General features: G+C 42.4%; 2 protein-coding genes and 1 long non-coding RNA gene across 5 annotated transcripts; 2 read left to right on the top strand and 1 right to left on the bottom strand.

Annotated features, from left to right (window-relative positions):
- Positions 24,514-31,006, top strand: LOC8073539 (uncharacterized WD repeat-containing protein C2A9.03). The gene is made up of 10 exons (XM_002444273.2): positions 24,514-24,695; positions 24,838-25,063; positions 25,211-25,378; positions 27,998-28,084; positions 29,148-29,282; positions 29,377-29,481; positions 29,589-29,680; positions 29,764-29,869; positions 29,946-30,032; positions 30,142-31,006. The coding sequence occupies exons 2-10, from the start codon at positions 24,923-24,925 to the stop codon at positions 30,553-30,555; spliced, it is 1,335 nt and encodes a 444-aa protein (XP_002444318.1). The 5' UTR covers positions 24,514-24,695; positions 24,838-24,922; the 3' UTR covers positions 30,556-31,006.
- Positions 32,784-35,798, bottom strand: LOC110436874. Of its 3 annotated transcripts, XR_002454753.1 has the most exons (4): positions 35,340-35,798; positions 34,722-34,840; positions 34,424-34,606; positions 32,784-34,109 (listed from the first exon to the last, which is right to left on the bottom strand). It is a non-coding gene; the product is annotated as an uncharacterized LOC110436874 (long non-coding RNA). The 3 variants fall into 3 exon arrangements; XR_002454752.1 differs by having other exon boundaries at positions 34,722-35,798; XR_002454754.1 differs by having other exon boundaries at positions 32,784-34,161; positions 34,722-35,798.
- LOC8073540 (ethylene-responsive transcription factor ERF060) lies at positions 44,091-45,833 on the top strand. Its single transcript, XM_002444274.2, has one exon. It carries the CDS (start codon positions 44,642-44,644, stop codon positions 45,455-45,457), a length of 816 nt encoding a protein of 271 aa, XP_002444319.1. The 5' UTR covers positions 44,091-44,641; the 3' UTR covers positions 45,458-45,833.

Raw genomic sequence — 72,089 nt, forward strand, 5'->3', positions numbered from 1 at the left:
ATGTTTAGTCTAGCTGATAGGACTATTATCGGCATCTTTTGAAACATTAAGTCCGGCCCCAAACATATTTCAATCCAGCCGATAGGAGTGTTATCGGCATTTAAACTTTTATGCATCGACCCATATGCTGGGGTAGTACTTCTTTAGATATTTGCCATTTAATGCTCTGGGAAATTCAACTCCTTCGAGAGTTTCTAAAATGTAGGCATTACCAGGAGCCGATCGATTTATCTGATAAGGACCCTCCCAATTGGGAGACCACTTCCCAAACTTTGAACTTTTAGTCCCGATCGGTAAAATTAATTTTCATACTAAGTCTCCATCGGCAAACTCCTTATCCTTTACCTTCTTATCATACCATCTGGCAACTCTTTTCTTATTCTCTTCTATACTCATCAAAGCCCTCAGCCGATGCCCTGCTAGATCATCCAACTCGTCTGTCATCAAAGTAGCATAATCATCGGCAGCCAACTGATCTTGAAAAGATAATTGCCTAGACCCAGCCTTAATCTCCCAAGGTAACACTGCATCATGCCCATACACCAACTGATAGGGTGAAACCTTGGTCGATCCATGACAAGCCATCCGGTATGACCATAAAGCTTCATTTTACAATGTGTGCCACCTTCTAGGATTTTCTTCAATCTTCCGTCTAATAAGCTTAATAATTCCTTTGTTAGAAGTCTCGGCCTGCCCATTAGCTTGAGCATAGTAAGGAGAAGAGTTCAACACTTTAATCCCCATACCGATTGCGAATTCATCAAACTCCCCTGATGTGAACATAGTGCCCTGATCGGTAGTAATTGTTTGAGGAATCCCAAATTGGTAAATGATGTGCTCTTTCACAAAATCAATCATGTTGGCCGATGTGACTTTCTTCAAAGAAATAGCTTCAACCCATTTGGTGAAATAATTGGTGGCAACTAGAATAAACTTATGCCCTTTTCTAGATGGTGGATAAATCTGGCCGATCAAATCAATAGCCCATCCTCAGAACGGCCAAGGCTTTATGATAGGATTCATAGCCGATGCAGGTGCCCTTTGAATATTACCAAACTTTTGACATCCTTGACACCCTTTGAAATACTTAAAGCAATCCTCAAGTATAGTCGGCCAATAATATCCATTCCTCCTAATCATCCACTTCATCTTGAAAGCCGACTGATGTGCTCCACATACCCCTTCATGGATTTCTCCCATCAAACTCCTAGCTTCATCATCACCTAAGCATTGGAGAAGAATCCCATCAATAGTTCGGTAATACAATTCATCTTCGAGGAGCACATACTTGGTGGCTTGAAACCGAACCCACCTTTCAACTTTCTTAGATGGATCCTTCAAATAATCAATGATTTCTTTTCTCCAATCATCGACACCGATTGTCGATATTGCATTAATCATCGGCTGATACCCCGAGGCATGCTGAGCCAACCGATTGGCCTCTTCATTATGCAGTCGAGGAACATGCTCTAATCGGAAATCTTTGAAACAGGTGCATACTCCTTTCGTAATAAGTTATGAGAACTTCACTTCGGCATTCATAGTTTCTGGCCGATTGATTTATAACTAGCATAGAATCCCCGAAGACTTCAACAGCATCAGCATGAACTTCTCTTAACAACTCCAATCCCTTTATTAAAGCTTGATACTCAGCCTGATTATTCGTCGACGTGGCAACAATCGGCAAGGAAAACTCATACTTCCTTCCCCGAGGGGAAATTAATACTATGCCGATTCCTGCCCCCCGGTCACATGTGGATCCATCAAAGAAGAGCGTCCAAGGTACAATTTCTAAAGCCTCCACTTCACCGCAATGTTGAGTTACAAAATCGGCCATAATCTGTCCCTTAACTGCTTTAGCCGATTCGTAACGCAGATCAAATTCCGACAGCGCCAAAATCCATTTACCGATCCTGCCACTCATAATCGGCATAGATAGCATGTACCGGACCACATCATCTTTGCAAATAACAGTGCATTCGGCCGATAGCAAGTAGTGTCTTAACTTGATACAAGAGAAATACAGGCACAAGCATAGCTTCTCAATAGTCGAATACCTGGTCTCAGCATCAATCATCCTCCTGCTTAAGTAATAAATTACACGCTCTTTCCCTTCAAATTCTTGAATTAAAGTCGAACCGATGATCATCCCATCGGTAGACAAATATAATCTGAAGGGCTTCCCTTGCTGAGGTGGAATGACAACTGGAGGATTTACTAAATAATTCTTGATTTCATCCAGAGCCAACTGTTGTTCTTTCCCCCAAACAAATTCTTGATCGGCTTTTAGCTTAAGAAGAGGGCTGAAAGCACAAATTTTACCAGACAAATTAGATATAAATCTCCTGATAAAATTTACCTTGCCGATCAAGGATTGGAGCTCAGTCTTGTTGGTAGGGGCAACTATTTTGTTGATGGCTTCAATAGATCTTCGACTGATTTCAATCCCCCTTTAATGCACCATGAAACCAAGAAACTGTCCTGCCGATACACCAAATGCACACTTATTGGGATTCATTTTCAAACCATGCTTCCTTGTGCACTCCAACACCTTTTTGTAGATCGGCAAGATGTTTTGTGAAGTCCCCATACTTAACCACCACATCATCAATATAAATTTCCACCAGCTTGCCGATGAACTCATGAAATATAAAATTCATGGCCCTTTGATAAGTAGCACCAGCATTCTTTAAGCCAAAGGTCATGACTATCCATTCAAACAACCCGACATGACCAGGACATCTAAATGCGGTCTTTGGAATATCCTCTTCTGCCATGAATATTTGATTGTATCCTGCATTGCCATCCATAAAGCTAACGATCCGATGCCCAGCCGCAGCATCAACTAGCAGATCGGCAACTGGCATCGGGTAGCCATCCATCGGTGTAGCTTTGTTATGATTCCTGAAATCAATGCAGACCCGAAGCTTCCCGTTCTTCTTGTAAACCGGAACAACATTGGAAATCCACTCGGCATACCGACACTGCCGAATAAATTTGGCTTCAATAAGTTTAGTTATTTCGGCCTTGATGTCAGGAAGAATATTAGGATTACATCGGCGAGCTGGCTGCTGATGTGGCCGAAATCCAGGCTTGATAGGCAACCGATGTTCAACAATCGATCGGTCCAAACCAGGCATCTCAGTATAATCCCAAGCAAAGCAATCTTTATATTCCTTTAACAAATCAGTCAACTGCTGCTTACACTCAGGACTTAACTTAGCACTAATAAAAGTAGGTCTAGGTTTATCACCACTACCTATATCTACTTCTACCAAATTATCGGCCGATGTGAACCCCTGGCCTAATTTTCCATCATCGGCGAACCTATCCATTAAAAACCATCTTCAGAACCGACTGCTTGAATCGGTGGAATTTCATAATCGGCAACTTTGAGGAAATCCTTTTCCCAAGCTTCTCCTGAAATACACCTAGTCCTTTCATAGGTGTCTGCTTCCGCCGATGTAATAACATATGAAGAGTCTCCTGGGACAATTTCAATCTTGTCACCTACCCACTGGACCAAGCACTGGTGCATTGTAGATGGGATGCAACAATTGGCATGAATCAAATCTCTCCCTAGCAACAGATTGTAAGCACCTTTTCCACTGATCACAAAGAAGGTCGTCGGCAAGGTTTTGCTGCCGATGGTTAATTCTACGAAGATAGCTCCCTTAACTGGAGACACATTGCCTTCAAAGTCTTTGAGCATCATATCGGTCTTGGTTAAATCTTGATCTCCTTTCCCAAGCTTCCGATACACTGTATAAGGCATGATGTTGATAGCAGCCCCACCGTCAATCAAAATCTTAGTCATCGGCTGACCATCAACCCTTACTTTGACAAATAGAGCCTTAAGATGTTGCCTTTCATCATCGGCAGGCTTCTCGAAGATAGCTGTCATCGGATCCAGAGCCAACTGAGCTATCTGATCAGAGAACTCCAACTCATCATCACTGGACAGCGCAAGGAACTCCATCGGCAACATAAAGACCATGTTGACATCTGCCGATGGACCCTTCCCCTTAGGATCTGGTTGTTGCTGATCCCCAGACTGTCCAGAGTTCTCCCCCTTGCTTAACTCTTCTCGCCTTTCGCGCTGCAGCCTTATTTTCTGTGTCCTGGTCAACCCCTCTGGACACCATGGAGGAAATTGCTGCTGCCTCACCGCTAGGCGACGATTTTCCCTTGACTCCATCCGATAAGTGTTGGCATCCCTGCAAAATATGAACTCATTGGGAACCCGTGCACTAGCCATTTCTTCAAGTTCTTCCTGGCTCCTAGGGAAATACTCAACACGATCTCCAAGCCTATCATGCACGCTGAGCCTGCTCCACAGCCGATCATGAACGGATGCTCTCCCTCTAATCGGCCCATTAAATTGTCGATCATTACCATGATAGCGCCGATCAGACCTGTCGCACCGGTCATAACCATTGCACTCAGGACAATCTCTGACAGTGGGGAGTTTGATATTCTCCTCCCAACAATGAATGAAGAACGGGCAATTCCAGTTATCCCTATGCCGATTCCACTCCTGCCGGCGTCTTTCTTCTTCCCGGCGATAGTCCTCTTGCTGGCGCCGATACTGATCTTCACGTTGCTGCCAAGTCTCCCGAGGCCTTCTATGGGTTATCACGTACCAGATCGGGGAGGCCTCCCTAAGTTAGCTCCCTCTTGGACTAGGCATTTTCCTTTCGCATCGGCGGTAGTGATTTGATGCTGAGGATCCACCGATGCACTTCTTTCAGCTGCTTCCGATGTCAAGACCTTGGCCTTTCCCTTAGCATCCAGCATGTTTGTCGGGAAAGGATGTTGATCAATCTTCATCGACTTCTGAGCTTTGGAACTGTCAAATCTGATCCTCCCTGACTCTATAGCCGATTGCAGCTGTTGCCTAAACACTTTGCACTCATTGGTGCTATGAGAAGTTGCATTGTGCCATTTACAATACTTCATCTTCTTCAACTCCTCAGCCGATGGGATCACATGATTAGGTGATAATTTTATCTGACCTTCCTGAAGTAAAAAGTCAAATATCCGATCGGCCTTAGTGATGTCGAACGCGAACTTCTCTGGTTCTTTATGTCCAAAAGGACAAGACATCGGCTTCTTGTTTTTCACCCACTCTACCAAGCCGATGACCGGTTTCTCATCAGAATCTGAGCTTGCTGCTTCATCAACAAAGGACACCTTCTTGTTCCATGCTCTCTTGGGTTCAAATGGTTTGATATCTTGATCAGAAATCCTCTGTACCAAATGACTTAAGCTTTCAAACTCCTGAGACGCATACTTGTCCCTGATGTGTGGCAACAAACCCTAGAAAGCCAAATCGGCTAGCTGCCGATCATCCAGAATCAGGCTATAGCATTTGTTCTTGACTTCCTGTATCCTCTGCACAAAACCTTCGACCGATTCATCATTGCGTTGCCTCAATTTGACCAAATCGATTATCTTCTTCTCATGGACCCCAGAAAAGAAGTATTTGTGGAATTGTTTCTCCAAATCGGCCCAAGTAATCACTGAATTGGGAGGTAATGATATAAACCAGGTGAAAGCCGATCCAGACAATGATGACGAGAATAAGCGAACCCTTAACTCGTCCCTGTTACCAGCTTCCCCACATTGGATGATGAACCTGTTGACGTGTTCCATGGTCGACGTGTCATCCTGCCCAGAAAACTTAGTAAAATCCGGTACCTTATACCGATTTGGAAGCGGGATCAAATCATATGCGGGAGGATACGGTGTCCGATAAGAGTAAGTGTTGACTTTGGGTTTTATCCCAAATGGATCTCTCATTACTTCAGCAATCTTATCGGCCCAGTAAGCATCGGCATCTTGCCGATGAGGTGGTTGCGGATCCGGCGTCTGCTGGTAAGTTTCCACGTGTCTGTGCGGTGCACGATCTACATGGAACATTGGATTAATCATTTGGCCCCCAATCTGTGGACCACCAAGCTGTTGCCTGCCAATCTGCTGTCCGCCGATCTGCTGCCCAAAATTCACCGGCTGGTTGGGCATTCCCTGATTCTGGAACCCGGGATAGATTTGGCGTTGCTAGAACCCTGTAGCCTGATGACTTTGTTGGGGTGTTTGCGGAAAGACTTGCTGCCCAAGCCATCCACTATTAGCATTCATCGGCATAGGTCCTGCCGATGACTGGTAATTGGGCATCATCATCGAATTGACATACCCAGGTTGAGTCATGCATCTCTGTTGCATCAGCATTGAGTCTGCCGATGCATTAGGCATCTGGAACGTCGGAGCTTGAGAATTCCTAGTGTAAGGTCTTGCAATAGTAGTTGTAGTATACTGGGGACTCTGGTTCATCGGCATATTGGGAGGTGCCGATGCCATAGGAGCCTTGCCTCTCATATCAGTTGCTTGAGATGACCGGGTGTCTTGAAGTATTCCGGAGGCATACCAAAACCCCACCAGTTAGGAGGAGGAACTGGTCCTGACATTGCCGATGCCAATAAATCTGTAGTAAGCTTAATCTGTTCTGACGTCGGCGGATTCGTCGTCATCGGCGTAGATTGTGCATTGGTAACTCCCAACGTACTTGGAGGAACAGGAATCTCCATGCCCGCAGCAGCTGTAGCAGCCGATGGAGCTGTGACCACCGGTGACCCTGGCTGATGATGAGAGGGGCCCACATAATTTGGTGGTAATTGTCCTTCTTTGAAAGTTCTAGCCATGGCGTTGAAAACCGTATTGGACAGCACACCAGCTTGGTTGATCAAAGCACGGTTGATAGCACTATCAACCATCTCTTGAAGTTTACCAGGATTGGCTTCAAAAGTAACCTGCCGAGGTGCCGGCAATGCATCCTTCTGGATCACCTCGCCGCTCTTGTTCATGCTGAAGGACCTCAGGCATTGTTGCTTGTAATCCTCCATGGCTTTAGCAATAGCTTGCTTCTGCTCATCCTTGAGATTGGCTTCCGTCACGGGGATGACGTTCTCCTGATCAAACTCAAAAGTCGACATGTTGATCTTGATCTTGGATCTGTCCCACTGGGCGTGCCAAAAGATGTGTTGATGCAAAAGCTAGATCTGCAAACACAAAGGGCTAATACCCAATTTAAACGTTAAGGCGTGCCAGCCGATTTGACCTTACTATCGGCAAAGGTGATAACTCGAATACTTTGGTCCCGACAACAGCGATGCGCCCGGATGCCATGGCCAAGAGGTATTCACGCGGAACTTAAGAACACGTCGAGCTTAAGTCGACAAATTCCTAAGAACTCGTAGTAAAAAGGAAAAAGGATGACGAAGTCGTCGAAATAGTAGACGCTGAAATATGAGTAAAAACTGGTGTTTCATTGATTGATCTATATCTTTGATACAAGGCCCTAGGGTCCACATTTATACCCTGCCCAAAGAGCTACAACCAGACACGACTAGAACTCGAATTCCAAATTAAACAGAATCCGTATACAAAACGATTTAAATAACTAAGGAAAACATAAAACTATCCCCGCGTGACAAACTAGAACACTTCCTCAAGCCGATCGGCAACTCCCAAACTCTTCCCCCGCATCATCAGCAGATTGCCATGTTGTAGCCATCGGCACAAACACATCATTACATATGGACTTGGTCACATTCAGCCATCCCTCCATCGGCAACCATCCTCATCGGCAACTTACCCTGAAGATCAAGTACTGTCGTCTTATCTTGCCGGTCTACACTTTACCAATCATGGACACGTGCCCAAAAACGGTGTCAACACTTCCAATAAGCATAATTGGTGCCATCAAAGTAAGGTGCCTTCTTAGTGTTGTTGATATGCAAACTAAGAGTCATTTCTTCACCGTAGGTTGTTAAGCCTCAAATAAACGGTGCCTCGGCTCCGATACCACTTGAAAGGTCCAAATGGCTAGAGGGGGGTGAATAGCCTATTTAAATTTTCTACAAACTTCAACTAGACAAGTTGATTAGTAAAACAAAAGGCGAAGCTATTCTAGCACTAGCACAACTAAGCTATGCAAGCCACCTACACAAGTCTAGCAAGAAAACTAAACACTAGTTACAACAAGAAAGCACAACAAGAAGCTAGCTACACTCCTAAACAAGAAAGCTAAGCTAAACAAGCTACACCACTAGCAAGGTATGCACAAAAGTAAAGGAGAGGGAAGTGATCGTTATACCAACGTTGTAGAGTAGAAATGTAGCCAATCAATAAATCACAATTACAAGAGAATCCTCGACAAGAGATGACACAAGATTTTTTACCGAGGTTCACTTGCTTCCCGGCAAGCTACTCCTCGTTGTGGCGATACACCCACTTGATGGATCACGAGCTAATTGGCAATCCAAAGCCAAACCCTCAGCGGGTGCCACACATCCACTCACAAGATGGGGATCCTCCAAGCCACGAGCAATTCACTAGAGTAGCCAATTGCGATCTCCCGCAGGGAAGGCTCAAGAACCCCTCACAAATCACTTGGCGAGGCTCGAAACAATCTCCAATCATGAGCTCAACACCACCGCTGCTCCAAGCCGTCTAGGGCGTCGGGAAACACCCAAGAGTAACAAGAAATCCGCAGCAAACTCAAGAATCAAGTGCCACTAAATGCAACTCTCAAAGCAATGCACTTGAATCTCACTCAATCTCACTAGAATTAGCAATCAAGCAAGGAGATGAGTGGAGGGAGTGTTCTCTAGCTCAAAGAATGCCTCAAGTATTCAAAAGTGCAAGCGAGAACCCCCCAAAGCCGGCCACCAACTATTTATAAGCTCCCTCAAAGAAACTAGCCGTTGGCTGCTTTCACTAGGCTGAAAACGGGGGCACCAGACTCACTGTAGGGAGCCACCGGACGCTGGAACAGTGCGTCCGGTGCTCCAGAAATAGTCACGTGTCCCCTACTTGAATCTCGCACGTTGAACTCTAACAGTCACCTGTGGACCACCGGACGCTACCAAGTGGGCACTGGACGCGTGCGGTACTCACCGGTCTCGTGCGCAGAGAGTTTGTCAAAAATGCAGGATCACCGGACGCAACCACCGGACGCACCAGGTCGGCACCGGACGCTTACTCAGAGAACACCGTAAAAGCTCAGGGACACCGGACGCACCAACAGCGTTCGGTCAGCGTCCGATGCTGATCGTCCGGTGCACAGCCCTCACCTAAGCCAGCAACCGAGAGCGCACCGGACTCTCCAAGGCAGCGTCCGGTGCCTCAGGACAGAGCGCCCGGTGTGAGTTTTCAGTCAGAAACTTTCTACTGGTGCACAGGAAACTTTCCACTGCCAAACAAGAAACTTTCCACCGGTATACAAGAAACTTTCTACTAGCGCACAGGAAATTTTCCACCGGTAAACAAGAAACTTTCCACCGGCATACAGGAAACTTTCCACTAGTGCACAAGAAACTTTCCACCGGCATAAGGGAAACTTTTTACCTCCTTCTTAAGGTGTGCCAACACCACCAAGTGTACCAACAAGTGCAAGTGTGTTAGCATTTTCACAAACATTTTCCCAAAGGAGTTAGCCTCTCAACTTGCCACGCCACTCGATCCTAACGCATATGCTCAAGATGTAGACCTAGTGGCACTTGATTCGAGAGATGACCGTGATTTCCCCTCTTGATAGTCGGCTATCTATCCTAAACCCGGTCAATCACTTCTCTACTCATCTTAGACCGGCAAAAGTAAAACTCTATGTTTATACCTTTGCCTTGATAACTTTACTCCTCGTTTATCACAAAGATCTTCACTTCATGCTTCATCCGTTTGTGATCATGTGGCCACCTTTCCATGCCACCAAGCATCTTCATCACATGTGTTGCTATGCCTAACTCAAATCACTTAAACACAAAGCATTAGCAACTTAGTGTCATTAATTACCAAAACCAAACTTGGGCTTTCAGCAGACCTCGGCCAGGGAGAAATTCCAGAATTTTTATATTTATTTAAATCCGGTTAAATCATGCTTTATTTACAGAATTGCCACTGCATTGTTTTGGCCATAAAATATTCGTTTTAGCTCCGATTTGACCCGTTCAAATTGCGTTAGATTCGTAATTAAATTCCCTACATGTTAGTACCACTGTTACTGTAGTTTGCAACTTTTAAATTTCAGGGTTAGGTTTAATTAATTAAATGCCTATAGGAAATCGCTGTAAATTCGTAACTTGATCGTTTTAGTTCCGATTTTCGTGATCTTCGTATCGTAGCAAAATTTAGGTTCTGATCTGTTGGTGTACTGTTCTAATTAAAGGATTGTTTGCTTCGTGTATGTCTGTCTCCGATTGTTGTGTGTTGATGATCGATGATCGAGTCTAGTCGGTGAGCTTTACTTCGGTAATCAAGATCAGAGCCTTGGAAGCAAGTAAGATCAGCAGGACCAGGAGGAGCAATTGGATCAAGGCAAGTATAGCATTTGGGTTTTAATTCTATGACCATGATCTTGTGACTAGATTGATATAAAGCAACAAATGATAATAATGACTTTTTAACAACTTGAGGATTTATTCGTAAGTGATAATCGAGATGAAAGTGCAACCATGAGGGCTATAATGGCTCTGGCTTTAGTCAAGTATGAGTAACTTTTCTAGCTTGTTAGAGGTTACCCGTGTGGCGCAAATGGGGGATAGCAGACCGGGATCCCCTGTGGGGTAGAATCACACGGACTGACTACCGAAACCAAGCGGCCCTAACCTGTTAGACGAACCTTTGAAAGACTTCATAGTGATCCCTGCCGACCTACCTTGGTAGTGGGTTACGAGGCTGATCACCTCAGGCGAAAGGGTAAATCATGACTCATGGGTAAAGATGTACAACCTCTGCAGAGTGTTAAAAACTGGTATACTAGCCGTGCTCACGGTCACGAGCGGCCTTGGGTACTCTTACATTAAGGGTGATGAATCTTGTGTTAAGAAACTTATTGATTATTGTTTAATGCTCTATATTATTTATGTCACATTGATCATGAGATTGTGGGATCTATACAATCTAGTTGTTATGCTTGTGGAGTTCATCTTGGACTCACTCTTGCTATCTCCCCCACACCTCAGGAGAAGTATTGGGCTTGTGATCAACCAGTCAGTTGGATCCTGTAGAGTGAAGTTAACACCTGAAGTTTGGAGTTATATTCCGTGGTTTGCTGCCTAAGGTTGTTTCTGATTTACTATGTACGCTATGTATTTTATGCGTTGTCCTTTGATATTACCCCTTATTTGTAGTTATATGTGAGGCTTGTCTTCTAAAACTCACATATGGTGCATATCTGATTTTGTTCTTAAAATCGGGTGTTACAAAGTGGTATCAAAGCAATGCTGACTGTAGGACGCAAGCCTAGTTAGAACCGGGCATTTTAGCATTCCTCTATCTCTACTTACTTCTTGCTCTCACCTTAACCTTGATAGTTGCTAAAAATTATGCTTACCTCTGCCCTATTCTATTATAAAAACTTTGTCTCTATTATAAATCCATCCACCTTGTCTATTTAGATGGCTCATAACGAGGAGACCTTTGGCATGCATGAACAAAAGGACTCAGAGATGCCACCCATAAAAGCTTTCGACAAGGAGAAGCTTCTAGCCATGCAAAAGCAAGTAGTGGAAGGAATGACTCAGAATGGGAACTCTCAGTAGCGCATCTCAGGACCAGTGAAGAGACAAGTAGCAGAAGCTTGGAAAAATATGAGAACCCATGGAGGTGTTGGTAGTAATACATCGGGATATCAGGATCAATGCCATTGTTGTAGGCATTATGGTCTTCCTTGTCTTCATAATAGGTCATCTAAAAAGGAAGTTAAGGCAAAACCAAATTGTGTGACTAATGAGGATAAGAAGAGGAAAGCAAAATCACTAGAGCCAGCATTGGGAAGCGAACAACATTCAAATCCTAAGTTGTCACATTTAGCTTTGAACTCTGGCCATGAAAACCCAAACCTTGGAGATGAAGAAATTTCTCAAGCTAACCCCACTGCTCATGAGGTATGCATAGATGGATGGACCATCACATATAAAGAGTTTCAACCTCGAAGGATCAACCAAGTTAGGAAGAAAGCTAGCCAGCCAGAGACAAACCTTCAGAGTCAGCAGGCTGATAACACACCGGGCAACACCTCAGTGGAAAATGATGTCACGAAGGATCCAGCTAAGAAAAAAATGTTAGCACTACTGACAGGAAGGACATTATGTAAACTCTTGTCCACAGAGGAATCAATAGATGCATCATGAAAGTAGCCACACTGAGTTTAAGATATAGGAGTTTGTGCCCTTGTGTAATAAAAACGCTAGTAGCGAAAGTCAAGTTTGTGTGCCTTGTGAACCTTTACTGCTTGGTTGAATTGTCTTTATGTTTATGTTTGATTTGGATCTTTGTAATGAGTGTAATGATCTTGTGAGTTTCTTCACAATTTCATTTACTTTATATGTCTAAGGCATAAGGATTAATGACATAAATAGTTGGGTTTTGTTTTTTCTCTTGTTACCTTATCCTGCCTTTCTGGAGTATCACTTCTTTATCAATTCATATCTTTGATCTGGCATGAACAAAAATCATGAGAAAATTTTGGATGATAGTGGACTTCAAGATCATTCTCTGACCGCAAGAATCACCCTCATAGCTTTTATGGTTTGGAAGTTACAAAAATCACAAGACGATACAGATGTGCTGTCAAGAATCTGGACCAGTTTTGGTTGCCTGTTGTTTTGGACAAATATAACTATAGAACTCAGAAAAGTGTTCTATAGAAAAGTTTTAGATAAGTTGCTAAGCTTTCTAACGGTATAAGCTATAACCCTATTGGATCAACAGAACAAGAGTTATGTCTATTTTACTGTGCTAGTGATTTTCATACCGCGAGGAAATTTCAGGATATATGTTTCATCCTTGCACATAAGTTCCTTGGGATGTCAAAAAGGTCTCAATGCAAGATAACTGGTCAAGAAAAAGTGCAAGCTACCTTCCTTGTGCCTCCTAGTTGACCTTTCTTAAGGGGGTAGTACCTTGATATCACGGGTTGATGCATTTTCAACTTATCTTGAAGTGAGAGTTGTCTCTTGAGATATTCTATGATTATGATCATCTCTCCTTCTCGTGATACTGACGTTGGTCACCTGATGATAGGGAGTGTAGTATCCCATAGATCAGGAGACCTATATGATGCCCCTTACTGATACGTGGGAAAAGAATGATGATCCTACCCTTGAAGGAGGTTATGAGTATGATGAAACTGAGTACTATCAAAATAATGATACTGAAGAGCAAGTTGGAAGTGAATCAAATCAGAATCCACAATGGCGAAAGAGAAAAAGGAAAAAACGTAAGAAGTCTGCTCATGGAAGTAAGGTGCAACGAGACTATATCAATGGAAGACTGAGCAATGTGGATAGGCATAACATTCATGGAGCTACCAAAGTGGTTGGCGGCTATATTCAAGTAGACTCAGTGCAAGTTTTTGCTCTGTTTGACCCGGGTGCTTCGCATTCTTTCATTTCTGCCGACTTGGTAAAGACGATCGAGCGAGTGAAGTGCCCAACGAGGAAGCCCTTGTCAGTGCATACCCCAATGGGAGAAATACAAGCAGATCAGGTTTGCTCAAATGTCAATCTTGTCATAAGTGAGGAAAACTTCACTGCAAACCTCATTGTGATAGAGTTACTTGATATTCCCTTAGTCCTTGGTAATGGATGGTTGTGTGCACACAAAGGAGTGATCCACGGTACCCAGTACAAAATGCTTTTAACAGCACCGTCAGGAAAAAGAATTGAGTATCATGGTGGTCCACCGCTACCTGAGGAGGCAAATGCATATTAAGTTTCCGTGTCTTTTGGAGTTGTAAGCTAAAAGAAATTAGTAGTCAAGATGGACTTTGGTCAGTTATGAATAATAGTTATTCAATGGAAATTATGTTCACGAGGTGTGACCTTGAGGTATAAGTGTTTGCATTTGGTATGCAAGTTGTGAAGTTGAAAGGATTATCAAGATATTTTCCTATTTCTCTCAGAGGATCTGAGCCTCTTTCGAATCTCGAGGACGAGATTCATTTTAAGGGAGGTAGAATTGTAACACCCTAAAAATTCCCTTCCTTAAAATAGTTGAAATTTGATTTATTGTGTCAATTTTGTGAGCATCAAAATATAAGAAAAATAATAATAATAATTTTAGAGAAATTAAAATTTAATATAACTTTAGAAACATGTTGATGCATTCATGCTGCAGCATTTATTTATTTATGTGATGTGTGGAATTTGTAAAGAGTTTTGAATTCAATTTTCATTTGAAAAATGAGTTTGAAAAAAATTGTTTTGGAAAAAGAAAAATGGAATTCCTTTTCTTCCCCTCTCTCCTTCTCTCGGCCTGCTAGGCCCAAACCCACCCCGCGCCCCCCCTTCTCCCTTCCTGGGCCGCGGCCCAGCCGGCCACCCTCTCCCCCTTCTCCTCTCTCACCCGCTGACAGGCCGGGCCCGCCTGTCAGGTCCTTCCTCTTCCCCCAACCGCCGCCCCGTTTCTCTCTCTCTCCCTGGAACTGCCCAAGCCGAAGCCTCGCTCCCACGTTCGCTCCCACTCTCCGCTCCTCGCGCCTTGGCTTCAAGTGGAGAGCACCCGCTCGCCTGAGCGCTCCCTCCCCCATTTCCCCCCTCTCCTCGCCTCCGTTTTTCGCCTGCTGCGCGCAACTGCCGACGCCGGAGCTCCGCCGCGACCCCTCCGCGCGAAATCTGTCGTTCCGAGCCGTCCTTGCCCCGCTTCGCGCTGTGGTGAGCTTCCCCTTCTTCCCCGCTCTCTCCACGTCCATTTGCCGAGCGAAATGGGGTTCCCTAGTGCCCCGTCCGCGCTCGCCGGAGAGCTCCATGGCCGCCGGCCATGGAGCGAGCCGCTCGGCCCTTCCCCGGCCGCGATTTAGCCCGGGTCGAGTTCGCCTTCGCCTCCTCTCTCTCTCCCGGAGCAATTGGTTCGCGAAATGGAGTTCCGCAGCGCCCGGACGCTCAACTCCGGCAAAGCTTTGGCCGGAGGCCATGGCGCGCCGCCGCTGTTGCCCTGTTCCGGCCGGCCGGCGAGCCCCTCCCCTCTCTCTCTCATCTCTGCGTTTAAATCTCGGCCGTCCATCGCGAGATCAACGGCCGAGAGTGCTTCGTACCCCTTCGGGGGTAGTTTTGTTAAAGAGTCCCCCAAGAATCTCGTATTTGCACCGCAGACCTCGGCCAGGGAGAAATTCTAGAATTTTTATATTTATTTAAATCCGTTTAAATCATGCTTTATTTACAGAATTGCCACTGCATTGTTTTGGCTATAAAATATTTGTTTTAGCTCCGATTTGACCCGTTCAAATTGCGTTAGATTCGTAATTAAATTCCCTATATGTTAGTACCACTGTTACTGTAGTTTGCAACTTTTAAATTTCAGGGTTAGGTTTAATTAATAAAATGCCTATAGGAAATCGCTGTAAATTCGTAACTTGATCGTTTTAGTTCTGATTTTCGTGATCTTCGTATCTATGTGATCGTAGCAAAACGTAGGTTCTGTTTTTAAACATTTTATTTTGTTTTTGATCTGTTGGTGTACTGTTCTAATTAAAGGATTGTTTGCTTCGTGTATGTCTGTCTCCGATTGTTGTGTGTTGATGATCGATGATCGAGTCTAGTCAGTGAGCTTTACTTCGGTAATCAAGATCAGAGCCTTGGAAGCAAGTAAGATCAGCAGGACCAACAGGAGCAATTGGATCAAGGCAAGTATAGCATTTGGGTTTTAATTCTATGACCATGATCTTGTGACTAGATTGATATAAAGCAACAAATGATAATAATGACTTTTTAACAACTTGAGGATATATTCGTAAGTGATAACCGAGATGAAAGTGCAACCATGAGGGCTATAATGGCTCTGGCTTTAGTCAAGTATGAGTAACTTTTCTAGCTTGTTAGAGGTTACCCGTGTGGCGCAAATGGGGGATAGCAGACCGGGATCCCCTGCGGGGTAGAATCACATGGACTGACTGCCGAAACCAAGCGGCCCTAACCTGTTAGACGAACCTTTGAAAGACTTCATAGTGATCCCTGCCGACCTACCTTGGTAGTGGGTTACGAGGCTGATCACCTCAGGCGAAAGGGTAAATCATGACTCATGGGTAAAGATGTACAACCTCTGCAGAGTATTAAAAACTGGTATACTAGCCGTGCTCACGGTCACGAGCGGCCTTGGGTACTCTTCATTAAGGGTGATGAATCTTGTGTTAAGAAACTCATTGATTATTATTTAATGCTCTATATTATTTATGTCACATTGATAATGAGATTGTAGGATCTATACAATCTAGTTGTTATGCTTGCGGAGTTCATCTTGGACTCACTCTTGTTATCTCCCCCACACCTCAGGAGAAGTATTGGGCTTGTGATCAACCAGTCAGTTGGATCCTGTAGAGTGAAGTTAACACCCGAAGTTTGGAGTTATATTCCGTGGTTTGCTGCCTAAGGTTGTTTCTGATTTACTATGTACGCTATGTATTTTATGCGTTGTCCTTTGATATTACCCCTTATTTGTAGCTATATGTGAGGCTTGTCTTCTAAAACTCACATATGGTGCATATCTGATTTTGTTCTTAAAATTGGGTGTTACAAAACTAAAATTTATATAGAACAAAAATTATGAAGAATAAATGCGGTTGGAAAAAAAATACCTGAAGGTATCACAGGGTTTGCATGCAAGTTGCTACTTTGCAAGGGACCTTTGACCTACCACCATTGGTATGTTGTGTGTCCACCGATGAATGTGGTACTATTCCATTTATAGTAGTGGATATTTTTAGTCCCGATGTCTACGACGTTGGATCCGGATCGAGTTGAGTTGGTACATCTCTCACATGGGTTCTGGTAAGGTGCAGTTAATTAGCCGCCAAGATCTAAACCAACCAGAGATCACCATCACTGAATCACATACTCCAATATGAAAAACAAAAAAAATTCAGATCAACACTTCTGTTATCGTCCCCAATGAACATGAACAGTGGCTCCTCGCTTCTGTTTCGGTTTCTATGTACGATTACGGTACCGAACACTACTCACACATGTGAAAAGCTTATAAAACTCTGCTCTAAACTCAGAGCCAACTGTGCTTACATAACATAAAAAAGATATGGAGGTTTTCAGATATATTGATTGACTAGGTTAATGCCCGTACGTTGTTACGGGTTTTAAAATCCACATACTCTACGTTTCTTCATTGTTATTTTATTTTTTCTGTCTATATTCTTCCTTTTTTATTTCTTTTTAGTTTTTGTTTTTTGATTTTATTTTATTTACTATCCTTTCCTTATTCTTTTCTTGTTTTAATTTTACCTTTTATTTTCTTTTTCTTTTGGTTTTATTTTTATTGTTCTTCCTTGCTTCTATTTGTTTTTATTTTTTTCTTTTCAGATTTTCTATGTTTCTTCATTCTTATTTTATATTTTATTTCCTTTTAATCTTATTTTTATCCTTATTTAAATTATTCATTAATTTTACTTGCTCTATGCACTTTTTACCATTTGTTAATTATGTTTGTTTTTATATTTTTTTCTTAGTAATTTTATTTTTTATTTTTATTTTCTATATATATGTGATATTTATGTAGTATATATTTAGTGTTCTATATTGTGTTATATCATGTTTACGTAATACATATGTGATGTTCTATGATGTTTCTTACGGTGTTCACTTAGTACACATGTAATCTATAATAGATGTGATGTTCTATAGTATATTTAATGATGTTCTATGATGTATTTAGTGATGTTAATTTTCTATAAATATATTTACGATATTTAAAAAGTAACCCTTTGACATTATTTGAAATTTTTCTCCATTTTTTGTTTTTATTTTTTTTCTTATGCTTTTTACTCTAGATTATTATTATTATTTTTATCTATGCCATGTATTTATGTATTATTATCAGTTTCATAAACCTAAAACCAAAATACTATTCTTCTAAATCGATAACATTTTTGTACAAAGACTGAACATTGTCTGTTGAACCTAGAATATTGTTTCTACTTAATAAAATAAAATATTTTATCTTTATAAGATAAATATTCATTAATAAAATTTTGTCTAAATATATCTATGTGTGATCTTGTTTTGAAGGATTTGTTATAAGAAATTTAATGGTGCAATCAGAATTTAATTTATATCTCTAGTTTAGGAGTTATGACTTTTTTTAATTTGCTAAAACAATTTTGCATGCATAGGTGAGTGGGGCCTAGGTTGATGGATAGCATGTCATCGTGCAGTAAAAAAGACCACCAAAGGGATGAAAGTTGTGGATGGGTCCTCTCCATAATTTTTAGTTGTAGAGATAAATATTAATTAATAAAATTTTATCTAAATATATCTATGTGTGATCTTGTTTTGAAGGATTTGTTATGAGAAATTTAATGGTTCAATCGAAATTTAATTTATATCTTCGGTTTAAAAGTTATGACTTTTTTAAATTCGCTAAAACAATTTTGCATGCATGGGTGAGTGGGGCCTAGGTTGATGGGATAGCCTATCATGGCTAAAAGATATTAGAGTTGTGGCTTCACCATGGGTGTGGTAGATGGGTCCTTTCTATAATTTTTAGTTGTAGAGATTGATTGATCGTCACTAGCTAGCTAGGCTGGATGATTTTGGAAGAGAGCAGAAAATCATCAACAATTTATGTTTTTGATTGATGAAGGAAAACAAAAACCAATGTCTTGCACTCCAGAACTCTAAAGCTGTCCATTCTTATCTACGTACGTACCAGTATAACAGCTTTTTTTGCAAAGATAATTTACAACTGTGTGCAAATTGAACCATACACTACTACACAAAATATTTACCGCGACGGGCAAACTTGATTAACTAAGGCGGTTATCGCAACCGTCTCGGATGAAAGGTCACAGTAAATACGACCTTTTCCGAGGCGGTTGTTCGCCCGCCTTGGTTAATCGCATAGAAAAAACAAAAAAAAAGAAAACTCATAGATAAGCCCACTGAGCCCATCCACGAGCCCACCGAGCCCATCCATGGACCGTCGCCGCCATTGCTAGCTGAAGGAGCGCCGCTGGCCTCGCCCGTCGGATCCGTCTCCCCGCCACCGGATCCAGCCACCCCGCCGCTAGATCTGGCTTGGACTGTCGTGCATCCGTCGTAGGTAAGCGGGCCACCCAGAGATCCGGCCACCCTCCATTGGATCCGGCCACCGCGTCCGTAGCCGAAGGAGATGGGGGAGTAGGGCGCGCACTGGCGGTGGAGGAGCGCCGGGGAGGAAGAAGTCGCCGCTGGGAGAGGAAGAAGTCGCCACTGGGAGAGGAAGAGCCCGCCGCATCCTCGGGCAGGCCCGCACCTGCACCCACGTTGCTCGCTGCGCCCGCCGCCAGTGCGCGCCCTCGTTGCGCTGCTCGCTGCGCCCGCCGCCAGTGCGCGCCACACCGACGCCATGGCCCGCCGCCATCGGCCTGGGAGCGCCGCTCACCGTGTGTTGAGTGGGAGAGAGCTGTCATCGGCCTCGGGCCCGCCATGAGGGAGGGAGCCGCGCGAGGTTGAGCTAGGGGCGTGGCCTGTGGGGGACAAGTGCGGCGCGTCGGTGGGAGGGGGAAAGGAGAAAGTGAGGGCGTGGGTGAAGAGAGGAGTGAGAGTTAGGATTTTCCATATATATACTATATACAGTTTATAGGGCCTGGTCTGGGCCGGTTGGGACTCAAAAATATTAACCGAGGCGGGTATTATAAGTTGCCCGCCTCAGTTAATAAGGCTATTTCTGGAGGCGGGTCCTTTTATGATAACCGCCTCCATTAATGCATTTTGCGAGGCGGTTTCTTGTAATCGTCTCAGTTAATAAAAAACGACCGCCTCGGTTAATGTGAGGCATTAACCGAGGCGGTTTATATCCCTGCCCGTCTCAGCGGTGGTTTTGAAAAGGTCACGGTAAATATTTTTTTTAGTAGTGATACGTACTTTTGCCTGTATGCGCACGGTACGCTTAGCTTGTTGATTGCAACAGCGTACCGATGATGTGCCCTGCCGGCCGACCACAAGGAAGAAGAGCACTGGTGACCATGATTTGGTACTTTTGGACTCCCCATCTCGCATATAAAAATCTTAAGCACCGAACAGTTTATTATGGGGGGTTTTGTGCTATGAACTCCTGCTGGTACGTAATGTCTGTTGGCACACAGACACAGTCACATGGATCGCTAGATCCAAGGTGTGTTTCTATATATCAGAAAAAAAAATAGTGCGTGCAGGATATGCATAGCTCACCTTATACAAACGCCATTGAAGAAACCAACATGCTAACTACTGTGAAAAAGGCTAAGAGCCGACGTGTCATCAAATGAAAAATCTGAAACGGAAATCATATGCGTGTGCTCTGAGCTGAGCTCTATGTGCTGTCGCGGCACGCGACTATGTGGCTGAAGACAGCAGGGCCCGATGGGCCACCAAGCAGCCCACGATCTTTCTATGGCCCGTCTGGATGTGACTTCCAATAAATCCAGCAGTTACAAATCCCTACGTTCCAAATATCCTCTCCTATTCTTTTCCTTTGCTCGAAAAAAATAGGTCCTGAATGTATGTTTAAAGTTGTATTTACATACTGAATGTGCTTCATGCTTACGTCTCCATCAATTAAAATTACCGGTAGCCGACAATAGAGATTGCCATGGTGTGACTTCTCTTTTAAAGAAATAAAAGCATAATTTAAAAATGGAAATCTCATCTCTAAGCCTTCATGTTAGTGTAGCTAAGGTGAAACATATTAAAATACAACACACGACAACTTTTTAGTAGATCATAATATAAAAAGTAGCGTAGTGCAATTGAGAACTTGTACCTCAATCAATTTATTTTCCACAATGAATCTGAAATTCGGGAAATTAGGCCTTGTTTAGTTCCCCAAAAATTTTGCAAAATTTTTCAGATTTCCCGTCACATCGAATCTTTAGACGTATGCATCGAGTTTAGTCGGAATTGACGAGACGAATCTATTGAGCCTAGTTAGTCCATGATTGAACAATATTTGTCAAATACAAATGAAATTGCTACAGTGCTCATTTTGCCAAAAATTTTGGAACTAAACAAGGCCTTAGTATAGACATAAATAGCTCGACTAAGGCTGTCTCCAATAGGACATGCATTTGGGAACTCAAACCCAAAATAGGTTTCCAACACAATACCTATAGCCTCCAACAGAGTATTCATACAGAAAACCCATTTTGGATATCAGGAGAGGCATAACCCAAATTTGGGTATCCTCTCTCCTCGAGACCCATTTGCAGAGAGTGTTGTCTTTTAGGTCTTGTTGTTGGAGAAGACTAAAAATAGGTATGGAACCTTTTACCTATAGCGCTACCCAAAGGACAAATAGGTCTTGTATTTTGGGTGACGATTGTTGGAGATAGTCCAAGTAAAGCACAACCTAAAAGGAATTTTTTTTCACTTCAAGCATGAGCTCTAGGAATACAACTACAAGAAAATGTGAAGAAAGACACGTCACGTGCCGTCATTATATGAATTTCGGCATTTCGTACGAAACAACCGCTGTTAAAAGAGAGATGGTTTTTTTTTTACTAAAAGAGATATGCTGTTGTTTCCTGCTGGTATCATGGGCAGGTGTAGCCTGATAGCCACTGTGCAGAAAGATTTACACACAGGAAGAAGAGGCATGGATAGTGAAATGTGATTACCGATTAGTGAAACTACGAAGATTTTTTGAGCGCTGCCGCGGTTACTAAGGATGAATTTATATATTATAGTATTGATAATATAGGATAGGAACATGGTATAACGCCATTATCAGTGGGATAGTTTCCAGTACATCTATATTTTGGAAGTGCATAGAAGTTTTATGAGGATGAAACTCTCTATATTTCCATAAAAATTTTATCATCTCTCTATTCATTAATATAGTGTCACATCAACATATTTAATGTGTATGAAACTTTAATGAAACTCCATTGAGACTGGTCTAATATATGCACTCCCTTCATACCTTAGGACAGCGACATGGTTCCAAAGTTTAATATTAACTCCTTATTTTTTTAAAAAAAAATATTTATCAAAAAGTGGTATATGTATATTTTTATAAAAGTATTTTTAAAATAAATCTATTCATATGGTTTTCACATTTTTAAACTCAATAATTTAAAAGTTATTCATGATTTATATTATATTCTTAATGTTTGACCAAAATATTTTCCAAAACGACTTTCTTTATAGGTACGAAGAGGGTATAGATTTATTAGTATAATCATAGAGATTGTATCTATAGTGGATGGTGTGTCTCAATGATGTGGATATTTGTAATTCTTGTGCTAGTGAACTTTAGTTATAAATAATAGTGGACTGCTGAGGTGGATGTCTTGCATGTCAAGAAAAATAGCTAGTGAGATTTTGTTTTATAAAAGTTATAAATAGCAGCTGCACATCAAAGGTGGTGTCGGTGGTCTGCACCAAGCGAATGGAGAGGTAACTGGCAAGCATTGTCGTAGACAATGTGTGAGTACTGACTATAATCTCATGGTTAATTTTTAGCTCAGGATCCCAACATCCGGTCACAGTGTGTACACCGCATCGTAGGAGTGGGCAAATTAACTAAAACCCAAAATAACCACAAAACAAAACTGAAAAAAAATCTAAAATTGAACAATTTGGTCTCTAATTTTGGTCCTACTTCAACTAACCGAATTTTGCTAGATCAATTTGGTCCTAAGCCTTGGTTAACTAGGAAAAAACATATACCAAACTTACCCATGAACAAATATTAGCCCAACTAGCCCATTCAAAAAACCCTATAGTATGATTTGCGCTCCTCACCCCATTGCCCCCACCGTCTCGCCCCCTCCCATCCCATCCGGTAGCCGCCACTCGCCACTACTCTGTCGTACATGCCACAACCACCATACCGCTCGACGCCTCTCTTGCTCCCTAGCCCGACGGTCGAAGTTGCTCTTTCTCACCCGACACCCAAAGCTGCTCCTTCCCACCTTGAGGCACGACGGACATGCTTCCTCTCCTTTCTAACTCCTCTCCATCCTGATGCCGAGGCCAGAGGGGCACTTCTGCACCTTTCTGGCTTTCCCTATCCATGGTTGGTGCCCCCTCCACTGAGCCACTAAGCAGTGGGCGGGAGAAGTACACAACCGAGGTACCGCCTCAACTCTCCAAGCTCTAGTAGGTGCGGCGACTGTGTCAACAGTAAGCAACCCTCCGAGCTCTAGTAGGTTCGTTATCGACGACGTCGCCCTTCCACTCCTCCGTGCTCCACAGAACTCGACGCATAACTCTTGCCAAGGATCTACACGTTGATAGTGCTCTAGAAGAAAATCGCTGCAGCTTTTGAATTTTTTAATTAAATTTGTTGTTCAGATTTGTTTGCTCTTGACAATTCGGTTAATAACAAAAACCGAACCGAAAAAACAAAAACCAAAAGTCTCAGTTCGGCGAATTTTTAATAACCGACTGGTTCTCCTTTTGAGTTAGGCCTTGTTCAGTTCACCCAAAAACCCCAAAAAAATTTCAAGATTCCTCGTCACATCGAATCTTGCCGCACATGTATGGAGCACTAAATATAATAAAAAATAACTAAATTATACAGTTTATCTATAATTTGTGAGACGATTCTTTTGAGTCTAGTTGGTCTATAATTAAATAATATTTGTCACAAACAAACAAAAAATGCTACAGTATCCAAAAAGTTTTCATTTCGCAAACTGAACGAGGCGTTAACCGAATTTGCCTCCCCCCGCACCGCCTCTAGATCATCGGCGCAACACTTCTAAGGCCTTGTTTAGTTCACCCCGAAAACCAAAATTTTTTCAAGATTTCCCGTCACATCAAATCTTAGAGCATATGCATGAAGCATTAGATATAGACGAAAAATAAAAACTAATTATACAGTTTGTATGTAAATCACGAGATGAATTTTTTGAGCCTAGTTAGTCTATAATTAGACAATATTTATCAAATAAAAACGAAAATACTACAATACCAAAATTCGAAAAATTAAAATTTTGGGAACTAAACAAGGCCCAAAAGAACCAAGAGAGACACTTGGGTCGGCCACCGGCAAAGTCGACGACCGGTGTCTCCCCGTTTGAGCCAGACGTGCGTCACCGTCACCGTCACCGTCACCGTGCAACAAACCAACCAAGGCCTTGTTTTGTTCCGAAAAGTAAAAAGTTTTCGGTACTGTAGCACTTTCGTTTGTTTGTGATAAATATTATCCAATTATGAACTAACTAGGATCAAAAGATTTGTCTCGTAATTTACAGCTAAACTGTGTAATTAGTTTTTGTTTTTATCTATATTTAATGTTTCATGCATGTGCTACAAGATTCGACGTGACGGAAAATCTTGAAAACTCAAAGTGAACTAAACAAGCCCCAAGCTAAGGCACGCGAGGCAGCCGCTGGCGCGCGGGGCCCGCCCGTTTCCCCCGAGCCCGGTCGGTGGTGCGTTCCCATCCACCCGCTCCCGTCACGCGCTCCACACCCAGGAAGGAAGCAGCGCGGGCGCCAGGCGGTGTTTTGCTTGGCCTTGGCGTGCTCCGCCCCCGCCGCGTCGCCTCGTCGCCTGGGCCTGGGCCTGCGCCTGCGCCTGCCGCCGCCTCGCCTCATTGTCTCCCACCCCACCCCACCCCCGTGCTGCCTGCGCTTTTGCCAGCGCGCGCCCCACCACCACCCCGAAAAGAAATTCCCCCAATTCCGCTCCATCCCGCGCGCATCCGGATCCGCTCTGATCGAGGTGAGGCCTCTCGAATCCGCGCGCTAGATTCGTCGCCGCCGTGTCTCCTCACCCGAACCCGCGTGCTGATTTTTTCGTTTCTACCGGGGGGTTGCGGATTTGGGGTGGTTGGTTGGTGTTGGCTGATTTCGCTTCCCCGCAGGGTGTGGGTTGATTTGGACTCTGTGCCTGCCTTCCTGCCCTGCCCTGCCTGTGACGGCGGCGTGGAGGAGGAGGAGGAGGAGGGCATGGACGAGTTCGAGCTGGAGGACAACCTCGAGTTCATCCTCCAGAGCATCCAGGAGCTCATGGAGGACCAGGGGGACAACAACGCCTTCGGCGACGCCAACCAGAACGAGCTCTTCGCCAGCCTCGTCAGCTACGACCAGGTCTGCTATCCATCTTCTCTTCCGTTCCGTGTGTTCATTTCGTTTGGGGACTCCTGTTTTGTTGGGGATGAAATTCTGATCAACCCTCTTCTCGTTGTTTTTCTTTTTTTCTTCTCAAGGAATGTCGTCTCGTTGTTTGTCTTGCAGGAGAACATGCTGCCCGACGTCTCTGCCGCGGACGTCGCTGCGGGGAAGGACATGCAGGGGATCCCGTGGGAGAAGATGCTCTTCGGGAGGGATAAGTACCGGGAGATGAAGATGAAGAACTACAGAAATTACCAGAACCTAAGTTACGCACGGGAGGATGCTTTGCAGGTACTCAACACTTGTCCGTTTCCTATTTTTTCCCCAAATCGATGTCCACCCAAATTCTAGTTTGAACCGCACAATGTTCAACTCAGTTATACATAATACTCCTAGGTTGCTTCCACATAGTCACAAGTCTGTGGTACGGTACAGACGTGGTTATATACCGTGTGATTATTTGGCTTCATGCTTGGTTTTTACATGCCAAACATTGACAACTTTAGGGTTATTGATCCTCTCCTGAATCACATTTATGTTGCCTTTTCATGTCAATCACAAGCCAAGTTAATTTGTTCAACATATCTAACCTAAATATTTAACTTCCTTGACGTTTTAGTGGTATATTTTGCTGACGTATTCCCTCCCCGACACGGCATTTAACACTAAATTTATTGTTCATTTCTGTATGTGGAATGAGATAGATATGACATTGAAGGGCACTTTTTGGTAGGGTTTTGGATTCTTAAATCTATGTTTCTGATTTGTTTTATCCCCACGAATTTTTCTGGTGAAACAGAATCATTCATTTGGCTAGTTGGTGGGTTTGGACAACAGTGGATTTCCAGTGCATTAAGAGAACCGCGTTTGAGTAGTTTCCACAGAAATTGGCTGCAACTAAATTCCAGTTGGGACTTTGTTATCTATATTTCTCAGTGATCCATTTTTTATACATTTGGATATTTGGTACATTGTCAATATAACCATAAGCATGCCAGCTTTGTTTTAGAATTTTGGCCCCGTCATTACTTCAAACTCATTCATATGATAGTTGTGGTACAAGAGTGAATGTGCAACCTACACCTACTCTTTTTTAATTACATTGACAATCAGTGATGGGGACTCCCATAACACTAACGTGCAAACTGATGGTTCAAACCTATGATCTAGCTTGTTAGGAAAATTGACAAGATGGTATTCGTAGCGGTATAGTAGCTGGCAAATACTTGGTTAGGAAAGACTATCGAAAGATGGAGGTCATGGAGTTAGGAAGGATATGAATGACAAATCTAATATGACCATAAGCTTGCACTAATTTGCTAAATACACATTTATAATCAAATACAGAAGACTATATAAAGATCACCAAATTAGGAAGAATGACGTGTCAGAAGTCATATCCATGGTTATCCGGTTCTGGGAATAAGAATATATATCCATCTATTAATTATGTAGTATCTGCTTTGTTATTTCTTTGAGAGGCATATGATTTTGTTTGGTTCGCAAAAAAACTCTTGAAAACATACTAACCATCACTACTTATGACTGTGTACTACACTGCTGATCTCATGTCTGAACCATATAAAAACACTACCGTTTGCTGCTATAGCTCATGGGGCTGATCGTCATGCTTAGCTATGTCCAAATTTTATCTTGCAGTTCTGTTTTTTTCCATTCTTCCTTTTTTTTCTTCCCGGTTCAGCAGAAGGCACAATGAACTTTAGGTAAGGTGGGTTTGGTTGGGTGCATGTGCTCATGCTGCTCATTGATGGGGATGGGTGCTAACTTTTCATATCTACTATGGTTCAAGGTGGTGGTTTGGTGGGGGCATACATCATGATCCAAAATTGATAGGTTGAGATTGTGTGAACCTTTTTGGTTGATGTAGTCTAAGCTGTACAAATTATTAAATTCCAGAAATGCTACTTAGATGTCAAAGACCATCAATTATCACTTCTATGTCATTCAATTAGATGTCAAAGACCATCAATTATCACTTCTATGTCATTCAATTAGATGTCAAAGACCATCAGTTATCTGGTTGGCTAATTGATTGCCAATCTCGAGTAGCTAGTATCCACTTTCAGTACAGTATATGAAATGGCAAATCTCTTAACATGTTAACATAACAAAATTTCAAATCATGTTCCCGATTGTCATTGACTTGTAGTTACTCAATGCACAAAACAGGGAAGAGGGGTCATAATCCCTCCCTGACATTCGTGGAAAGGGCCAGGTTGTAAGAAACAAGAATGGGATCTTCATTGCTGTGCTAATCAACTATTTCATGTCACATAGTGACATAGTAATTGGCCAAATGTGTTAGTTGAATCAGCTATTTTGCATGGACCAAGGATAACAGTCATCATTTTCTTATTGTGAATATTTTGAAATTTAATATTCTTGGGGTACTGCTAGTCTGCCATTTGTTTGGGCTATGGATCAACCTACTTAAAGGTAAATCTGTTAGAGCAGTTTCAGATCATTACATGAGGGCTGCCCGGCATTAAAAGCAATATGAAAGTGTTACATGCTGATTTGTTTTTGAGAATTCATTTTTAATGTTAGAGGCCCCATCTTTTCAGTTACATTACATACCCTATTGCATGATGTTCAGTATATTTGTAAGGTGTAGAAATAGTTCTCCCTAGTTCACTAGGTGGAAGCAAGTACACTGACTCCTGGTTGTTCAATTGTTAGACTGGTTCCCATGATTTTCTTATTTATTTACAGCTAGTGCTCACATGGACATCAGATGGACAGATAGATTTATTGTTCTACTAGGTTTCATCTGTTCACTCCAAATGTTTTTTGCTGAACATTCAATGCAGCACTGTCCAGTCTTTATGATGGAAATGTAACTTCTCCAGCTCCTTACAATCTGTTTTTGTTTATTTCTTGATCTCTCAGGAGTGCAAACACGTGGAGAAGGATAGCCCTTACTATGATTTCCACTACAACACAAGGCGTGCTCGGCCATCAATTGTACATTTTCAGGTCTGATTTTCCTCTGTTCAATTACAGTCCAACTTTTTGAGCAAAGTTATCATCAAGCATGTTGTTTACGGGTTTGTTGGTTTGAGGAATGATTTGTCCTTGGAAGGTTGGTTCATCACGAGGCTATCCTATTTGTGTGGCCATTTTTTAGTGATTTTTGGCTGTCATCGTAGAAGATATACATGTGGAAGAGAACTATAGTCTTGTTTCAATCTCATGGATAAGTAAAATAGCTTTCACGAAATTAGTTTTTACCCATTTTGCCACCCTTACCTTGATACTCGGAGGATAACTTAAAATTACTTTCTTGGATGCTGCCGGCAATACTATAACTGATAAACTGCCTACTTGTGTACTCCCTCCATACCCATAAAAAAAGACCTTTTGGACAAGGTTTGGGTCAAACATTGGGAATATAAATCATGAATAACTTTTAAGTTGTTGAATTTGGAAATGTGAAAACCATATGAATAGATTTGTCTTGAAAAATACTTTCATAAAAGTATACATGTACCACTTTTTTGATAAATATTTTTATAAAAACAAGGAGTCAAAGTTAGGCTTTGGAGACCGTGTCGTTGTCCTAAACGACTTCCTTTATGGGTATGGAGGGAGTACAAGGATAAGCATAACTTATTGTGAGACTTCTTTTTTCTTTTTTTTTTTGCCTTTTGTATGGTCTTTACTACTCCCTCCAATCTTTTATATATGATGTTAGCTAGTTCAAATTTAAACTAACCAATGTCATATATAAAAAATGTGAGTAATTCTTAGCAAGTCTATGGTTCTACCCTTATGCAAAAAAGGTTATGCTGATCATGTTGCCAAACTGTTTGCCTGTTTAAGAGATTTTTGCTTCTGTATGGAGTTTCCTAATCCTTCTAATCAATTCATGATTTTGGTTGTCATGCAAGGGGTGCTGTAGCATTTGCCTAAGGGGAAATGGAAGAACTCTTTTTATTCAAGTTTACATTACTGCTTGTTATACGCACTTTAAGTTCAAAGAGCAAATCCACATATCACGTTCTGAATGATCTTTTTTGTATGATGTGTTGTTTCACAGCTACGGAATCTAGTATGGGCAACAACCAAACATGATGTTTATACAATGCATGATCAGTCAGTGACACACTGGTCCTCACTGGAGCAGACGAGCACTGAGCTAATCGATGCTGATGATTGCATCGTCCCGAAACAGGTAGACAACCTTTTATATTTCTGGTGTTCAATATTTCTGTGCAGCTTCATATTCTTTTTGGTTTGGTCTAAAGTATCCATTTTTGTTGTTGCAGAGGGGGCATGGTTCACAGTCAGTGGCAATGGTCCAGGTCACAACAATGGCCGTGGATAGTAATTTATTAGTAGTTGGTGGCTTTCAAGGGGAGCTTATATGCAAGGTATTCCTACTGCGCAAATATTCTCCTACTTTATGGTCTTGTACTTTGGTCTAGTAACTCATTGACAGAATGACAGTAAATCTGACATTGTTTTTGGTATTTACTAGCGCTTGGATGATGATGGGGTTGTTTACAGCACAAGGGTTACAGATGATGAAAATGCAATCACTAACTCTTTAGAGATCTATCAGGATCCCAGGTAAGATTCAATGCTTTTCTGAGTCAGTTATCTTGTTCATTTTGACTTGAGTTAACAGTTTGTTTATGAAATGTATATTTCAGCGGATCTAGAAGGTTGGTGGCTGCTAACAATGACTGCTCCATCAGGATTTTTGACACCGAGTACTTTGACCTCCTCAAGCACTATGTCTTTCCTTGGTCTGTGAATGTAAGTAGGCCCTTAACTGTTTTATGCACTATAGTTTTATCCTCCTATTTGGCTGTTGAGTTTTCTTCTCCAACAGAGTGTTTCTGTGAGCCCAAATGGGAAACTCTTTGCTGTCCTGGGAGATCATGAGGATGGTTGTATAGTGGATCCCAAGTGTGGCAAGGTAAGTGAATTATTTTTTTTTCTTCTATTAGTTTTGCAGGGCACAGGGCTATATGGCTATATCAGTATGTGGTTGATCCTAATATTCAACACTCACATATATTTTGTAGGCAATTGGTTCTCTTAGGGGTCACTTGGATTACTCATTTGCATCTGCGTGGCATCCTGATGGCAATATCGTGGCAACTGGGAGTCAAGACACTACATGCAGGCTATGGGACATCAGGAACCTATCACAGTCGGTAGCTGTGCTTGGTGGAAGGATGGGCTCAATTCGGTGTGTCAAGTTCTCTTCAGATGGGCGCTTCCTTGCGACAGCAGAGCCTGTGGATTTTGTCCACATATATGATGCTTATGCGGACTACAGCAAATGTCACGAGATTGACTTGTTTGGTGAGATTGGTGGTTTAGCATTCAGCCCGGACACTGAGGCCTTCTATGTGGGCCTTGCGGACCAGACATACGGAGGCATGATCGAGTTCAGAAAGAGGCACCAACATCACTACCTCAACTCCTTGTGGTGAGACCAGCCACTGAGCGGAAATTTGGCTTGGCAGCTGTTGGACCCCATTGTTGCACTGTGTGCTGAAGAGGAGTGCATGCGTGCATGGTCCTGCAGAGGAGGATGTCATGGAAGCGTTTGCTGCTTTTAGTTTTTGGGTGCAGCACCGGGATGCAGAAGTGTATAAAATTCTTGGGGGGAGGGGTTTCTTTCCTTGTTGCTAGTAATCTGGGTTTGTCGCATGACTTGTGGAACTGAAGGCGGTAGCATATGTATAGCCTTTCTGTTTCTCGACACCTAACAATGTACATAGTTCGTGTCTGGAGATTATCTCCCCATTCACCGTCTTACTGAACCTGGTGGAACATGATAACAATGTAGTAGGTGTAGGTTGAAGTTTATGTTCCTTTTCGAATTGGGAGCTCTGCAAGACGGCAATCAAAGACGGCCGGTACCTTGTGCTGGTATGCAAACGCTGTTGGTCTTCCCGTTGCAGTCGTAGCAGCAGCACGGTGGTTGATTGTCCATTGACCAATGTGTCAGTCTACGGGAAGCTCAGTTTATTTCTCGGCGAAACTTAGCAAGCGATCGCTGCTTGAACTTTACCTATTTGGGCGTTTGTCTTTGACATCTGAAATGTTCTCCCCCATCCTCTTTTGACAGACCCTCCCACCTTTGTTCTCTGCGACTGCGGTGCGAAGTGAGATTCACATCCACCTCTGATGAAATCGAGCTTCTACGAAAAGTTAATCCTTTTTTTTACAATGAATCTATTCGCTTATCAGAAAAGCCATGGCTGTCGCTGATTTATTGTTAATGGGCTAATAGATTCGGCAGATAAGGGAAGAGGGCTGTCTTTGTGCTGACTGAGGTGAGATGAAGCATCTGGGGCAAGTCAGTCAAAGCTTGTTGGGCATGGCTAGTGGGCCTCAGCCTGCCGGGCCATTTTTGTATGCGAAATGTACGAGTTTTTATGGGCTTCATGTCCCCGACGACGCCAAAGCTGCCAGGAGGCCCTTAGTGGATTGCGCTTGAGCCCGCTAGCGCTGTTGGTTGTTCCAGATAGAGGGCAGTTTGTGCGATCAGTTTGAACGATGGAGGTGGTGGTGCCGGGGCGGGACGGACGGCAAGGTAAGGTAAGGTAAGGTAACGGGGCTTTGCCGTCTGCGTCTGGACTCTAGAGTCGCGAGGATGCCTAGGGAAGGAGAGGGGACAGTGCGTTGATCAGACATAAACATCTCTACTATAATTGAAATATTCTCCAGGCAAATCCCACCTGCAAGATCAACGACCCACAGCACATATCCTACAGATTAGACGGCCCAGATTAAAAGTATGATCACGACCTTACACAGCCCTCGCTACTCTCCGCCCTCAGCCTCGCGTCATCTCCGTATCGCAGAAAACACTCTCCATGAAAAACTTCGTATCCGTATAGCAGAAAACACCTCCCCCGCCGCTCCCCCTGTACGCGCCTCGAGCCGGTGGCCGCCGCTCGCTGAAGACTGAGTCGGTGGCCGCCGCTCCCGAACCTGCTGCTCGAACTGGTAGCCTCGAGCTGCAATCATCGGAGGGGATGCGCTGAAGACTGAAACATGAACTGGCGGGATGCGCTGAAGACTGAAACATGAACTGGGCGAACGAGGTACATGTTGGATGCTAGGTTTTCTTTAGTTCAACTTCTTCACGAGGCTAGACTAAATTACTGATGGCGGCGGCGTTAGCCTTGTAGGATTCGTTTATTCGTATTTGGGGCTGAAATGTGCCGGTCTGCTTTTAGATGATTGGTGGCTTGGCATTTTAAAAACCGATCCCGGCCGTGGAGGACCGCGTCGGGCTGGTGCCGCAGCTTGCCGATCCCAGCCATGGAGGAAGGCCGGAACCTCCATTATTGCCGATCCCAACCGTGGAGGACCGCCGCGCTTGGGATTTCAAGGCACGGCGCAAGCGGAGACGACAATCGCCGCCGCGTAGTGGCCTACGAAACTCCGAGGTCCATCTTCCTTTCGTTTGATGTTCCGCTTCGTCCAGTCCGCACAAACTCCAATCTGGGTTCTCAAAATCGTTGATCGTACAAGTTAGGGTTTACCCACCACGTCATCGCCGTTCTTTTTTCTTTTCTTTCCTGAGTAAGCAATACTTCTCAGGCTATCACCAGGCAGACGTGCCACACAGGGAGCAGCTGCAAGTACTTGGTGCAGATGCTGAACGATTGAGCCGTTAGTAAATTCATAAACCAGTGAATACATACATACAAGATAATACAGTGCAGAAAGGGCTCCAACGATCGCCGCGCTTGGGATTTCAAGGCATCGACTGCATCACGTCGGCTTCGTCATCACCGTCGACCTCCTTCGTCTCTGGACGCCTCGTGAAGAACCAGGTCCACTTGTGCATTCCAATGTGCTTCTTCTACTACTGCAAAAAAAATATATATTATACTTCTACTACTGCAAAGAAAATATATATTATAAATAATACTTGGCTTCAACTGAAATTTACACATTTCGAAAACATCGACTCTCTACCTGCATTAATTTTTATTTATCTCTCTGAATTTATGCCTGCGTTATTATTTGTTTCTCTCTAAATTTGTGCATTCTGATTATTCTATTGTGGACAACCGCGATCCTTTGAAAAATCAAAAGGTGTTGCCTCCTCACCTACTCAATGTCGACGGCCCGAGATACACTCGGTGCACTAAGTGACATCACTAACGTCGCAGGTATGATGCCAAATAAGGTACATGTATAGTATTTGTGGGTGTCTATTTATTTCCTATCTCTCTCTATAGATGATGTCCGACGGACGAGGGAAGAACGGAACTTGCGGCTACGGGCTCGTCGAGCCGAGATGTCCGACGAACGAAAGGAGGAGATGAGAAGGAAACAACGTGAGTACTCGCGTCAATATCGACAAAGGAAGAATGCCGAATCCCAGAAGTCTGCACTTTGTTTGGACAAGGAAAATATCCAACCAAACGATACTAGCAACGGCACAACAACCACGTCTAGAAATACAGAACCTATGACTATTGGTAAATATCGCATACATGACATGAATTATAGTAGAGATACGAGATGTCACTCTATTTTAATATATATTACTGCAACAAATATATATTACTGCAACAATTTATACGAGATGTCACTCTATTTTAATATTTACTGCAACAAATATAATGCAGGTAATTTTGCATGCACATTCAGCTAAGAAAGTTTGTGTCCACGGCTTTTTGTTCATTTTGAAGTTTCAGAGAATGTATTCAACGTGTCGTGACTGCAATGCGTATTTAGCGCGGTACAATTCAGAGATTCTGATCATGCATAGTTCTGGTCCAGAAATAAAACTTAACTTCTCGTACTCCTTCATGGTGGAAATCCAGGCCCAGCGCGGCACCGATCGTGGTCTGCAGCATCCGTCTCCATGAAAGGGGATGATATGCTCGGTTGAACAGGTGATCATCCAAAGTCTTGTTGGGCATGAACGCATAAACCAACACCCTGTGCTTGCTTGTTTCTGAATCCACAACGCAATAGCCAATCAGCTTCACCAGATTTGGCTGCTCAAGAACACCTAGGAATTGGACTTCAGCCAGTCACTGCTTGTGCCCATGAAATCAGATTATCTAAAAGAAACTCATGAAGTGTTATGTTCCTTGGAAATAAATTAGTGTATCTAATGAACTACTAGCCAATAACAGAATAAATTGCTAGGAGCAATCTGTATAGATGAATTGGGCTGTGCTTTCTAATTAGTTGAGTCAAAAGTCACAATAGTAAATAGGAGTAGAAAGCAGGGGGTTAGTTCAGTAATCAGACAAACAACACATTGCACTCAGACTGTATAAACCATTTCTAAACAAGGAAGGAGAAGCAAGCAGAGCAGACCTGGAGGCGCGCTGGTTCTTCTAAACTCCTTTCAGAATTGGTTGTCTCTCTCTGAATGATTAAAATGTGCACCTGTTCTGTAAGCTGAGTTTCAGGAAGGCAGTCGTGCTCCTGATGTTAAATATACTACTTGAACAGGCTAGCAGACTCCTTATATCCACAAACGCTAACAAGCTTCTGTGCCTATATCAATCAGAAGGGAGTGGCCTAAATCAAATAAGACTGCATGTTCTGAAAATAATACAGCAATGAAAATTGCAACAAGAATGCATCAATGCTAAGAGATGAAGAGATATACTTCAGACTAGCAACAGGTTTCATCTTGTTGAATGAAATCAAGTCCGTTCGTCGCTGGGAACCCTCCAACGTGAGGGGAAAGGGGAAAACCCTCCAACTGAAGTATAGCTCTGTGTAATCCTGAATATGAATTAAACAATAGTAAACACTCTTTTGTACCCCAAATCAACTAATTGCGCAATCAAGCTGGCAAATACTCTGTTTATTGATCTTAGCGATTCCCACGAGAACACGAATGGAAAAGTAAATCTGAACAACAACCAACCATTGAAACAAATCAAGGCCGCGGCGTCAGACAGATGGGTCGGCGCCATGAAAAGGAGCAAGAAAACAATAAAAAAGGACCGCTCACAGCGGTGGTGGTGCCTTTGATTCTGCTTATGGCTGGCGCACGCAAAGCAACGCAACGCAAGCTGTCGAAAAGGTCACGGACTCACGGCCATCTTCCGATCTTCGATTCGGTTTGAAATGAAAGTTAACTCGCTGTACCCACCCGCGCGCGGCTTTACATCACAAACAATAAGCAATCGACATCCAAACCAAGCCCAATTGTGACCAAGTCGACATCCAAACAATAAGCAATCGAGTGTCACAACTTCATTGCACACAAAGAAATCACCCGCAGAACGAACTGCAGAGGCTCGCCACATAAACCGCAGCATCTGGATTTCCCCGACGGCAAGTTCACGGGGTCCAACCACGCCATGAACTTCCCCGACGGCAGATCCCAGCGTTGGCCTCCGCCGCGGCCGCCGTGGTGCCGACCGTTGGGTGCCCGGACAGTCAGCTCACCTGCGCCGCACACCTCCCACTCCCGCCGACTGAGTCAGCAGAGGCGTCCGCCGACCCCCCGCGTTCCCGCCTCGCTTCCCTCACCGCCCCCACCACCGGACACCGCGTGTTGCCTCGCTTCGCGCAGCCCCTCCGCTGCCACAACCCCGGGCTCCACGGGGGCCGAATGTGCCTCCAGAGCGAACTTCACATGTTGGTCTCCAGATGTGCCTCCCACCTGGAAGCTAAGTCCGGTGCTCAAAGCTCAGCAGCTGGTCGGTCCGTACGTTGGAGTGTTGGGTGGATAAGGAAGGACTGAGAGAGTGGACAGAGCTCGATATTTCTATTTTTTTCACACTCGGGCACATGGCCCAATTAACTTCGTGGACGTTTGCAAAAAAGAAATCGAGGAAATTGTGCACATCAATAACAACTGCTCTTGTCCAGAAAATTGGGAGGCTTTCTTGTATACAACTTCATGAAGTTGTGGGATGATGAAAATTTGCCATAAATCAACAATGTAAGCATATATAGCCTATAACAATACATACCTTACACTACAGAAATAATAATAACTAATCCTCATTTTCCATGCACATCACTCAACTTCACTGAGGATGGAATTTTTGGCGGACATTTTGGCGAGCAAAGCAAACCAATGTTTCGACAACATCCCTGAAGATGTCCAATACATGATTAAAGAATTAGACAAAATGTAACATAGATGCTCATAATATGACAAATAGCTGTATTATGCCTTGTTACATGAAAAAATATTTCCGAACTATAATTTTTGTTTTTTAGAAACATTCCAAAATTAAATCGTAGCGTTAGCACGGGCATTATACTAGTATATATAGGTGTCGCGTCGAAAATGTGGCACGGACATAGGGTACCAGATGGAATGCGTTCTTGGACAGAAATGTGCAAGCCAGCAGAGAGCAACAATCCCTTTAGCAACAGCAGGCTGTTCTTGGCTGTCCTATTCGTTCCAACCTAATAAATAAATAAGTTAATTATCTCCGTAACAAGGAATCTTGGCGGACATCTTCGTCTCCCTCTGCAGAAGCGGCATCCGTGGGCGCATGCGCTTGCAAATGCATGCATCATTCATCAACCCGGCCGCAAACCGCTTCACCAGCTGCTCTGCTCTGCACCGTAGCATTGTTTTGATCAACGACAAAACCGACGCAGGATGAAGATTAGATTAGCGTCGTGGTAGTAGCATGCATGCACAAGTCCGAGAGCAGAGCAGGTAGCGGACAGCAGAGAATCCGAGACCTGGAACCCCATAATAATATGGTACTACGTACGTTGAGGTCCAGCTCCATGTGTGGCTGTGGCTGTGCCTGCTGATTCATGCACCTGCCTAGAGATGTGCGAATCTTCTTGGTGGGTGCAGCAGATGCAATCCATGTAGCTTCAAACCAACGCCATGGAGTTCTACATAGTATTGTAAAACTTCATTTGCTTCGAGTCTTGAGAGGAGTGGAGGAGCATGTGCAGTGTGAATGCATCTCTCCAAGTAGCAACGGTCGCCTCGGAATCGATAGGTACCCGTTTCTCCGAAAAAATAAAGGTTTAACACTATGATGGGTATATGAATCTGGATATTTAATACACGTCCCATATCTTGGATCTAATATTTCGAGTCTTGTTTTCAGATGGATATCAATGTCCCATACATCCTATACTGTTTTTGGCTTCGGTTTATAGAGAAAAGCTATATTTTTATGGCTTTGGTTTCTACCTAGAGAAAATCGTTTGGCTTCAACTTTTTTTTTTGGTTTTAGCTTCACAAGTCGTTCTCGTGTGTACATGTTTTGTAAGACTTTTAAGGTAGTGGTTGGTTCCAAAAATGATGTGGATTGGGGATGGGATGAAACTAGATTTTAGGTGTTCGGTTTAGGGGCAAGAGTTAAGCACATATTACCTAGAATATTCTAGGGGATCTGAGGGCGAGCTCGTCCCCTCAGATTTGGCAGATGGGGTCATCCCCTGTGGATGAGCGAGCGCGTGAGGAAAAGAAGAGGAGCTCTACCACAGAGGAATAAAAGAAGCTTGAGGATGAAGATGAGGGGAAGAGTTGGGTGCAGATCCACCCCGAGCCCCGACGCGACATGCGACCATGGGAACACGAGCTCCGGCCTAGCTCTCGCATGCGCCATGGGCGAGCTCCGCCCCTAGCCTCGCCAAACCCAGCACCGGCGAGCCACACGAACCCGCACGACCTCTTGGGCTGGCCTTGCCACCACCGCCATAGAGGAGGAGGCAGCGGGCGGCCCGTGGCCAGGTTTGCTGGCGGGGTGGTGCGCAGACGAGCCAACTGGCGCGGCCTACAAGCGTGGTGGTGTTGGGATATAGTTGAGGACGAGATGGATAAGAGAGAAGGAAGAAAAAAGAAAAAAAAACTGTCAGATGGGTTCCACTTGTCAGTAGGTCATCCCACTTTTGTTGTCCCTACACCCAAAAGAAAATGGATTGGTCTCATCTCATGCCTGCTCAACCTAATAGAAAATGGATTCACCCTCGTCTCACAAACCTGAGACATGCTCATCTCATTTCACCTTGTCTCTCAACCAATTGCTACCTAATTAAACCGGTAGAGGGAAGCACCAATAAAAATCTTACTAAAAGAAACTTATTCCTGGAGACGTTGGATAACAGATGGCTATTACTATTAAGGCTTTGATTGTACATGGACATCCATGCCAGGTCCATGCTGTGGTCCTAACTACCGGTAGCTTTCCGGCAACGCTCCACCCACGAAGGCTCCGCAGCAGCACCTGCAGACGACGAACATGGGGGACATGAATCATGGTTCTTCTTCCTTCAAATTCTCTCAATCTCTCTCCTCGACCTAGAATATATATATGGATTGATCGGTTGGGTGATTAAAGAGAGATACGTTTCTCCTTTATAGATAGATCACAAAACGAAAGATATGGCATTTTGGAACAAGATGCGCCGAGACGACGAATATATATGCAAAGACTTAAGCTATGTGTACTGTTTTCCTTTTTTTTAATAATGATGTACGTACTACTGTTTTGTTAGAAAAAAACATCCACCTATAAGCATGCTACTTACAGATATACATATCGAAACACTGAGTTGTTCATGTAGTTGGATACTTGGATTTGGTACACCGCCTAATATAATAATATAGTAGATTGTGCGTTAAGTTATGAGCTGGTTCGTGCGTTCATGTGTGGGGGAGATTAGAGTTTTCGCGAGCTACATTCTTTCATATTCCGGCTCTTTTGACTTCCAATTTTGTTAAGGTCACTTTGTATTCAAACAATCTCACAGGCGGGTGTATATATGTACCACTTCTGATTTGTAAATTGGAAAAAAAAAATCAAATGACTTGAAACGCCAAGTGACATAACACACACCTTTAATATACTTTAATACACTTTAATATAACCTATCATCCATCAAATGACTTTAATATACTTTAATACTCCCTCCGTCTCAAATACTGCTATTTCTAGCAGATTTTAGACAGATTAGTGTGGCAAACAAAAGTCCATTCTACCCTCAATTAATTTGGGTTCCACTATTTAATCATGCACATTAAGCCATGGTTCTCTGGTTCCAACGAGCTGCATTTAATGTTAACTAAACAGACTCAAACAATTACCATGCGCTAAAGTACTACTTCCTAGAAGAAATTAAATGAGCTGGTGGACCACGGAAGTTCCAAGGAGAAATTAAATGAGCTGGTGGACCGAGTATGCTAGTAGAAATAGCAGTATTTGTGGACACAATTTTCTCCTAGAAATAGCAGTATTTAGGGACAGAGGGAGTATAAATCAAATGAGATTCAACATACAGTCCACCTACAACAGTGCAACACTTTAATATACTTGTTCTAAGAGAAAGCTTATTGATAGCTAGAACAAAGAGGTTAGATGATAAGTTTACCTAAGACCCCCATGAGGGAGCCTAATAGCGATTGGATTGATTGCAGGAGGAATTGAGGAAGGATGGGGCAGAAGAAAGAAGAAGACATATGTTCAGAGCAGTGGCACATCTAGGATGAAAGTTTAAGGGTGCTGAAGTTGCGAGTTTATCATCATATATCTTTAACCTCTGGCCTCTTCTTGTCAAAGCAACCATGCCAAAAAATCTTAGAGAGCTCTAAGGGGGCTCAATGGGATCTGTGGTGATAGGGAGGCTTGAGCCCCCTCGCCCACGCTAGATCCGCCCCTGGTTCGAAGGTTTGCTTTGTAGAGGGCAACTCTGTTTCTACATCATATGGCATGTTCGGTTGCTAGTAAAGTCAGTTGTTTTTTACTGTGCTATGGCTAGGAGGCCTCTCACATAATCACTATAGAAATGGCTACTATGGCTGGCATCACAAGTAGTTGAACATGCCCATAGATGTCCTCCTTTTGGACTAACTCTAATATAAATACTATACGCAGGCTCCGCCTCGTGGTCACGCATCACTCTGGGCATAATTACCCGAAGACCGAAGACCGAACCGAACTGACCGAGACCGAGACCGAACTTTTCGGTCATAAATTCGGTCCCTGCTTCCAACTAACCGGACTTTATACGATTAGTTCGGGTATAGGTGTCGGTTAACCGAACTAACCGAAATTCTCTGTTGGGAGTCCTAAACTGTTTTTTTTATCTTTTTAAAGACTTGATTATGCGTTGTTTTTGTTGTATCATTGTGAGTTTGTGACTTGTGAGTTGGAGATGCTATTGTAGTTAGTATTTGAATAAGGAGAACCAAGATATTTGTATCATTTTGTGCAAACATGTTGCTGAAATTTGATACAAATCTGCTAGTCTGGTTAGTTCGGTCGTGACCGAGACCGAACCGAACTAACCGAGACCGAAACTGCTCGGTCTTTATTTTTTTCAACTAACCGATCGGTCCTTGTTTTTTGATGACCGAACTTTCAAAATGACCGAGGAACCGATCGGTTCGGTTCGGTCAGACCGAACGCCCAGACCTAGTCACGCACATAGGTGCTTAGCTACGGATCCATTCATCATGAGCGGTCATCGTGTTGGGCTTGCGGGTACAACAGAATTGTTTAAATTATAAGAGATTAAGTTTAATAGTGATTGCTTTCGCAATTAAACCATCAAACTTAAGCCCATATAATCCTATTAGTCCGTGAAATCTCAAAGGATATGAAACTTTTGCACATACATAGCCAAGATCGTAATAAGTTCAGCGGTCGCCGTTCATACCTTACATAACGTTCGCAAATAATTCGATTACATCAGAGTTCAAATAAAGTTATTATAGAACAAGTCTTGAAAGTAGTAGCAGAAGCAAATAGTTCCTGAAACACACACACTTAGTTTGATTACAGTGCCAGAGCCTTATTAATTCCACAACATCAAAAGATGAGTCAAAGTGACCACACCCTTTGGTCTAGGCATCTCCCATAGCTGTGTGTGTTAATGCAGTACCCATAGTACATCTATCCATCTGCAAAACAACATGGGAACAGAGCCCTAAGTATGAGAATATACTCAGCTAGACGTACCGTCATAAACTAGAAATAATTGACTCCAAGGATCATGTAAGGCTTTATAGTGAATTGGCTTGACACAACTTGCGTAAAAGCTTAAGTCACCAAGTAAGTAACCTTTCAAGTATTTTAGCTCAAGTTAATAATTATTAACCTGCCATTTAGATTAGCACATACACTATAGCAATCACTTGATTTAAATAATAGTACCAATTTAGTGTAGCTTTTCCAGCTTCATCCGCATACCATAACTTCCATAATCATTACTACGATGACGAAGCTCAAGTCAAATGCTCACTATCGAGGAGCAATGACGATTCGAATCGATTCCTAACCAGCTGGTGATTTATTTCCCCACATAAACCACACTCACTGATCAAGTGAGCTACAGATCACCGTTAATTAACCAAAATTAAACTTGGACCATGCCACTTTGTTTTCCCTGGTTTTAAGGTTAACGGTCTTTTAGGTAAACCGGTCTGGTTGGGGCTCCAGCTTGATTCTCTAATAGTCGAATTATCGGGTCTAGTTCAATCCTAATATTTGTGGCCGTTGATACGAGATAACTCAAACGATTTGCCGCTGCAAAACGCACGTTAGTTATAGTAATCAACATTGTCATTAATCACTGAAAGTCACTAAGGGTCTAGATGCTTTCAGCTACCTTCCCCATCGCGAGAACAAAGTGGAGTCCATTGCCTCGAAGCGAATAACGACTTGAAGTCTTAACTGATGTCATTTCTTAGTATTTCACCCTCTTTCCTCATTAAATTGTTTGTCATATCAACAAAATATCTGTGTCACTGCAATTAATAGGGATAGACTCTATAGTAGAGTCTGCACTATGAATGTCCTTAGGCAAACCGATCTAGTTGGAGCTCTAGTTTGGTTTTATAATAGTGGAATTACCGGGTTTAGTTCAGTCTTAATAATTGTGGCCGTTGATACGAGATAACTCTAAGATAATGCATTCCTTGAGAAGGCCAATTAAGGGTAGCTGCAACGCAGGCAGACAATGCTGGTAGCCTTAGAAAAAAGTTGCGTTCCATGTAGGAAAGTAACAACCAAAGCTAATTTTTCTCTAATGGAAGCACACTGCTATCATCTTTTCTTTGGTCCCACCACTATCTTTAGTCTCTGTCTTTTTTCCCTCGATGCACACTCTCTCTTTCATAGCCACAACGCTATGGCCTTATTTATTTGCAACAATTTTTTTTAAAATATGAACAGTATCAATTTTGTTTGTATTTGTCAAATATTGTTTAATTATAGGCTAACTAGACTTAAAAGATTCGTCTCGTAAATTACATACAAACTGTGTAATTAGTTATTTTTTATATATATTTAATACTTCATGTATGTGCCACAAGATTTGATGTGACAGAGAATGTAAAACACTTTGTAAAATATTTGTGGCCTATCTCGATTAGCTGCTCTGCGTTTTTGTTCAGGTGAAGCAAACGACTCTTCTGCGAGAGCATTTGACAGCCTACGAGTCTATACTTCGATGTGACATAGAATTTTAATGACGACATAGACCTTGGAGCAGCACGACGACATCTAGCGTCAAGATAATTAATTATATATTATTTATGATATTTTGTTAATATGAAGCATATTTATTGAAGAAAGAGGTAGAAAAAATAAGACTTCAAATCTTATTTAGACTCTAAATCTATATCATTCGAGGTAATAAATAACTTTTACTCTATAATAGAGTTTGTATTGTGAATGTGCTAAGTGGATGGCGCGGCCTTGTTTACTTTCAAAAAATTTTGCAAAATAGAAATAGTAACACTTTCGTTTATATTTGACAAATATTGTCCAATTATGGACTAACTAGACTCAAAAGATTCGTCTCGTCAATTCCGACCAAACTGTGCAATTAGTTTTTATTTTCATCTATATTTAATACTCTATGCGTACGTATAAAGATTCGATGTGATAGGGAATGTGAAAAATTTTACAAAATTTTTGGGAAACTAGGCCTTGTTTAGTTCGCAAAAATTTTCAAGATTTCCCGTCACATCGAATCTTTGGTCGCATGCATGGAGCATTAAATATAGACGAAAATAAAAACTAACTGCATAGTTTATCTGTAATTTGTGAGATGAATCTTTTGAGCCAAGTTACTCCGTGATTGGACAATGTTTGTCAAATAAAAATGAAATGCTACAGTACCTAAAAACAAAAAAAATTTTGCGAACTAAACAAGGCCCCCAAGCTGCAAACAAAGCGCGGGGTCCTTTACGACCAAGTCATAAAAGCTACTCCCTCCATTTCAAAAAGACCAATATTTTTTACTTTGACCAATCATGTTTAACCGCTCGTCTTATTCAAATTTTTTATGTAAATTCTAAAATAGATAAATTATTATTAAAGTACCTTTAATGATCAAATAAGTCATATCAAAATAGACGATATTTATATAAAAAGTTTTAATAAAACAGATGGTCAAACAATGTCTGAAAGTCAACAACAACGTTGTTTTTGAGACGGGGTGAGTATAAACGAAGCACCGATCCATAAAAAAAAAGAGACACCAAAAAGTTTTTATTTTCGGTACTCTATTACTGGTAAATAAAAAACAAAAAAAAATCAGAGCGGTGCACACCACGGCACCATCTCCCGGTCTCCCGCCGCCTGCGGCCGCACACTTGCGTGCGTGCTCGCCAAAACAACACACGCGCCCCCGCGCGTCGCCTACCGCCGCGCACCGCGCAGCCGCGCCTGCAGCTGCAGCCCCAGCATCACTCCATCCGCCACAGCGAAAGCGAGCAGCGAACAGCCACTCGCCCCCACCACTGGCTCCGCGCCACGCGCCCTCGAAAAACCGCCACCTGCCGGTCGCGTCCCGGGGCACGTGCCCTGCGACAGCACACGTGGCGCCACGGCAGTGGCTCCCCTGACCTGTCACCGCGCCCCCGCCGAAACCCCACCCGCGGATTCTCCGCGTGGGGCCCGGGCCCGCATGGCAGCCTCACGGGACGAAGCTTCGTCCTCGGGGCGAAAAAGCGCGATTAGGAAGAGGTGGTTAGTGAGGTGGTTGATAAGGTTGGGAAAAAAGATCATCGCTGCCCTGCCTACTTATAAAAGAGCAGCCATGGTGTTCCCCCTGAGCTCCTCAACCCAAACACCACACCACACACACAATCCCCTCTTCTTCTTCTTCCACAAACACTCCACGCCAGCCAGAAATCCCCCAATCCACACACGCACCGTCGTCTCCGTGAGGTCTGAGCGAGGTAGGACGAATAGCTCTGAGCGAGTTCTTCCGTCTTCCAGGTAGAATCATCCTTGCAGCTCTCACTCTCCTCTTCCCGTCGCTCGTCTCTTGTTCATAGTTGTTGGATTCCTCTTTCTTCTTCCTTGGATCCTACTAGCTATTACAACAGAGCTCCAGAGCCTTTTAGTTTCTGGTCTCTGATTTTCTCCTTCTTTTTTTTTTCTTCTTTTTTGGTGGGATAGCGAAGAGAGGTTCTTTTTCCACATCTCTCTGTTCGTTCAGTGATCATCAGTCGTAGATCTGTCCTAGCCTGTTCTTTGATTTTAGCTAAGAACTAGGCGATTTATTCTTTCTTTTATTGGAAAAAAAATCCCCAGAAAAAAAAGTTGTTGGTAGTAGTATATTTTCTTGTACGATTTGATGGCGGCTGCTATAAATCTCCCGGGGCCCAGCGAAGATCTGATGCGAGCGATGGAGTCCTTCATGCAAGAAGACGCCGCCCCATCCCCTCTGCCCATGCCGCCGGCGGCGCAGTACCCGCCGGCGACGCCGACCCACCTGAGCCCGGCGCAGATGCAGTTCATCCAGGCCCAGCTCCACCTGCAGCGGAACCCGGGGCTGGGCCCGCGGGCGCAGCCCATGAAGCCCGCGGTCCCCATCCCGCCGGCGCAGCAGCGGCCTGCCCAGAAGCTGTACCGCGGCGTGCGGCAGCGCCACTGGGGCAAGTGGGTGGCGGAGATCCGTCTCCCCCGGAACCGCACCCGCCTGTGGCTCGGCACCTTCGACACCGCCGAGGAAGCCGCGCTGGCCTACGACCAGGCGGCGTACCGCCTCCGCGGGGACGCGGCGCGCCTCAACTTCCCCGACAACGCGGCGTCCAGGGCGCCGCTCGACCCCGCCGTCGACGCCAAGCTCCAGGCCATCTGCGCCACCATCGCCGCCGCGTCGTCCAAGGGCGGCGCCAGGGCCAAGCAGAGCAAGGCGATGCCGATCAACGCGCCCGTCCTGGAAGCGACGGCGGCGTGTCCGAGCAACAGCTCCTCCGACGAAGGCTCCGGGTCGGACGAGGAGATGTCCTCCCGGACGACGACGACGCCGGTGGTTGTGGCGCCGCCGGTGGTAGCGGACATGGGGCAGCTGGACTTCAGCGAGGCGCCGTGGGACGAGGCCGAGAGCTTCGTTCTCCGCAAGTACCCGTCCTACGAGATCGACTGGGACGCGCTGCTCTCCAACTAAAACAGTCGCCGATCATCAGACGTGCTGCTGTATGTTGTAGTTGAGTAGTGGCTGCAGTAGTAAGTAGCTCCGTCGATCGTCCGGCCGCCGCAGATGAGGTTTTAGGCAATCTGCAGGCCGCCGGCCGGCACCTGTGTACTAGTAGTGATCAAGTAGGTTTTGTTTGTTCAGTTTGGTCCCCGGACCTCGCCGGCGTTTTTGTGACCGGCGTCCCCGCTCCGGATGTAAAATGTTTAGATGTGAGAGTGCACAGCATTGGTGTACTGGTCTGTCTGTAAAAAAAAAAAGAATGGATCTGTAGGGTGTATTATTTCAAGTGTTGTTCTTTAGTTCTATGTTAATTCGTGCTGTGAAATTGCCTGTACCGATTATTCAAGTGTTGTTCTTTAGTTCTATGTTAATTCGTGCATGTTCTTGCTGAGTTGTTGGTAGTGTGTACGCTGTACACATACAGGGTCCTGTTCTAGCTTGCCAGCCAGCGTCTCGTATCGTATATATCTACCTGCAGAAAAAGGCAGAAAGTTGCGGATTGTGTACAAGTATAAACAGCCCATAAGGCGGAAGTGGACAAGGACAATCAAGTTCTCATGCAAACAAAGTAGTAGCAGTACGTTTCACGGCACCGGCCATTTCCACCCCAAGGATAATCAGGGCTGCAACTAAAGATTAAGGCTGCGTTCATTGTAGCTTTGCTCTTGATGTATGAGAGAGGATTGCTTCAAGAGAGAGGTTGCAGCAAGAGCAAGCTCGTCTCTTTCTCTTGAATACCCACTCCGACCGAGGCTCTGTCAGGCTGAGAAAACTGGTACTGTACTAGATCTAGAAAAGACAGAAGCCATCGCGATTGTTCGACTTCTCAGAAATCGTCCAAGACGGAGCTTCAGAAACCATCGATTGGCTTCACGGCGGTTCCTGAAACATCTCCGAGCCTCGGAGGCGATTGAATTCAGAGAGAAATGGAGCGCACGTCGCAGGGTCCGTCCGTCCGCCGCCCTTTGTCCCAATCCGGCGGGGCCCTGTGCCTGACTGTGACTGACGTCTCCACCTGCGATGGCGAGGCAAAGCGGCAAGCGGCGACCATTCAACGGAATGTGAATGCGCCGCCGCCGCCGCCGCCGCCCGTTGTCCTTGTCCGCATGTGCGTGGCGTCGAGCAACGTATGAGTAGCAGAAGGAAGGAGTGGACACTCACAAGTTGGGCCGGGCCGGGCCGGGATAGCCCACGGAAATCTGGTGAGGCCCACTCATCACGATTCCTCCACGGAGCCTCCGAGACTGGAATGAATGCGTAGAGTGAGAGTGATGGCCACGAGTAGCAGAACGGAATGGACACCCACAAGTTGGGCTGGAACAGCCCACGGAAATTTAGTGCAGGCCGTCGTGGGCTACGTGCGCTGCTTTGCATGTCACGGCCGTGGCCCGTGGGTGAAGGCCGGAAAGGTTCGGGGCAGAGACGGCAAAAAGGAAAAAACCACCTGGTTTTGCCCACCCAAACCCATGACCCACCACAGATGATAAGCCATAAAAAATACTGTTTTGTTATATAAGTAAAAAAAGATATTATTGAATAGTTGGTAGATTCAATAGATTTGCCTATGCCGGCAACATTAGCCTTATTTTTCAGCTGCGTGTTACCTTGATCTGTTTATGTACCCACATGTTTGCTTCTCTCTTTCTGCATGAAAGCGAGGCGGGACTAAATTGAGAACCTGTGCAATCTCCAGCAGGCTCTGCTACTTTGCTTGTTGCTAGCTACGAGAGCACGGGCAGGCTAGTACACAAGACTAACTAGGCACATGGAGATTGTTGTAACAATTAAAAATATATACCTAGAACATCTCATTAATACTTCACGGCCAGCGTATTGTGCGAATAATTTTATGTATACTATGTAAACAACCTAAAACAATTTTTCTGTTCGCTTGAGCTTATCTACCGAATCTGTCAGTCATTCAGCAATATTTTTCTTTCACAATAAATTAGCGAACAATACTTTCAGCTATAACTTTTCAGACAATCAATCAAATAAAGCTAAAAATAATGGCTTCATCAAGTTTCAACCCACGCCACGGGCCCTACTTTACCAATATATCATGTTTGCCGCCAACCTAAGAGGGCGCATCCTCCAGGGCATGGTCGCTGGGCCGGGGGTGGGGAAGCAATGAAGCATGGCTAACCAATGGGGAAGAAGACCTTGAACGAGCAGAAAAAGTGAATGGTATTATTGTCTTTCTATAGCAAGCCAATAAATTCATCTTGAATTGTGGGAACACGCTGCAAAATGTTAAAAGTCTTCTTTTTCTATGTTTGGACTGCTCATTCATTGAACTCTAAAAAATATTATTAAGGCCTTGTTTAGTTTCCTGGGTGAAAAGGTTTTGTGTACTGTAAAATTCTCTATCACATTTGGACGCATGCACGAAACATTAAATATAGATAAAAAAAATAACTAAATTTACAATTTGTTTGTAATTTGCGAGACAAATATTTGAGTCTAGTTAGAGTATCTCCAACTGTTTGACAAATAGGCTTTGCATTTATGTATTGTAAAAAAAATTTAAAAAACACCTATCCAACCGTTTAGCTATTGGGCTTTGCAATTTTGTTAACTTGACAAATAGAGGGGAAGAACTCCCATATATGCCAAGCCTCTCCGCGCTTGGCATCGCGTCCCTCGCACGAAATTCGTCGCCTCCACGGGTGGTCACGTGACTACTCCCTTCTTCCGCCGTCAGATTTTCTTTTTTGTCAAATCAAACCATTCGAGATTGTCTCTTTTCATCTTTGTCATATTTATTTAGGACTTGACAATTTCTCTCATTTACCAAACAAACTATGCAAAACGGTTGAAATGCTTTTAATATATGATTAGACAATAATTAACAAATACAAACAAAAATGCTACGCGAGCTGGCCGAAGCGATTCACTGATTTCTGTGTTGTAAACAAGCCCCTCGACTTTCTCCAGGTAGCAAATCCTGGCGTTCCGTGAGACTGCTCCCAATAACCCGCATCAATTAATCACATGCATGATGATGCATATGAGAATATGGCAGAGCGAGCTTATAATAGCATTCACAATGCAGAGTCTATCATAGAGTCTAAAGTTATTTATTACCTCGAACAATGTTGACTTAGAGTTTTATTTTTTCTACCTCTTTCATAGAGTCCAAGACAATTAATTACATATTAGAGCACTCCCAATGCAGAAACCATCATGGTTTCTATAGATATTAATTGCAGTGCCACCTAAGCATTTTGCTGATGTGGCAAGAGAGTTATTGAAGAGAGAGAGCAAAAATCATAGAAACTGGGTCTAAGCTAGAAACTATGTCTACACAAAATCCAAGACATGAAGTGATATGATTGGCTAAGAATGGAGAGAGAATGAATGTGATTGGATAAAAAAATATTCTATAGAAAGTATCCATTGGAACCATAGTTTCTATATATAGTGTCTATAAAAATTAATAGGTATAGAAACTACATGTAGTTTCTAGCATTGAGAGTGCCCTTATTTATGGTATTTTGCTGATGTGGCCGCATATTTATTGAAGAAAGAGGTAGAAAAAATAAAACACCAGGTCTTATTTAGACTCTAAGTTCACATTGTTCAACTTAATAAATAACTTTAGACTCTATGATAGAGTCTGCATTGCACAATGCAGACTCTATCATAGAGTCTAAAATTATTTATCACCTCGAACAATGTGGACTTAGAGTCTAAATAAGACTTGGAGTCTTATTTTTTCTACCTTTTTCTTCAATAAATATGCTACCACATCAGCAAAATATCATAAATAATATGTAATTAATTGTCTTGGACTCTGTGATAGAGTCTTGCATTGTGAGTGCCCTAAGGGCACTCCCAATGCAGAAACCATTATAGTTTCTATAGACATTTATTATGGTACCACCTAAGCATTTTGCTTATGTAGCAAGATAGTTATTGAAGAGAGAGAACAAAAATCATGTCTAAGACCAGTCTCAGTGGAGAGTTTTATAGCGTTGTTTCCAAGGTTGCCATGTCATATGAAATGAAATGAAACTTGGATGAAATACCCACTCTCAATGGAGAGTTTCATTCCATAGTTTCATAGACATTTAATTTCAAGACTCACAGAGAGTTGGTAATCGTGCCAAGAGAGTTTCATCTAGATGAAACCCATTTCTTCTCTCTCTTCTTAAATACGCTGCCATGTCATCTAAAATGCCTATGTGGCAGCCTATTTAATGTGAATGAAACTCAGATAAAACTTCCACTGAGACTGACCTAAGTTAGAAACCATGTCTACACGAGATCCAAGACATGAAGTGATATGATTGGTTGAGAATGGAGAGAGAGAATGAATTTGACTGGATTCATTGAGACCATAGTTTTCATACATAATGTCTATAGAAATTAATAGTTATAGAAACTATATATAGTTTCTAGCATTGAGAGTTCTCGCAGTAAGAATATTTATTTCCGTTAATAATGCTGCAGGGGTCGTAATCTGTGGATGGATCTGGCCGGTGATCGACCCGCGATTTCTACTCAATTCTCCGTATCCGCGGATACAAAGAACGCAAGCGTACGTGGAATGGAACAGAATGTGGCATAGTATATATATCATCATACTAATAAACATCGCTGACGCAGATCGGTTGCATGCGCACGTGGGATTGGTGGCGACAGCAGGGATCGTAATCGTAATCGTATCGGAGAGCAGCGGATGAGCTTTTTGGCGTTCACGCGGGGGGAAAGATTGATTGATTTGAGAATCTAAGACGAATTCTCTGCTGCGTGGCGTAATTTGCATTGCACCGCATGCGCTGTGTGTCCTGTGAATCTGTGATGTGGGGAATGTGGACTGACCGACCAAATGCAACGTGATTGATGGAATAATAATCGCAGGTTCCGTCGATGTGGCCAACGAACCAAGAATTCCAAAGATTTCATTTGACGAGGGAGGGGGTATGTATGCTTTGATGCGGCTGGATGCACAGGCACAAGCAGTGGAGACGACGGCGGCCGGGGCGGTGCGATGCCCGGCCGGGGGATCCGTTCAAGGGAGTCAAGACTGAAGAGTGTCTGTCGGTGTGCATGGTAATGCCGTACTGTACTGTATATGGGCGGCTACAAATAGTGATGAAAACGGATCGGATTCGGATTTGAATACGGATAATGTCAACAATGTCGGATAAGATATGATTGTATGTCGACATCATAAATATACGATTTAAGTATTCGGATACGGATACGGTATCAGATATTGAACATTCGGACTCGGATACGGACATATTTGAACCTCTCTAAACGAATTCGGTCTCGAATACGGTCGGAAAATATCCGTACCGTTTTCATCCCTAATTACAATGCAGATGCGGAAAGCAAGTAACGAGGAAGAAGAAGAAGAGATTGCGCACGTGTGAGCACCGAGCATCAGAGGCCGAGAAAGAGCGGCGGGGCTCGGCGTCGTGACGTGACTCGTGGCCGACGACGCGTCGGATCGGACGGACGGAGCTCAAGTCGGCCGAGAAGAAAAGCGGTGTGGACGCGGAGTGAGTCGTCCCGGCCGTCGAGCGCAGCAACAACAAACCCCGCACCTGATTGATGATCTCCCAGTCCCATCAATCAAACCAATTGCGGCTAGCTGGTGTGGTGGTGGCGCTGTGTGCGGCCGCACACGGCGGCAAATTGCCATCGACGGCAGCCGGGCGCCCGGCGGGTGGTGCAGTGCAGGAGGAGCAGGACAGTGCGATGCTGACGCTCCCCTTCTGCCTTTCCAGGTCGCAGGTAGGTAGAGGCACAACCTGCAGATGCAGCGCCAGCGCACGAGGTATCTGAATGAATCCGGGACGTTGATGCAAAATGGATCAGTCCATGGCCTAGCTATAGTTCCTCGAATATTGTCCAAAACTTTTGTTTCTCCCTCACATCAAATTTTACGGTAATTAATTATATAGTTAGCCTATAATGTACAAGATAAATTTTTAAAAATTAGTTAGTATATGTTAGACAATAATTCTTAAATATAAATGTTGTAAAATTTCTCACCAACTGCGTAACCCCATGCATGTCCACCCAATCTCCGGCAACTCCAGCGCCGGCCGCGGGTACAGTCCCAGGACCTTCCATTCCACATCAGGTGCCCGGTGCCAGCCCCCGCTGCTTTCAGCTGCTAACTAATCCATCGCATCGCATCGCACCTTATCTGCCTAGCTATCTATCGACTCTTATCTCCCGGCCGGATAAAAAGCAGCCACCACCTTCGCCTCCGATGTCCGATCCTCATCACGTGGCCCTAGCTAGCTAGCTGCACTCCCTCGCCCTCACCAATATCGTCCCCTGCTTTTTTCCGCTCTTGGTAGTATACACCTGAGGATGTTCAACAAAAGTACACCCGCCAACTTTTTATCTAATCTAGTACTACCAAGACTGTTTCTTTACTCGACTAGAAACAACTAGTACTTGTTTTTTTTTTTCATCATCTGTCACTCTGTCAATCTATCTATCTATCCACTTCAACTTTATTGTGCCAATCGGCAAATCAGCTGCTAGCAAGCGCACGCGCACGCCGCCGGAAGGCAAAGCAAAGCAAAGCAGCTCCTCCATCTCGCGCGCCACTGTCAACTTTGCTGCCGACTCCGCTCGACTCGAGCAACTGCTGTGCTGTGCTGTGCTGCGGTGTGGTGTGGTGGTTTCCACTTTTCAGCTCCCACCTGCATGCATCGTACGTACACGTCCTCACCCCCGACGACGCAGCGGCTGCTCACTGGTGGTGGTGGCATGCCATCGTATCCCATGAGAAGAATACAACTCATACATCAAATCCCATCGTTTTTTTTTATTTTAATTTCTTGGAGACACCTTTTCTTTTTTTACAAATATCTTTGGAGACACTTTTGAAATTTGAAGTGACCCTCCCGTTAGTTGTGAATTGGAACCATATCTTTGGTGGCCTTATTCTGTTAGTCATATCGATCGGAAGGTGGAGTTATCTCATCGGTAACCATTGCTTCAGCCTAGTCACACAATTGGACACTGAATATTGATCGATTTGCATCATATCAAACGGCTCTTCTTTGAGAATCTCTGTACCATGTCACATTAGCCTGCGGTTGGATTTGATTGCATTGAGGCCTTGTTTAGATACACCCAAAATTCCAAAACTTTACAAGATTTTCCATCACATTGAATCTTTGGACACATACATGAAGCATTAAATATAGATAAAAAAGAATAACTAATTATACAGTTTATCTATAAATCACGAGATAAATCTTTTGAGTCTAGTTAGTCCATGGTTGGACAATGTTTGTCAAATACAAACGAAAATACTACAATGTCAAATTTTAAAAAAAAATTGCATCTAAACAAGGCCTGAGCTTCATTCGACAACCACTATACATATGTGTTTATAGCAAACTCTATTCTGTGACCTGTCACATGCTTGCGTGAGCACATGGTGACTAGTGCCAGAGTTAGAGAATGCTTCTTCACATGTTGGACACGACAAGAATGTCCAACTCATTTCTTAGCTTGCAAAACTTCACTTTTATCTAATGTCTTGTTGAATATATCTGCTAGTTCGTCATCGATGTCCACACTCTCAATTTCAATATCCCCCTTTACTCGGTGATCTCTTATGAAGTGATGACAAATATCAGTGTGCTTTATTCTAGAGCGTTGAACGATGTTAGTCGCAATCTTCATGGCACTTTCATTGTCATATCGCAATGACACTTGCTCAAAATTGATTCCAAAGTCCAATAAGGTGGCACACTAACTATCCATGAAGATCTATTCCACCTTACTCCGTTGATAATGCAACCAAATTTTGCTTCTTAGAGGACTATGACACAGGTGATCTTTCAAGTAGTTGGCATGTGTCCAAAGTACTCTTCGTATCAACCTTGCACCCGTCATAACCTGAACAAGTGTATCCAACAAGCTCATATTGTGTACCTCTTGATACCACAATCCAACAATCGTAGTATGCTTTAAGTACCTCGGTATTATTTTCACCGTGGCCAAATGACGTTCTTTTGGAGAGGCTTGAATCTGGCAACACATGCATACACTAAACAAGATGTGTGGTCTTGATGGGTCAAGCAAAGTAAACTTCCAATCATTGACCTATTTAGCTTTTGATCCACTGGTTCTCCTCCTTCATCCAAATCCAAATGCCTGTTAGTGTACGCGCCATGGGTGTCCTAAGTGGCTTCACTTCTTCCATATTGAACTTCTTTAGTATGTCTTCCAAATTTTTGCCTCTAATCACAGATGTACCATGCTTCAATTGTTTGATCTACAATAATCTAAGAAAGAAACTCAACTCTTCGGTCATGGACATCTCAAATTCTTTTGTCATCATTTTTTCCAAACTCTTCACAAAAGTCTTAATTTGTTGATCTGAATATGATGTCATATACATATATTTGGCACACAAACAAATCACTTCCAATTATTTGGTGAAGAGGGTAGTGCCAACCTCCTATATTTTGAAACCCTTAGAGAAGAGAAAATCTCTTAACCTCTCATACCATGCTCTAGGTGCTTGTTTCAAACCATAGAGAGTCTTGCTCAACTTGTACAAATGGTTGGGCCATTTAGCATCTTTAAATCCGGGGGTTGATCCACAAGGACTAGCTCATTGATCTTCCCATTCAAGAAAGCACTCTTTATATCCATTTGATAGAACTTGATATTGTCAGAGCAAGCATATGCCAAAAGGATTATAATTGCTCCTGGTTTAGCAACTAGGGCATATGTTTCAATAAAACTTCAATGCAAATGCAAGCAATCATATGTTATGCACATTTCAAAATGCGACAACCATGTTCACGAGCTTGCTCCCCCTACTTGTGCACTTCAAATTTTGATCACCTTCTATTCTTCAATCCTGCTCTTGTGGTCTTCTCATCTATCTAGCCCATATCATTTCCATATTTTTGGGTCAATTTCTCTCCTTTTTCTTTAAATACCACAAATGCTTGCAATAATTGAGAAAATGCTTGAAATCTTGTTGGGGGAGAAGGGGGGGGGGGGTACATGATACACTTTGATGGAGATGATCACTTATAGTTGAGGATCATTCGAAATCTTCATAGATTGTTTCTATGAGCTTCCTCCTCTTTGACTTGAACTACTTGAATTACATAAGCTTCAAACTCGAACTAGATCGGCCGAAGGAAAATTGGATATGAGAAAACTCTCGACTGATGTATACACTTATCACATCCGAAACACAAATTATTGTTATAGTTTTGTACAAACATGTTCAATTTTGGTTAAGTTTATAAAAAATATATCCAACATTTGTAATACAAAATCTATGCATGTTTTTTGCATGTGGGGGGCCGGCTGGGGGCCAAGGCCTGGGACATATATACACCATACGTTGTTTGGATAAAGATCGACGACGACAGAGATGTTGCGGTTGCTTTCGCAGTGCCATGGTGCCCGTGCGTGGCGCAGGAGCAGTATTGCTTGCTAGCTGGACGCCTGATACGTATGGCACGACACCGTTCTGATGAGAAATGGTGGATGAAAAGAGTCTCCGTCTGATCAGATGTTTGGATTGATCGACTCGACTGCATGCAGAGATAAGCCTGGCTCGCACTCACAATTGCTAGCCCACACCAACCCATATCGTTTTCCTCCGCCGTCCATCTTCATTTGGCTGCCCGGCCCTACAAATCAAAAGGTTGTACCACATTGCATTGCGTCCACGATCATATAGTATATGGCAAAGGCCTAGTAAGTATTTGTTTAAAGACAAATTGTGATCTTCTTTAGTTGCCCAAAATATATCTTGATATCTAGATAGGTTTCACGAACAATAGTGCTAAAATAGAAGATCTGCATGCAGTGGTCTAATCCTAGTAGATGCCAGATCCATCTCAATTAGCTTTTTGTACGGCGGGCGTGCACTATGTTATCCCTCCTACTTTTAAACAAATATATGGTTAGTTGCTAAATAAGATATAACTTACTTTGAGTAGTGCTCAAGCTAATCATTTTGGTCATATACTCCGATCCTCACACAAGCTTCGTGTACAGTAGTTTGAGGGCACGTCGAAAACTTTAATTAATTTATTCCTTCTGTTGCAAATACTCCTTGTTTTTCATTATTAGAAGATGCTAACTGGCTATAATTTGCTGTGGAAGAAAGATGCATTTCCTGTTACAGTTTGGAATTATCAATCCAAACATCTGATTTTTATACCGCCGCTGCAGCTGATCTGCCTCTCACACAAACAGTGTACAGATAGCCAGCAGAAGTTTCATAAGCAGCCGAAAGGTAAAATATTCTCTCTTTTTGGTTAACTTCTGTATCAGGTGACAAGCACAGCTGTCCTGGTTACTACTCCCTCCGTCCCAAATTGTAAGTCATTCTAAGAATCTTGGAGAGTCAAAGCATTTTCATGTTTGACCAAATTTATAGAGAAAAATACTAAGATTTGTAACGTAAAGTGAGTATATTATTAATATATAATTAAGGAAGAATGTAATGATACTTAGTTGGTATCATAATAATAATTATTTTATCATATAAATTTGATCAAACTTAGAAAAATTTGACTCTCCAAGATTCTTGGAATGACTTACAATTTGATGGAGAGAGTACTAACTATACCTAGGGCTCGTTAAGCAGCGGCTAGACCAGCTTTCGTTCCTTGCCAGAATATCTGGTTTTTAGAAAAAAAAAACAGGCTGCTCTGTTTCAAGTTGAACGAACCTAGCCAAGACTTTTCCATATGCCTCGTATTTCCTTCATTCCAAATTATAAGACGTTTGACTTTTATCTCCAAGTTTGAGCACTCGTCTTATTTAAAAAAATTATATAAACAAGGTTACATTTAAGTCATTTTTAAAGAATTTTTATTAATAAACTAAGCCATGACAAAAGAAGTGAAATTTGCACAAATTTTTGAATAAGACGAGATGTCAAATTCAATATAAAAAAAAATCAAACGTCTTATAATTTAGAATAAATTGAATATATATTAATTAACTTGACTAAGATCAGCCTGGATCCTGAACCATGCATACATCCTTGCAAGTTGAGGCCCAGTAGGCCAATAGTCACAACTCACCACAACAATCTAGGAGCAGACTGTTCTGCTCAGCTATTCAAATGATTGATTGATTAGTTATAGAATCCTCTATATATTCGAATTTAATTTCGATGTGGTTTATTTCGAGCTAGTATGCTATAGCTTACTAGATGCTAATAGATGCAAAGCTCTAACCGTACCACCATGGAACAAATGTAGGACGTACAATCAGTAAAGTTCTTGGGGCCGGCCCGGGTAATAATATATCTTCGCCAAATAAAGCTCCTTTTTCTCCCAGTTCCTAACGGAGATATGTGCTGCTGGCAAGTGGCCAAGATGATATTCTTACATATTCTTGAACCGTTAGGAAAAATATTCTTGCCATCAGTTTTTATACGATCTCCATGGATACAAAAGAAGTTTCGGAAGATTTGGGCCATGAAAGTTCTAGCACGGCATGCTATGCGATAGGAGAAAAAAATATGCGATAGAGAAAAAAAAAAGATTTCATAGCTACGAAAGTTCTAGCACGGCATGCTATGCGATAGAGAAAAAAATTGTTTCTAATTAGGTTTATTTGTAAATATGTACAATATTCCCTTCATAGAGTCGTTTAGGACAATGACATGGTCTGCAAAGCCTAATTTTAACTCTTTATTTTTATAATTTATCAAAAAGTGGTACATGCATATTTTTATAGAAGTATTTTTAAGACAAATTTATTCATATGATTTTCATATTTCCAAACTTGCAAGTTATTCATGATTTATATTCTCAATATTTGACCCAAATCTTGTCCAAAGCGACTTTCTTTACGGATATAGAGAGTACTCTAGTTAGTCCAAATCTTTCTCGGATGACAGACAGTTCATTATGAGTACATTTTTTCTGATATGCTATATAAGATGATTCTCTTAAACGAATACGTACTGTACTAGAAGGAAAAAGAAAATCACAAACGAAACTACAGTACTCCTACATCAAAGAAAATAAACTTGTCACTCTCTGGCAATTCTAAAAAAAAATCAGTGCCTCAGTAAAATTATTTACCTAGCTAGGTGCTCGAATAACTACAGTAGTGATTCTTGTTTGCCACACTACTAATAATGTGAAAGAATGCATAGTTAACCGTGCATGCATGCCAATGGAAACAATTCACATGGTTACATAGATGCATGAATATATGGAATTAATGTTGGTAGCTAACTAGCTATTCACATATATGATTTTGTGCAACAAATTAATTAGTTAAATCCTATAGTACACTGGTCCTGGTCCTGAAATATAAAGGACATGAGTTTTCCCTCATTCAAACTATTATAAGTTTGACCAAGCTTATAAATAGGGGTACTAAAATCTACAACATCAAATAAATAATTTATGAAACTAAATTAAAATTTGTGATGTATCTAACGAAGATGTTAATTTGATGTTATAAATATCATTGTTTTTTTATAAATTTAATCAAACTTAAGACAATTTGACTTAAGTCAACTAAAAAATCTCTTATATTTGAGATAGAGGGGAGTATGTTTTGGGATAGAGATAGTACAAATAATCGTTGGAAAATGTATATATTATCACGGACACATTCGTTCCTAATGATGGGGAAATATATAATATGAGCTCACAGAATATATTCCATCGAAGTTTCCCTCTAATTGTCTATAAGGGCACATATCTCTGGGAGCACTTAGCACCAATTAATCATGTTGATTTAGGTCAGGCGTAGACTGTCTTTACACCTATGTCATGGCCTACTTGTTAATTATTAGTGTATAAGCAGATTTGCCAATCACGAGGGAAGCAATGCAAAGGAGAAAAGAGTGAACACGGACAAAAAAAATATTATGCCAGCCACACAGATGCTATGGATTATATAGGAGGATCTAGCTAGCTATCCAATAGCAAATAGAGAAGAAGTTCACCAAAAGTTATTGGAAATGTTTTTTCTATATCTCCAAAAAGGGCGAAAATAAACTCTAATATTCTTTTTGTGTCGTGTCATTTTTTCTATGTACTAAGACATTTTAGTACAATATATCCCGATTAATTTTTATTTTCAATATTTACAAACCATCAAATTAAAATTTACACATTATGCCAACAAAACTTGAATCCTAGTGTATGTGTTTTGCTCTAAAAATTAGGAAATGTTATTATTCCATCTTTGTCATCTCCTAATCATGAAGAGAGTTAGTTTAAATTGTTACATGTACGAAGTCTATGCGATAGAGGTTTTAATTTGTTATTAATCCCAAATTTAATTTACACAGCAAAACTCATGATTCAATTTCCAAGTCATTAGATATGACCATTATCGTACAAGAATTTTCAAATGTTGTAAAGTCCAATATAGAGTCGTTCGTTTAGAAAAACTTAATTAATATTGATATATCTCAAATGGACCTAGTCCTACTTGAGGACTTGTTATCTTCGTGTCAAAATCGTCCAAGAGAAGTCTTGCTGTTCTTCACCTCCTCCTTGAGACTCCAATATGTGCTACATGACTTCATATTGCTCCTGATTGTTTTTTTAGATAATGTATAAAATAATATCCGGCCAGATCCAGGGATGTACACAACCCATTATTATAAAGTTTTGGAGGAAAAAAAAGAGAAAGCCATAGTCTTATAGATCGAACAGGACGTTAGTTCAAACAATATAAATGTTTCTATTCTTTGTTGGACATCTCTAAAGCAATTACTTCTAATTATTGCTCATCGTTGAGAGTGCGTCCTTGGTTGTCTCCTCACACTGCAGCTGGGCCCAAGAGCGTAACCAGTATGCTCCCCTGAAAATTACCCACATAATAGAGTTAGATTTTATTTGATTAAAAACAATATTATTATAGCATCTCCAGATAGCCCAACACATGGCAGCCACCCCCACCCAAATCAAATTCCTAATCCTTTTGTTTTGATTAATTAGCCAACTACCGAACATGTGGCTGATAGAGTCAGACTAGTAGCAAAAAAGATAATCCTCCATATCATTTTGGTAAGGGGATAGTCTAGAAACAAATGTTTGATAGTTTTATTTTCATTATAGCAGATGCACTTCTAACTCTTCTAATTTTTCTTAGCAAGGATGTCTTTGGTTAAGACGACACCCCTTTGCAATAACCAAAGAAAGATTTTAATTTTTAGAGGGATTTTTATCTTCCAAATCTTCCTATGACGAAAAAGTGTTTGTGTATCTATAAGATGGAGATACAAAGAGCGGACAAAGAATAATCCGGAGTTGGTTAGGCTCCACCTGAAGTGATCCGAACCATCCACCAATTCAACATTTGAGATCCGTGCTACTAGATTAAGTCATTCTGTAAGTTTATTATCCACCACAGCTCTTCTAAAAAAGATATTTAGTGTGCTAGTACTCATCACTTTTGAGAATTGCTCCTGATTGTGTGACACCTTATTACCAATTATCATTGAAAGAGTGTTAGGTTGAGTTGCTAGTACCTCTTTTTGTGGTTGCATAACTTAACTTCTGACTATTATTGTTTAGTTTGAACGCACTAAAATCCAGTAGAAAAAAGACAAAAATAGAAGCCCCACAGAAAGCAAAGCATCCATCAATTGATTTTGTTGATAATAGCAATAGTTATCATATCCTGTTGTTTGAAGTTCTCTTTCTGTCCCGTTGTTTGATACACTGTGCTGGTAACCCCACACTATTGGAAACTCAAATTGTCCTTTGGGTGAAAAACTTCTCTCTGCGTTTTTTTCGATGCACATAATAAATTAGTAATTAACGTGTCGGTTCCAAGAATCCTAACAGAAAAATACAATCGGTTTTGCATGCATATGGGCCATTCTAGTTTCCAGTAGTGCCAGCCAGGTTTGTGTGTGTTTGTATTTGGAACATTTGGACATGATTCTCCAAGCAAGATTGAACTTTGGCAGTGCATGCCATATTCTGAGAAATCTTCATCACGGCATGTTGGATCATCTGGAATACAATAAATAATATCATCTTCGACAATGGACAGAAAAACCTACAACACTGGAAAAGGCAATTCAAGGCCGAACTTGGATTGATTTGTAACAAGGTCAAGCTCAGTAAAAACGCTGCTATTCATAGTTGGAAAGAGTCATACCTGTAATTCTCTTGCTTTTTTCCTTTTGGGCATACTGGCTTGTAATTTTACTTTTCCTTGACACTTGCCTTTTGTAACGATTCTTTTATTCAATTAAAAAAAGAGGTGGGAAGCTCCCCCACCGTTTCATAAAAAAAAACTACTTTGTATAAATGCAGGGTTATCCTCCGTCAAAATAGCTGTCATATCTTTTTTTTACTTATAAATTACCAATCTTTTTTATTAAATGAAGTAATACAAAAGTAAACTTTCAAAAATCCATAAAATTACCCTCCTATGACATTACAAAAATAACTTAAAATAATCTAGTGTTGCTCTTAATGCTAGATAGTGAGCCGGCTCAGGTTGGCTCTTTCTGGCTCGTTACGATAATAAGCTAACTCATCTCGGCTCGTTATCTTAATGTGCCAAAAAGCCGGCTCAGCTCGTTAAGCTCGCGAGCCAGGTATAAAAAGTATATAAAATATAATATTTACACTTATCTAAAGTTCAAAAATAGTAATAAAAAAATAATATATTTAGTAGTCTTAAGTTGAACAAAATATTTATATAAGCTAACATATCAATTATTTACAAAGTGTAAGACATGAAGTAGTACAAAACTAATATAAGTTATAATAACTTTTTCTCTGAAACTGTAGTTCGTTTGGCTCGTGAGCTGGCTCAAGTTGACTCGTTATAGTTAACGAGCTAAAATCTTATCTCGGCTTGGCTCGGCTCGTTATGATAACGAGCCGAGCTGAGCGAGCTATCGAGCTTCAAGTTTTTCGTCCAAACTTAATTGCTCTTATAAAAGATAAGTAAAATCATAGTCTAAATTGACCACATATGTTATTATGAAAGATAACCTAAAATGACCCCTAAATCTATATCTAAATTACTTAAACATTATTACACTAATAGTCTAATAATAATCGCAAAATTCGGAAAAATGGCTACCATCTTGAAAAATTCAGAGTAACTCCTAACATGCCTAGACTATCCATATAATGTATAAAAAAACTAAATCAAAGTATTTATATGAATGGTTGCTATCATTTATCTTATGAAAGTTGTTTCCTTAAAAAATTAACTCAAAGAATATGTCCATAGCAATTTATATGGCTTATTAGCAATAAAGAAACATATTTTCTTATCGACTCATGTACTCACAACAATAATAATCCATATTATACTATCAATGCTCCATGAAGAAAACTTTGATAAGTGGTACAAGTGTTACCGCCACATCCAGCAGTACCAGTTATGTGAGTTATGTGTCTATCCCATGGAGAACATACCTCTTCTACAGAATCAAAGCTAGGGTTTCAATTATTCATCCAAGTAGAGAGGATCCCTCTAGTTCATCTAGTTCTAGTTCTAGTTCATCTAGTTCTAGTTCTAGTTAGTTCTAGTTGTAATCTAGAAAATAGGGAGAGAGAAGAGGAGAGCGGAGGAGCCGGATCTGTCGGATCTTCCTCAACATTGTACTTTTGCAGCAACTGGTTCGTTCTTCATCGTTCTCCAAGTTCTTCAATTCATAATTCCTGAGTTCTTTAATTACTTTTATTTACATTCAAGTTATTTATTGGATTCCCGCTTGCATCAAGTGCTCTAGTCTTTGAAACGCTAGAGTAGTAATTAATAGATTAGACGTGGTGTTTAGTCTTGCAATTACCTGGAATTACACCCAATCCTGCAGATTGTTGCGGTAGCCCTAGGGTAGTGACAGCCCTAACGGTCGACGTATTCCACCTCGTTCGGATCGGTGTTTGTAGGACCGAAGTCAGAGCATCCTAGCCCCCTTCTCATCTCTTTCTGTGGTTAGTGTTCTGATGTCCCGAAATAAGTAATCTTTGAAGTAATTCTTGATTCTTAGATCAACTTGAGAACTCTCAGAAAACTTCCTCTCTTCCCACCAAAAGTAATTATATCGTTATCCTTGGGCGATCTTGAATCTTAATTAGTACACTCACGTTCCCTATGGAAAATCGATACTCTCGAATACTCCCGAGTGAAAGCTACATCGGTATCCGTGCGCTTGCGGATTTTTTCTGTTTGCGTTTAAAATACCCAACAATAAGCTTGAACATGAAAATGAATCTCTTCGAGAAAAGCTTAAATCTAGTGATGAGCTTAGAGAACAAAATGATATCATGACCACTAAGCTCAAGGAGCTCAAACTATCTCTAAAAGAGCTCAAAGAAAAATATGATAAACTTGAGAGTGTTTATGATGAGCTTATCACTAGACATAGAGCTTTGAAGGAAGAATTCACAACTCTAAAAGAAAACTATGATCTCGAGATAGCTTATGATCTTGTAATCAATGAAACACATGATGCTACTAACCATGTTGCTAAGCTTGATGTAGCCACATCTTGTGATGACTTACTTGTGGAGAGCACTAGCAAATGTGTTGGTTGCAAGGGCAAGAATGTGGTAGTGGCCGAGAGTGAGGACACTCATGATCAAGAAAGAAAATGCCAAGCTCAAGAAAGAGTTGCAAGAGCAAGCCAAGCACAACACCATTGTGATTGAGTCACTTGATCAAGATAAGAAGCTTTCATATAAGAACAAGTTGCTCAAAGAAGAAAATCAATATATCAAGCTTGGTTTGTTGTATGACAAGCAAGAAGAAGATGAGTCCTTCATCTTGGAAGAGTTAGAGAGCAACAATGACCCAATCATCAAAAGGTTAACTCAAGAGAACAACAAGCTCAAGAAAGAGAAGGGGCATCTAACCAAGGGGTTAGCCAAGTTCACCAAAGGAAAGGACCTTCAAAGTGAGCTTTTCATGAACACCGTCATGAAGATGGACAAGAGTGGGATTGGCTACAAGGCTCATCAAAGCAAGCTCATCAAGTCACTAGCCACTCATGATCAACCAAGCAAACCCAAGCAAAATAAGTGCTTTGAGTGTGGACAAGAAGGACACTTTGCTGATGAGTGTGAGGCACCACTACCACCACCCTTGCCTAAGCATGCTAGACCATTTGCCTTCAATGCTCACTACATTGTATGGAAAGACAAGAGTGGCAAGGTCAAGGTTAGCTTCATGGGGCCACCCAACAAGCAAAGGCCAAAGAAGATTTGGGTGCCTAAGAAACTAGTAGAGAAGGTCAAAGGCCCTAAGCAAATATGGGTCCCTAAATCTCAAGCTTGATCTCTTGTGTGTAGATGAACTACAAGACCGGTGGATCACATTGGGTAATTGATAGTGATTGCACTCAACATATGATCGGAGATCCCCGGATGTTCACCTCACTTGATGAAGATGTTGACAACCAAGAGAAGATCACATTTGGTGAGAATTCAAAAGGCAAGGTCTAGGGTCTAGGAAATATTGCAATATCAAATGACAACTCCATCACCAATGTGCTCTACGTGTCATCATTGAGTTTCAATTTGCTCTCGGTTGGACAACTTTGTGATCTTGGCTTCCAATGCCTATTCAAGAAAAGGGAAGTGATTGTGACCGAGGAGGATGATAATGAAATGGTATTCAAAGGCTTCCGACACAACAACTTGTATCTAGTTGATTCCTCATCTGAAGAAGTTGATGTCAAGCCTTGCTTATTCACCAAGACCTCACTTGGATGGTTGTGGCATAGAAGGCTAGCTCATGTTGGAATGGGCACACTCAAGAAGTTGATGAAGAAAGAATTGATTAGAGGCTTAAAGGATGTGACATTTGAGAAGGACAAGCTATGTAGTGCATGTCAAGCCGGCAAGCAAGTTGCAAACACCCATCCAACCAAGGCCTATCTCTATACTTCAAGAGTGCTTGAGTTACTCCACATGGATTTATTTGGACCAACCACATATGCTAGTCTTGGAGGCAACAAATATTGCTTGGTCATAGTTGATGATTATTCCCGATACACTTGGACATTCTTCTTGCAAGACAAGGCTGAAGTTGCATCAATTTTCAAGAAGTTTGCAAAGAATGCCCAAAATCAATTTGATGTCAAGATCAAGAAGATAAGAAGTGATAATAGCAAAGAGTTTGACAACACCAACATAGAAGAATATTGTGATGAAGTTGGAATCAAACATGAGTTCTCCTCAACATACACACCACAACAAAATGGGGTAGTAGAAAGAAAGAACCAGACATTGATCACCTTGGCAAGAACAATGCTTGATGAGTACAACACTTCGGAGAAGATGTGGGACGAGGCAATCAACACCGCATGCTATGCTTCAAACTGGCTCTTTCCTCACAAGTTCCTAGAGAAGACACTATATGAGTTGCTCAATGGGAAGAAGCCCAATGTCTCATTATTTAGAGTGTTTGGGTGCAAATGCTACATCTAGAAGAAGTGCCAACACTTGGGAAAGTTCCAAAGAAGATGTGACATTGGCTACTTGGTTGGCTATTTATCAAAGTCCAAGGCATATAGGGACTTTAACCATGCCACAAACATGGTTGAAGAAACATTTGTTGTTGAATTTGGTGAAACTAATGGCTCCCAAGGAGCAAGTGATAATCTTGATGATGTAGGTGGTGAACCATTGAGGGATGCCATGAAGAACATGCCGGTGGGAGACATCAAGCCAAAAGAAGATGATGATGTACAAATCATTGATCCACCATCTTCCTCACATGTGCCACAAGATGAAGACAAAGATGTGAGAGATGCTCATGAAGACACTCAACATGAGCAAGCGATGTCACAAGCACAAGATGTTGATGCTCCCCAAGCAACCCTCAAGTGGCGCTAAGAAGATCATCACATCTCCTCCAAGATCACTCTTAAGATCCCATCATCGGGAGTCCATCACGTGGTGTAACTACACGCTCTAGATATGCTTTATTTATTGAACATCACACTTTTGTGTCTCTTGAAGATGAACCAAAGACCATAGAGGAAGCTCTTCATGATGCAGATTGGTTCATTGCCATGCAAGAGGAGTTTAACAACTTCTCTCGCAACTAAGTGTGGACACTTGAAGAGTGACACAAAGATGCAAGACTGATTAGAACAAAGTGGGTCTTCCGGAACAAGAAGGATGATCAAGGCAAGGTGGTGCGCTATTGGCAGTCATTATAGACCAATCATAAACTGCCAACATGATCAAAAAGGAGAAGAAGCAATCATATTATATACACACATGCATTTTATTACTAACAAGTTCCACTTGTACCATAGTGATTATATTTTGCAGGAATTATAGTGCAACAAGTGGAAATGTGAGTACTTATATGTGACCCATGCCTGCCCAAGTAGATTTATTTCTTTATTCTTTATTTATTATTTCTCTTCTATTTTATCCTTGAGGTTGATCCAATGTGTGTCCACTGTCTTGAATATCATGTTTATTTCTGTTTACTCTATGTCTACCAAGCATTCAATAAGTAATCATGTTTACACCTGTTGACGGTCCTTAAGTATCAAATTTAATTATCAAATAAATAAAGAAAAGGATCCAAATGAAATCAACATCTAGACTTAGGGTTTTATCTGATAGAATTCTACGAGTTTTGGTGTTTGTCTATTTCTGCAGGGGGTTATCAGGAAATACGGAAGAAAGGCCCACACGTCGGGATTACATAGAGATATTAACGTGCCGCACAATTATCTTACATCTAGAAGACTCCAAAAGCCACGAGACCGAAGCGGAGGCGAAACGGGGCCAGAGGCAGGGCGCCCGCCCACCTCTGGAGTCCAATCAGGACTCTGCTTCGTGGGAGATCTCCACCGACCTAAAGGATGAATCTAAACCATACAATCTATGTCAGTTTGATCCAACGGCCTATATTCACTTGAAGGGACTATAAAACCAGACCATGTGGCCCCTGGAGGAGGGAGCCTCTCAACCCTAATTCATTGTTCCTCAAGGGAGAAGAAGCCTCTGATCAAGATTAGAACCACCACATCAATTAGATATCTAGATTAGCATAGCTACATAGGATTAGAACTAGAAGGAGTCAATCTTCGATTGGTTTCTGGATCTGTCAGGAGGATTCTTGGTAATTCTCTAATTGTGCTTCTAATTGCTTTCTAATTATCTTTGTTCTTCAATATTATGAATATGACTTTGTTCTACTTCAATATATTGCTTATGACTTTGCTCTACTTGTTTATATTCAAGATTATATTGTTCTTAGTTTATCATAGTTATGTACTTGGCTTAGTTAGATTGGATCTACATACATGCTTAGGATCGTATAGCATTTATCCATCGGATCCATGGGTAAATGATAGATATTGTGTAGGCGTGGTGCTTATACCGTATTTATCTGCGATTGTACCCAATATGCCAGATCGTGGGGTAGTTTGTGATAGTGACAGCTTCATTGATTCTTATATAGTCCCCCTCTCGTGTATTGGGCTGGCAGAGCAATATTACTACAGGGGAGTGATTGCTATGTTTCTCATTTACCTTGCTAATATCACTATGTATGGGCGTAGTCTTGTCTCACAATGATTGCTAAGTATGCTTGCACTAACTATGATATGCTAGACTATATAGTTGAGAATAACTTAGGGAATATTCTTGTAGTTCGTTCTAATACCATGCTAATGACTTTCTAGAGTATCTAATTGAGGTGCTTATCATATTTATTATGTGGCTAAGTTATGATCAGACTAATTATCTTTGTCACTATTATTATTTCATATATCTTTTATGTGACACTTATCCCTGTATGAAGAGTTAGATAAATGTTCTCAATTATACATGCAATGATAGATACTCAATCTCATATTCTATTCTGTAATCAATAGTGATGATTGCTAATCCCTTCCCAGTGGTAAAAATATAAATAACGATACCTGGAATACTTCCCGGTTAAAATGCTACATCGGTATTAATCTGTGTGCTTGCAGATCCCATTCATTATTTAATTAGAAGAGCAATTGCATATTTCAATACCGCGTCTCTCATGTCATGCTGGGGATGACAACTTGGCTTAAGTGGTATGAGGGATAGGTTTGGCATTTTTGGCACCGTTACTAGATTTAGAGAACTAAGTCTACTTTTGGTAGTGATGTTAAGAATACCCAAGAACACCATGTTTGATCCCTTTGCCTCCCTACGGGAATTATAAATTCGACACCCTTGAATACTCACGGGTTGAAATGCTACAATGATAGTTCTGTCCGATTGCAGTTAAATTACTTCTTCATTCATGAACTATCGATTGACGTACCTAAGTACCATTACTTAAGATTGTAATCATTGTGCACTTTCAAGCGTAGTGCCACAGCTTTGCATATCACAAGTAAGGATGATTAGGAAGGCCAGTCCGGTATTCCTAATTATTGTTACCAGACTGCACTGCTAAGGCCGGCGCCCTCGAGTTGCCTTGGGTTATCTCTCTAATGTAGCGATTGTTACGATATGCCAACACCCGACATTTCGGATGCCATTGCTAAGGATGGATTTGTGGTCTATTTTTAGTAGTGACGCTAAGAAATGCCAACAAGCATTTCTGGCGCTGTTGCTGGGGAAGGCAAAAATCATACTGGCATAAATATTGATTGCATAATAAGCATTGGTAGCCATAGATTAAGCAGGATAACTTTACTGTTTTCTTCCGCTTTTTATTGGAATGAAAACAGGGTAGTGTATGAGCGATTTCAACTTGCCGGCAAACTTCCACAGTGATCCAGAAACACTCCTAAGGAAGAGAAGGGTTTGTACCGTCTCTTCTTCTGCTACGCAACCGGCAAGCGAATCAACCGTTCTAGCACCAACTGCACCAATCGCTATGGCCAAGACACTCCGTGACTACTCCACTCCCGCTGTTGCCAACATGCCGACTGGGTCCGCTGTCAATATGGGGAATGGAAGCTTCGAGATCCGCACTGGCCTCATCTCTATGGTGCAGGTGAGCCAATTCTGTGGCCTACCAAGCGAGGATGCCAACGCCCACCTTCAGAACTTCCTTGAGCTATGTGACACCGTCGTCATCAAGGACATCACGCAAAACAACATCAGGCTCTGTCTGTTTCCCTTTTCCCTCGTTGAAAAGGCGAAACAATGGTTTTATCAGAACAAGGAAGCTGTTGACACATGGGAAAAGTGCTCTGCGGCATTCCTCGCCAAGTTCTTTCCCATGAGCAGGACCAGCGCTCTGAGGGGAAAGATATCAAACTTCCAGCACACTTCACTCGAATCCATTCTTGAGGCTTGGGAAAGGCTCCAGGAGTACATTCGGGCCTGCCCCCACCACGGAATGGAAGATTGGCTTGTGCTTCAGAATTTCTATGAGGGGCTCACGCCCATGTCTAAGGGGCACGTAGATGCCGCAGCTGGAGGTGCATTCCTTTCTCTCACCATTAATGAAGCTACTGCCCTCATCGAGAAGATGATGGCAAATCAAAGCTAGGGAGAAGGAAGGAAAACACAAAAAGGCTCGCAATCTGCAAAGGAGGCAGATGCGCTTACCGCGAAAATAGACTTGTTGCTGCAAAGGATGGACGGACAAGTTGCAAATCCCAACATAGGCACCGTCCAAGCATTGAACTCACACACATCGTGTGAAGTTTGTGGTGATAATGGCCATTCGGGTAACAATTGCCCCGAAACCCAAGAAGAAGCAGCATATGTCAACAATGGGTTTTGGCCACCACAGCAAGGTAACAACGGATGGAACAATCAGCACCGCCCACAGGGTAATTTCTTCAATCAGCCTTCCTTGAAAGATCTGGTCATAGGGCAAGCTAAAATCAACGAGAATCTGACCAAGAAGCTGTCCTACAATGACAAGATCATTGAGAACATCAATGCCTAGCTTGAAACTCTTTGTTCATCTGATAAAGTTTAGACAAGTTTCAACAAGATGATAGAACACAGATAGCACAGATAGTTGCATCAGTTCCAGTCACTGACACAGAGAGGATCCCAGGGCAACCGGAAACCTCTACTGAGTTCGTCCATGCAACCACAGAAGAATGAAGGAAGGAGAGTCTTGCCAATGGACTATAAATGTTGAGCCCTTGCCGAAGGCATTCGGTAATTATCTAAAAAACTATATATAATAAAAATAAATTTTGTGCTATTTGTGTCCCAATAAAGATATCTGAAGGGGGCCCACGACATCAAGCAAGCTTGGGGGAGGTGTCCCCGCTTAGGTATTATGTCTTTTTAAATTCTTTAAATTTCGTTTTAATTTCCCTTTTTATAGAAAGTTTTTATTTTTAGTTTCCAAAAGTTTCCCTTTCTATAGTTTAATTTTTAGTCAAAAATAAAGTTTCTCTAACAATCTTATAAAAATTATTTTTTTGGTAGTATAGATTTTCCCATTTCCAAATCTTATTTTTATATAATTTTTGAAAACCAAAAATATTTTGAATAAATATGTGGAAAATCAAAATTTGGAGCAAGATTTCGATCCAAGTCTGATCGTAACCAGAGAGACGTTGGGGAGAGCCGTTGGAGCCAGCGGCCAAAAGGCCGGGCAGATGTGGGCCCACCACTGGTGCGGGCGCACCATGGTGCGGCCGCACCCTGCCCAAGGCCTGCTGGCCTCGGCCTTTGGGCAACGGCTAGTGGCTCGTTGAGGGGGGCGCTCCCCCGCCAGCGGTCAACTCTATAAATAGAGAGGATCCCGGGTGGAGCACCTCACCCCTCTCACACACATTTTTGTACTCTTCCCTTCTTCACTGTCTTGCTCCACTTTGCTTCATAGCCTACTCCACAAGCTTAGTGCAAGAAAATTCTGTCAAAAACCTCTTGCACACTTCCCTCTCTAAGCAAAAACACCATACACTTGTGCTAGCTCGTCCACCATGAATAGAATTTTCGAGCTTAGAAGGAGCTGCCGCCAATGCGGGGAAGATCCACCAACCCCTGCAAGGAATGAGTAGCCGGCACATGGAGGAGAGGAGGAGGAGCCACACGGCCACGCCATTGACGAGGCCGACGCCCCCTTCATCGACTTGGAGATGCAGGCATACAACCTCATGAAGGAAAGCGAGTTCCTCCATTCGCCGGCATTCGACTCCGCATTCTTGCACCAAATAGGTATGGATGTTGAGTTTGATACAATTTTCGAGCATCTTGGTTGGAGTAGAGTTGCCCCCGTTCATGAGCTTGGGTCACGTCTTTTGATGATCCAAATTTTGGGCACTCTACTAATTGTCGATTATGGTATTACCTTCCGTTGCTTTAGAAGAGATTTCGGTATTTATTGGAAGGATCTTGCCAACCGTTTGGGTTTCCACGAGCGGTGCTCCATTAACTTAGGTTTCTCCCTCAGGGGTTACCAACGTCATGCTTTCTAGCAATTGATCTCGGGGCAACACATCGTTGGAAAGTTTCAGGGGCATTCTGCCAACATCCATCACCCCACTCTGAGGCTTCTCCATAAGTGGATCGCTAGTTTGTTCTTTTCAAGAGATGATACGCATCTTACTTACGACATAGAGTTGAAGTTGCGTTATGCTGCGCTCAAAAAGATTAAAGTTGCACCTGTTGTTGAGCTTGTTAATCATTGGTTGCATTCCATTAAGACTTCAACTGCTATCATGTGCACATCTCTTATTACTCGCCTTGTTGTAAATGTTGATCTCCATGCTGCTAATACCATTATTTACATCACTACTCCTCGCATCATGATTAATGAATCATATCTTTCGCATGCACGTGTGATTAAACGTGACAAAACAGGTAAAATGATTTTATATTATTTTTTGGGATATACAAACGAGATCCAGTTACCTAACCCGGATCTCGCTCTGTATAATTCCCCATCACTCACCTTCACTCTTATTGAGAGGGAAGGAGGACGTAGGAGCTCTGTTTCTCGCAGGAACTCACGGAGGAGGGAACAAGAAGAGCAGGCAGCACAAGCGGCAAGGGTAGCATAGGCAGCACAGCCGGCACCATCCGCACAGCCAGCACAGTATACTCCACCACCAGCTATGCCAGGGATGGGATGGACCCCTGCTATACTTGCACCCGGATTTACCCCTGGGTATGGATATTGTATGGGATACGTTCCTCACCCCTACGAGGCTGGAGGTTCAAGCTAGCAGGCAGGAGGGTCGAGCTGGCAGGCGCACGGAGGCGCAGGCCCAAGCGAGCCAGAGGCATATGGGGCAGGGGGATCCAAGCATCATGAGCCAGGACACTCCTCAAATTCTGAGGGAATGCCACTCCCTATTCGCCCTCAGGTCACACTGGACATCCTCAACACTCGCATGGGAGGACTGGAGCTCCAGAACAGGCAGATCCAAGGTACGCTGAATGCCCACATCCAGACTGCTACCCAATGGCATTAGCAGACCCAACAGAGCTTCATCGACCTTCAGGATGCAAGCTATCGCCGGCACAAGGCACAGATGGCCTACCTACGATCCATGGGACATTTCCCTGGACTGCAGCAGTGAGCTAGCTTGGGGGAGGACCCCCACAAGAGGTAACATGTATCTTACATTCTTGCACTTAATTTTAGTTCTTAATTTTAGTATTTAAATTTTAGTAATTTTTCATCATCTTTCAAAAAAATCCACTCTCATGTGCGCTATGATATGTTAGTTTCTCTTCTGTTG

The sequence above is a fragment of the Sorghum bicolor genome, chromosome 7 (assembly GCF_000003195.3).
Source record: "Sorghum bicolor cultivar BTx623 chromosome 7, Sorghum_bicolor_NCBIv3, whole genome shotgun sequence".
NCBI lineage: Eukaryota > Viridiplantae > Streptophyta > Magnoliopsida > Poales > Poaceae > Sorghum > Sorghum bicolor.

What these genes read in the sequence shown, in the direction of transcription:
- LOC8073539 (XM_002444273.2), top strand. Translation starts at nt 24,923, where the DNA reads ATGGACGAGTTCGAGCTGGAGGACAACCTCGAGTTCATCCTCCAGAGC. An exon ending in CACGGGAGGATGCTTTGCAG is followed by an intron (nt 25,379 to 27,997) that starts GTACTCAACACT and finishes TTGATCTCTCAG; the next exon opens with GAGTGCAAACACGTGGAGAA. An exon ending in TCTTTCCTTGGTCTGTGAAT is followed by an intron (nt 29,870 to 29,945) that starts GTAAGTAGGCCC and finishes CTTCTCCAACAG; the next exon opens with AGTGTTTCTGTGAGCCCAAA.
- LOC8073540 (XM_002444274.2), top strand. Translation starts at nt 44,642, where the DNA reads ATGGCGGCTGCTATAAATCTCCCGGGGCCCAGCGAAGATCTGATGCGA.